Genomic DNA, 70,772 nt, shown 5'->3' on the forward strand with positions numbered 1-70,772 from the left:
GAGGATGTAATCGGCTAAGGGTCACCTGCTGAAGTCCGCTAGTAGTTATAGTTCATTTTTGCTATTTTTGAACTTTGTAATTTTCTTTCAATAAGTGGTCTTTGGTTGACCACCTTATTTCTTGTTGAACTTGGCTGATTGGCCGCTTTGTTATGGAATTTTCAATTGTCTTTCGAACTTCAATTCTCGTTGTATCTTGTAAGTGTGTGTCCGGAGACATAGCACTTGAAAGAGACTCCATTGAGTTTGTACTTGTGAAGTAGCTTGCCTGCAATGAAGATAAGACTCATCACCTGTGTGCGTATGTCGAGGACATAACGCTTGAAAAAGACTCCATTGAGTTTGTGCTTCGAGGAGCAGCTTGTTTGCAATGGAGGTGAGGCTTGTCCCCTGCGAGCGTATGTCGGGGACATAATGCTCGAAAATGACTCCATTGACTTTGTGCTTCGAGGAGCAGCTTGTCTGCAATGGAGGTAAGGCTTGTCGTCTGTGTGCGTATGTCGGGGACATAACGCTTGAAACAATACTCCATTGAGTTTGTGCTCCTAGGAGCAACTTGTCTGCAATGAAGGTGAGGCTTGTCACCTGCGAGCGTATGTCGGGGACATAATGCTCGAAAAAGACTTCATTGAGTTTGTGCTTCGAGAAGCAGCTTGTCTGCAATGGAGGTAAGGCTTGTTGCCTGTGTGCGTATGTCGGGGACATAACGCTTGAAAAAGACTCCATTGAGTTTGTGCTCCGAGGAGCAGCTTGTCTGCAATGGAGGTGAGGCTTTTCACCTGCGAGCATATGTCGGGGACATAATGCTCGAAAAAGACTCCATTGAGTTTGTGCTTCGAGGAGCAGCTTGTCTGCAATTGAGGTAAGGCTTGTCGCCTATGTGCGTATGTCGGGGACATAACACTTGAAAAAGACTTCATTGAGTTTGTACTCCGAGGAGCAGCTTGTCTGCAATGGAGATAAGGCTTGTTGCCTGCATGTATATGTTTGTGGGACATTATGCTCGAAAAAGTACTTCATTAGAAAGCTTGCCCTTGTATTGATGTTGGTGTGAATACATCGCTTTATTGAATAAAGGAAATTAACAACATAGGTAACATCAAAAGCCGTTTGTCTTCAATAGAAGTACAGGAGGCTCGTCGCCTGCTAGGAGTCGAGCTGGTAAGCGAAAAGCTTCATGGATAGTATCTCCGAAGGTGGTGGGCATTCCATTGTCTTGGAATTTCTTTCCCTTCTAGAGTGTCGAGGGTGTAACTTCCTCTGCCCCCAGATCGGCTGATCACATAGGGGCCTTCCCAGTTTGGCTTCATCTTCTTTGACCCTTGCCTCGGTAATGTGATGAAAGTTTTTCTGAGCATAAGATCTCTAGGCCGAAATTGTCTGATCTTGGCCTTCTTATTGTAGTAGGACGTCAACTGCTGCTGGTAGGCGGCAACTCGAACAATGGCCTTTTCTCGTTCTTCTTCGAGCATGTCAAGGTTGATTTTCATCTTCCTGCAGTTTTGGTCAAGACTGCCCACCTCAATGCTCATGGAAGGGACTGTGATGTGTGGGGGAATGATTGCTTCCGTCCCATAGACTAGGGAAAATGGTGTCTCTCCGGTCGACCTCCTTTTGGTTGTGCGATAAGCCCACAGGACTCCTGGCAGCTCGTCGACCCATTTTCCTTCTGCGTCTTCCAGTCTTTTCTTTAGGCAGTCCAGTACGATCTTGTTGGATGCCTCTGCTTGTCCATTGCCTTGCGGGTATCTGGGAGTTGACAGGTGTTGTTTGATGCCATACTTCGCAAGAAATGCAATGATCTGCTTGCCCACGAACTGCGTACCATTGTCGGTAACTATCGATTACGGGCAACCGAATCTGCAAATGATGTTCTTCCAGATGAACCGTTCAACGTCAGCTTCCTTGGTAGAAGATAAAGCCTCGGCCTCGATCCATTTGGTGAAGTAATCAGTGGCAACGATCATCATCTCCTTATTGGCAGGTGCTGTCGGCATAGGTCCCACCAAGTCAATGGCCCACTGCATGAACGGCCATGGACTGTTCTGCGGATGGTATTCCTCAGCTGGCAAGCTAGGGATCGGCTTGTACCGTTAGCATCGATCACATCTTCGAGCATACTCCGTGGAGTCTTTGCGCATGGTAGGTGAGAAATAGCCGATGCTGAGAGCCTTCCAAGCAAGTGACCGGCCTCCAGCATGATTTCCACATTCGTCGTCGTGTATTTTGCAGAGAACCTCGAGCGTTTGGGGGTATTTGATGCAAGTGAGATGAGGCCCGTAGTATGATCTACGGATAAGCGTGTCGCCTTTCATGTAGTATCTTGCAACCTTCTGCTTGATTTTCTTGGCCTCGGACTTGTCCTGAGGCAAGTTTTCATTCACTAGATAGTCAATGATAGGTTCTTGCCAGCTAGGATCCTCGTCGATTTGCATCAGGTTTGGTTGTTCTGCCTCTTCTATACTAGGCTGGTCAAGGTGCTCGATCGGGATGGAGCGTCTGAACTGGGTATCCAGCGCTGATCCTAAGCTTGCCAGTGCATCTGCGTGTGCGTTCTCTGCTCAGGGCACCTGCTGGAAGTGAAGGTGGGAAACGCCTTCAACAGCTCTTGGACTTTGTCAAGGTACAAGATCATCCTTGGGTGCTTCGCCATGTATTCTCCTGAGGCTTGACTTGTGATCAGCTGGGAATCTGAGTAGATGGCCAGCTTCTTGATTGATAGCTCCTTTGCCAAACGCAAGCCAGCAAGCAATGCCTCGTATTCTGCCTCATTATTTGAATCCGGGAAGCCAAGTGTGATAGCTTGCTCTAACAGGGTTCCATCCAGGGTGACGATGACGATGCCTGCTCCAACTCCTTTCTGGTTCGATGCTCCATCTACGTGTAACTGCCACATATCTCTGGGTTGGTCAAGCTTCGCGGAGGTCTTGTTTGCTCTCGAACTTTCCTTCTTTTTGCTGACCAGCTTTTCTTCTTCGACTGATGGTGTGAATTCTGGAACAAAGTCTGCTAAGGCCTGGGCTTTTATTGCAGTCTTTGGCTGGTAGAGGAGGTCGTATTGGCTTAGCTCTATTGCCCACTTCATGAGTCGCTAAGAAGCATCAAGGCTGTGGAGGATTGATCTCAAAGGAAAGTGAGTCATAATGATGACTCGGTGAGCTTGGTAATAAGGTCGCAGCTTTCTCGCGGAAACAACAAGGGCCAAAATGAGCTTCTCCAATTTTGGGTAGTGAGTCTCTGCATCGAGGAAAGCTTTTAATGTGTAGAATATCGGATGTTGGGCCCCAAGTTCTTCTCGGATGAGAGCTGAGCTGACGGCTGAGTTGGACACTGCCAGGTACACGAACAAGTCTTCACCAAGAACTGGCTTTGAGAGTAGGGAAGGTGAAGTAAGCTAGGTCTTTAGACTCTGGAAAGCTACTTCGCACTCCTCGTCCCACTTGTCTTTTTGCCCCTTCTTCAAAGCTTTGAAGAATGGTCTGCATTTGTCGGTAGACTTCGAGAGGAATCGGTTGAGGGCTACTGCTCTGCTCGTCAGACTTTGTATTTCCTTCACCTTTTTGACTAAGTACCCCAGGAATCGGCCGGATGATACACCGAACGTGCATTTACTTGGATTCAGCTTCATGCGGTATTGGCGGAGCAGGCTGAATACCTCTTAAAGGTTTTTGAGAAGGTCTCCACGCTTGGGGGCTTTAACAAGCATATCATCCACGTAAACTTCCATGGTTCTGCCGATTTGCTCCTTGAAAATCTTATTCACGAGCCTTTGGTAGGTTGCTCCAGCGTTCTTCAATCCAAAGGGCATGACCTTGTAGCAGTAGGTTCCTCTCTCGATGATGAAAGAGGTCTTCGCCTTGTCGTCGTCGTACATCATAATTTGATTATAGCCGGAGTAGGCATCCATGAAGCTGAGCAGTTGGTTGCCGGAAGTTAAATCCACAAGCTGGTCGATCCTCGGCAATGGGAAGTTGTCTTTAGGGCATACTTTGTTGAGGTCGGTGTAATTGACGCACACTCTCCATTTGCCCTTTTCTTGTTTTGCCACCAGAACAACATTGGCCAGCCATTCTGAGTAGGAGACCTCTTCAATAAATCCGGAGGCCAGAAGCTTGTCGATCTCGGCTTCAATGATCGCGACTCCCTCGGGAGTGAAGTTGCTTCTCTTCTGCACCACAGGCTTGCTGGCAGGGTTGACATGGAGGCAGTGGCAGATGATGTTTGGGTCGATGCCGGGCATGTCAGATGGTGACCACGCGAACATGTCTTTGTTGTTTTGGAGGAAGGTGGTCAGCTCCACCTTCTCGTCTGGGCTTAGGCGCGAGCCGATCGGCGCTTTCTTGTCTGGCTGGTTAGGATCGAGGGGTACTAACTCAACGTCTTCCTCAGGCTTCCAACCTTCTTCGAGGGAGCCTTCCGGGCGGATTCCCTCATCTCGATCTTTCTTGTTTGGATTCTGGCGCGAACCGATCTGCGCTTCTTTGTCTAGCTGGTTAGGATCGAGGGGTACTAACTCAACGTCTTCCTCAGGCTTCCAACCTTCTTCAAGGGAGCCTTCCGGGCGGATTCCCTCATCTCGATCCTTCTTGTTTGGATTCTGGCGCGAGCCGATCTGCACTTCTTTGTCTGGCTGGCCAAGATCAGGGGGTACTAACTGGACGTCATCATCAGGCTTCCAACCCTTTTCAGGGGAGTCTTCCGGGCGGATTCCCTCGCCTTGATCCTGGCTCATTAATTGCTATTGTGGGGTAGCTGCTCTCTTCCCGTTCAAGCTTGCTTGTTTGCTGGGAGCACTTCCTGCCTCGTTGGCAGCTTGCATTACTGGTGTGAACTGCAACTGCTTGCTCTTCTTGAGTCCTTGAGATGTGCATCTTCTTGCCATGGCCTACGCAATCTTCCTCTTGCGCTCCTTGGTGGTCAGCCCGGACGCCTGGGAGTCAGCTAGAATGGTGTTGATTCGAATGACCTTTTGGGGAGGTTCCTTGGCAGCCGCATCACGATCCTCGATCTATTGGATGACCTTATTTGCGACGAATTCTGTGCAATGACATTCTCTGACCAGCTCCTCAAGGTGCCTTTTCCACGCGTTGCAATTGTTGGTGTAATGACCGTGTTCCTCGTGAAATGCGTAGTATTTACTGGTGTCCCTTTTAGAGAGGTTTCCCTTTTAGAGAGGTTTCCCTTCATAAGTGGCCGTCTCCTCACCCACGGCTTGTCCTTCACTTGAGCCAGGTTCTGGTGAATTGGGATAGCGAACTCAGTGAAAGTCCCTATTTCTGAGCCTCCCTATTGGGGTCGCGATCTGCGCCTATCCTGGGCTTTTTGCTCGAACTGGTTGCTCTTTTGGCTTGTCTGTTTCGTCGGGTGATCAACTTGCTTGCTGGCTTTCTTTGCGGCGATACGATCATCGTCTCAAAGTGCATAGCGTTCTGCCGTCACGAACACTTCTGCCAAGGTTTGACTTGGTGTTATGGTCAGCTCCCGGTATAGCGCGTGCTCGGTTGGCAAGCCCTTCTTGAAAGCTGAGGATGCAACTTGGTCATTGCATCCTATGATGTTAGCCTTCTCAGCTTTAAACCGTCTCAGGTAGTCTCGTAGAGACTCATCTGGCTTCTTGCGCAGGTTGAACAGATGGTCCGCATATTTTCTGACCGTCTTGTAGGAGGTGTACTCATTTGTGAAGATGAGGGCTAACTCCTTGAAGTTTCCTATCGACGCGGACGGTCGAGTGTGGAACCAGTCTTGAGCTGCTTCTCGCAGGGTCATCGCGAACACTTTGCACATCAGGGCATCGCCTGCCTTGTACAGGATCATGGCGCTCTTGAAGTGCCTCAAATGGCTCTCAGTGTCAGAGTCCCCCTTGAATGGAGTGACGGATGGCGTTGTGAATCGCTTTGGTGGCGGAGCTCGTTCCACATTGTCGATAAAGGGCGAGCAGTCGACTCGATCAATTTCCTTACGCAGGGCCTCCTCCGTGCTTCCTTTAAGTTGGAGAACTTGGAGTCGGTCATTTACTAGCTTCTCGACATCCTCTGCTCGCAGGGCTGGAGTCTCGGGCCGGCTTCTTCGGTGCCTCGAGCGCGACTGGCTAACTTCTTCCTCGGTTCCCAAGGGTCGATCCCTTTGGGTGCTCTGCCAGTGGGGCAGATTAGGAGATTGAGCTTGTGAGGATTCCTCTACAACTTGTCACTGCGTGTTGGTTCTCGAGCAGGCTGGTGGGCGTCGATCATCATCTTCTGCCCACAAGGAGGGTCGCTCAGGTCTACGTCTTCGGTGTCTCGAGCGCGACTGGCTAACTTCTTCCTCGGTTCCCAAGGGTCGATCCCCTTGGGTGCCCTGTCCATGGGGCAGATTAGGAGATTGAGCTTGTGTGTATTCCTCTACAACTTGCCGCCTCGTGTTGGTCCTCAAACGGGCTGGTGGGCATCGATCGTTGCACTCGTCACGTGACTGCTCACGAACTCGAGCTCCTTGTGGGCCCAAGCAGGTGTGGACATTAGACTGTGGGCCTAGCCTCTCGAGCACATTGGTCTTTGGTCCTAGCTTCGAACGGCTCAGAGTACGGCTCGCGGCTGTCTGCGTCTCATCTGCTCGATCTCGCTCTCTCTCCTGCCGGTTTGCCCTTGTCTGACCAGCCTGGGACCTCTCGAACTGCTCGCCGACACGTTCGTGCACCCTCCTCTCCTCGTCACGGGATCCAAGGTTAGGGCCTTGATTCAAGTTGATCTGCCTGAGTAGCTGGCCAATCAGATTGTTTTGATTGTCGACCTTCTGTGTGAGTTGATCAACCCATGAGTTAAGGTCCACCTGACTGAGCATGTCAATTAGAGTGGTGTGCATCGGGCCCAATGACATATGGGCTAGGGTTCCATTAGATGCGTACGCAGGTGCATACGTCAAGTGTGGCTGCAGAGGAGGGAGAGAATAGATCTGCTCCAAGACTAGGACGACGTCAAAGTAGCCATGGGGCTGTCCAGCAGTTCCGGCAGCTGAGTGGTGTCGCTGCTGCTATGGTCCGACGGTAGGACGGTGAGGCATAGCAGCTTCAGCAATCAGCGCTGGCGACTGCAAGGCTGTGGAGGTCCCGAGGTCATGTGGTGGCTATTCTGCAATTCCAGCAGCTGAAGGCGGCTACAAAGCACTAGAAGACGACTGCAAGGTGTTGGCAGCCACGATTCCTTGCGGTTGCATTGAGGTCTCCACCACGAAACCATGAGATGGGCCTATCGTGGTGGCGTTACTCTTCGTACCTCTTGTATCAACCATGGTTGTTTGAAAAAATGTGTCAAAGATGGATTTGGAGCACGCTTTGAATATATCTCGCGCTCTCAATGAAAGCACCAATTTGTGGGAGCAAATTTTCCCACTAGAATATTCGCCCAAGATTCCTTCGCCTTCTCTGCCTCTCTTTCTCCCTGCAACAGATCGGAGTAAAAGGACCACACCCGGGGGGTGTTGGCCAAAGGCCCTCCGATGCCTAAGTCAAGTAGGGTGTTTCAAGGAAAACCGGGTGGCCGGAGCCGTGTGTGGTGGCCGGAGCCTTGTGTGAGAGAGAGAAAGAGAAGAGGTGGCTAGGGTTTTTGAGAAATAATTTCTGCAGAGTTTCAGTAGGAATTTAGACGTACCTTAACCTTTGTGTGTGGCCATCCCTTTATAATGGTCTCGGAGGCTAGGGTTTCAGAGGAATAATTCCGTAAATGGAAATGAATTATTCCTCCCCGATTTGGAATTGATTTGATTAATTAAGGATTTGATTTATTAGGGTAAATCAAATCCCTAATTGTGGTAGGTATCAAATCAATTCTTAATTTAATTAGGTAACTCCTCATTTAATTGGGAATTGGGGTAGGAATCAAATCAATTCTCGACCTAATTAGGTAATATTCTATTTAATTGGGTAATCTTCAATTAAATTGAATTCCCAATTAAGTCAAATAATCCCCAAATAAAAGAAATTATTTGACCTAAAGTTTTGATTTAATTAGGTTCTCACAACGAGCATGATCTTAAAAGATAAAGGAGAGGCTATTGAGCCAGTGATAGGCGTGAATGAAGGAGAGGTTATTGAACCCACTAATAGTATCATAACATCCATTATAGAATCTGATAGTGCTCTTGAGAATATTTTTTATAAGCATAAAGATAGCCTAGTGTCTGCCACATTTGTCAAGGAAAATACCAATGATCCATATTTTCTCCAAGCCTTGACAAGAGAAAAATTCAAATTCCTTCCAGAAGGTCCTAAAATCCATATTATGAAACTAGATTATGAGAAGAGTACCTCTCTCCAACTAGCCATCCAACTCTTTCTTTTCCATCTACAGTACTGTATATACAGCTCTTATGAATATGACTGAGTATAAAGAAGTTTATTTAGAGCATGACAAAAAGAAAATTCCAATTACTTCAATATTTAAAATTGTGGACAAATATTTTAGTAGAAGTTAAAAGTATTCCTCTTGAATGGTTCGAAGATAATATATATATATATATATATATATATATATATCTGGAAAGAGCAAGACATAATATTATTCTCTCTCCCAGCCAGCAGTTTATTCCAGAACTAAAACCAGTAAATATCACTCCGGCGAAGCAAGACATAGAAAGACATAGAGGAGCTCAAATGGCATTTCACCAAGTAGCCACTGACGAACACCTCCATCTTCTTTATCAAAACAGAGTCATGAAGATTTACTCTAAATTTCCAATGAAGAAGCCACAAGACTCAACTAATTTCAGGATCAGCAGAGGAAGAAAATAAATCTATGAAGTACTCTACAACTAGCTAACTGATTACATGGATGACCAAGCTGAGAACCAAGACTATTGGGATAATTTAACAGAGGAAAATTGCACAATATTGAGAACATGATGGAAGCCTAAAGAATATCTTAACAGCTCGAGTTCATGACTATCACTCATGCAAAAGAAGACAAAATCCAAAAGGCAAGAATATGAACGGCAATGACTTCCAAAAGCAAGAATGAGTTGACACACTCCATCCACCGAAGAAGCCCCATAATAATTTTCAAAGACTAAAGCAAGTATATAATGGTCAGTACAAAGAAGTTGGCAAGATCAAAATGATCCAACGGCTAAAACTAGGTCCTCACTTAAAGTCCACATGTAAGTCACCCTTATTATAGAACGGCTCTGTGTGTGAGAAACCTCTCATCTCCCTTGTAGTTTAAATTATCACTTGTATTAAAAAATAAAATTAAAAAATCTCATTGAAAGCCTGTGTGGAAATAAATGAACATCATGGTGTCACATGAAATGCACTGATAGTGTTGAAGCCTTTCAGTTTGAAAACGACATGCTATTTGAAGGGTTTGAACAAAGCCGTTTACTCATTCCACCACCTTTAGTCATCTTCAGTGATGGTCCCGGCCTTAGCACATGCAGAATTTGCTTTTTTCAGCACCCATTTAAATCACTATTGACGTTCTCAGCTAAAAACATTAACGTTTTCTACTATAATGTAATGCTCCGTTTTGGATAAAGAGATTTGAAGGAAAGGATTTGGATTTGACAGCATATCTAAATTTGGTACAAAATCAATAATCACTAGATTCAAACTCTCATGACACATTGATAGTGTGTATGAGAAAACCCTCCTCCCCGATAATGCATGTATCAAAATAATCACATTGGATTGAATGTATTTGAAATAACTACATGTAGTATATTTAAAATGACTATATGCAAGGAGTCATTTGAAATCCAGTTGTGTTTTTCCTTTCCTTATTTTCTAGATCTGGCCATACATAGATTGTAATAGTCTAAACAAACAATTTTACCACATAATCTCATCTAAATTCATAGATTTGGAATCCTTCCATTTAAATGAAGCCTAAATGAATTCCATTCAAGCAGAGAAGTTAAACGTTTTTTGAGGTACTTTTCCTTTACAACATTCCGAGTTTACTTTGTCTTCCATGAGACTATGTATCCTAGCAAATGTGTGAACTCAAAAGAAAAACCAGGGTGTTCAATCCAGTAAAGTACCACTCATATTATTTTGTGCTTGAGTGCAGTGGTTTTACAGTAACATTCTTTAAGAACGACAGACTTACAACGCCGGTCACATTATCCTGCAAGAAGTTGTAAATGATGTGAGACCTGATGGAGGTTCCGATGGGGATGCCGCGAGGGAGACCCTAGGAGAGAGGCTTACAAATTCTAGTGCTTGTAGCCTTAACTTCAGAGGGTAGTCTGCAACAGACCCAATCCTAGGGCCTGCTCCTGTTGACCACTTCAAAGACAGTTGGTCTCCTAGTTGACATGAACTTGCTTCCTTCTTGGAGTTGATCCTTTGCAATAATTCTTTCTTAGGGACACTTGTTCGGAGGTTGAAGAGATTTCTGGATATGGTTCTTTGGTAACTACTTATTCTTTTTGTTTCTGAAAATGTACATGATTCAGACTGTTGATTGCTTTCTTCCACCCTGGAAGCATGAAGCTCAGGGTTTTCAGCTTTTGTTTGTCCATATGTTCTTCCAGGTTGAATTGATTTGCTCAAACCATAGCTCTCATTGTCTTCCATGGGAGAAAGTACCTGCTTAAAATGGATAAAGCTCAAACGAAACAAGCCTAGCTAGAAACACAGATAAATGTCTATACATTATACAGGTTTTCGATTATTAATGGAAGCTAAAAGGTCTCAGTTTGAACCCTTCTTCCTTAAATTCTGAAGAGCTATGTCCCCTGGAATGTTTCAACTGCATGTTTTTATTGTAGGCAGAGTACCCTGGGAACAGATATAATAAAATTGAATAGGATAAGTTCTATACCTGAACTCCATCAAGGGCAACTCCACTTTCCTTAAGGAAGATGAGGAAGCTGCCAAGGTTCTCATTGGTTGGACGGTAATGTCCGCTGTATGCCGATACAGACTGGAAATCAAAAGGACATACAGAATTCAGATGGAAAAGGTGCAGGCTTTTCCTTGATCTAAAATAACACTCAAAAGAAAGGAATTCTACAAATATTTTCTTTGTGGTGTGTGTGTCTACCAAGTGGGTGCTGGAATCTTTGCAAATGTACATATTCCATATCTGTAAACTATGTCTTCAAGAAGCAGAGACTATTTGACTGAGCATGCAGGTTGATGCATGAATGATTAATATACCTTGAGCTTTCCATGTTCTGCTCTAAGTCTTCCAGCAGCCAAGGTGGCCCCTCCGGCAAGGAAGCTGGAATGATGAAATAATCCCTTCTTCTTCTTGAAGGAAGAAGAAGAAAAGGAAGAGAATCAGTCATCTGCAAATTGAGATAGGAGACTGCAACTTCAATGGTCTGGTGTCCATATCAAATCTTACCTCGCCAGCATAAAGTTTCTTCGATGTGCTCATCACGAAAATCCATTTGGAATCTTCCATTCCTTGATTTGTATCAAGAAGATATCCTGTTCCTCTGTGCACCAAGGTCCCTTCAAAAATGATATATTCGAAGTGTTCCCTCTCTTGCTTATTTGCATGAAAGGTCACCACAAGATGAATGTGAACAAGTTAGCATACATTATTTCATGCAGAATTCAGAGGGCTCTCTGAAGTCTGGTATAAAGTAATAAATTTCTCACTCTAATGTTCTCATAAAGGGAATAGGAGATGCAAATATCTTTTAAAAAAAACAGGGCAACAATTGAAACTGAAATACAAAGGTGATGGTGGCTGGAAATTATTATATCAGTAATGTGATATTTCATTAGATTCTAACACTAGGAATGCTGCTTAAGTTTTTCCAACAATGGTACTAATACTATTAGGTGGGATTTGAAGTCGAGACCTTGGGTATAGGAGTAAATGCTCGTAACCATTAGAGCTACGAGCCTCTGCAACAATTGGATTGGATTTTGATCTTGTATTGATCCTATTATATATATGCAGCACAGAAGTATGGTACCGGTCCAAGATACTTGATGCATTCTTGTTGCAGCTTTGATCTTGGACAATCCTTGAGATCAACTTCCTTGCCATCTCCAACGTCCAACCTACAAAAGGCAGAGGTTCTTCTTCCTAAATCATCTTATCAAGTATATTAGCAAGACTTTCTTTTAACTAAGTTGATTTTGAAATATCCATACTATTTTCATGGGATGTAAAGCTAACAAAGTCAGTAATTTGGTAACCCTTATGGGAGCCTTTGAGTAAAAATTCATGTTTTGATGTACTCTGGAATCCTTGTCTTCCACATATCCCTCCTCATTGGACAGATGTTCTTATGTCTTACTAAAAAGTAGATATGTAATTACAGAAGTAGGGAACTTTTATTTGCACCAAAACCAAAAACTCAAAACACCCGAAAAATAAGAAGATATCACTTCATGTGCAGAGAAAATAATTACAAGAACAATGATTTTGACACTGAAATAATTACAAGGTGTTCAAAGAAAATAGTCACCAAAAAGAAAGAATGAAGACGGTAAATTGTACCAGTAGAAAAAGGGCTGTCCTGCATCACCTCTACACCACTCATCATAGTAATAGTTCAGATTATGGCCATAACGATGTCTTGGATCAATCTGCAACAACCAGCATCATGATGAGGATGAATACAAGGCATAACAAGAAAAGTTAAAGTCTAGATCGATTACGAGCTTACCGCTTCGATCCAATGTTGGAAAGCTAACTTTTGTGCCTTAGCATCCTTTGATAATCCCTTCCCCAGCTACAAAAAAATAATCAAATTCATGAAACCTTTTTTTTTTCTTAATTTTATAAAAAGTTTATGTGGTATGAAACATAAGCAAACATTAGCAAACATGCCTTGGATGCAAATAAGCTGATCCTACTCCATCGTGAGGCTGCGGTTTCAGATTTATGATAATCGAAGAACGAAATCGTACTATGATTCAACCTTGCATAATCTATAGCTTGCCACCTCCAATCCAAACATTAATCCCATAGATACAGAATTAGAATAATATCAAAATGTTGAAGACTAGACGAAAATTAATTAACGGGGTACCAACCATAGCTCCTCAGCAACCACAGCCGAGTCTGCTAGCCTACGCCGGGTTCTATAACTCCTGTACACTTTCTGCAACTTCACTGCAGCGGTTGATTCATGGCCATGAGCTGTATGCTGAGGAACCATCACCGGCGATGCACCATCATAGCAATCCAGAGATAGCTCAGCCATTGTAGAGAAAAATGTAGTAACAGTTTTTAAGTGCAGTGAAAGAGATTGAAGGGATCAAAACAAAGCCAATATGTAAATTTTCTCTCTCAGCAATATAGTCTATGGTTTTTTTTCATCGTTTTTTTTTTTTTTTTTCCTTTTAATGGATAGATGTAGATTTGGTCACAGCATTAATTGGTGGTACTACTACATGACAACAGAAAATACAAGTTGTTCAAAGTGTTGCAAAGAGGTAGACAACAGTGGTCTCCACCCTTCCACCAAGAGTCATGTCAGGGCTCAACTTAGTCCTGGTGCTAGGACTGGACAGGGCTAATCTAACTAAAATGGAAAAACAGGCATATCCCTGTTGTTAGAAGAAATTCAGTAAATGACTTATAATATTGATCACTATATTAATACACGAAGCAATAAGCGTAGATAAAAACAAAAATACAAACATGTATAAATGTGTAAGTAGAAATTAAGTGCAGAACACTGACTTTTATTGACTTTTATTTTGAACTTTCACAGTCAAATTTTTATGCTTGACAATGTATTATGGTTGGAATCATCGTTAAATTGAATTAGCAGCGAAACCAAATTTTGAAATTACTTTTTCTTTTTACCTTTTTACCTAGACAAAAATTACATTAAAATGTTACTCTCTCATAGCACATATCTACATTGACTCTACTGGTTAATAGTGTGCGCCCATTGAGTCTGCCGAGACCCGTATCTCGCATATCATGTCAATTAGTCGAATGACTTGGGACGTGCTGTAGTTACTGACTCTAATGCACGTAATGTTTGGACCACTTCTCACGTAACGGCTAGCTAATTATCCTTCATTCACACATTGATCTTGTTGGATCTTTCCTTAGATAGGCCATCGGAGGTTTTGGACCTATGCATGGCCCAATTCCTAGTAACCAACAAATTTGGCCAATAAGAGTAGGGCTCGTGCCCGGCCCGGCTCAAATTTAATGGGCTTGGACTGGGTAGGGCTGGGCTTTAAAGAGGAGAGAAAAAATATAGAGCCGGGCCGGGCCGAGTTTTTTTAGAAAATTCAAAGTCCAAGCCCGACCCATGAGACGGGTTTGAGAAAGCCCATAGGGCAGGGCCGGGCCCAAACGGGCTCTACTTCATTAAAAAAAAATTATAAACTTAATCATAAAGGCATTTTAGTCCAAATTTGAGATTAAACTCACTTAATTCCAATATTTTCACTTCAAACCAAATTCATAAAACACCCAATAAAGTCACACAACTTATAAGATTTTTCACAAAAATAATAAAACCAAGTATTATTTTTTAGGTTATTACATAATTAGATCGTAATACGTTTTAAGAAATAATTATAAAAAATAATAAATATCAAAAAAATATTTTTTTAAAGGATGGTATGAATAAATATGCAAATATTTGGTGATATGTTCAAGAAAAGCATGATTCTATTTGGTGGTACGATTACGTTTCGTGATATGATTATATTTGGTGATGTGATATGTTGTTCATCTTATATATATAATTAGTGTGCTAATCATCCAATTATAATTGTTGGATTAAGAATTGACACAAATTAATGTGCTAATCATCCAATTATAAACTAGGAATGAGTAAAGAAAAGTAAATGAAATGAAACAAATTATATACGATTTAAGTGATATAATCCTAAACCTAAACTCTTATTTATACATAATTATATATGTATGCGGGCCTAATGGGCCGGGTTTTTGTGGACGGGCCGGGCCGGGATTTCTTGAGCTGAATCGGGCCAGGCCTATGGGCCGAGCTAGGCTTCAGACACCCAAGCTCAAGCCTAGCCCAGCCCAAGGCGGGCCGGGCCATCTCAAAGTCCATAACGGACCTAGCCAGGCTTTTTTTCGATGGGCCGGGTGGGCCCTCATCGGCCCATGAGCCCACGGGCCAAATGATGAGGCCTAAATAAGAGTAGTCTCTAAACAATGACTTGAAAATTTGCACACTTATAAATAAGAGATATTTAGTCAAATATTCATTCTTAACACTAATAATATAGATAAATTTTACACCATTTAATTTCTATAAATAAATCAAAAAAAATTCAAGAAATGACAGTTGCCCCTATTGAATTTAATTTTAATTATTAAATTACTTTGACGCCCTATTGAGTGTTTTGAATTTTTTTTTACGAGATTTTGGGATTGGGCTTGTTTTAAAAAATTGATGGCAGTTTTGTAATTTATTAGAAGTTAAAAGTCTCTTTGTTATATTGTAAATAGGCTTTGGGTGTGTTTTTAAAGTCCACTTCATATAGGGTTTTTTATAAATAATTTGGACCCCTATATTGAATATAATAGTGAATCTCCCTATAAATAATGAAGTGACTATCAAACATTAATTTTGTATAGTAGATATTTCTATATTTCTGTCACCATTGGCATATGCAGAAAACGAAGATAGCCAAGCATCAATGATTTCAGATGCCATCTTCAAAAGTGATTTCAGATGCCTTAGCATGCTCAGCCAAGGGGTCTTTAATTTTTTATTTTTGAGAAAAAAAAAATTAATGTATAATTTATAATGAGGCCACTTAAACCACATCTGAATTCCTCAAATGGGATTTTTAAAGTAAAATTTTAACGAGGTCACTTAAAACACATCAGGTTTGCAAGCATTTCTTGTGTTTCACAACGATCGTATGAAGTTTTTTACCTTCTTGATAAAATAAAAAATAAAAAATAAAAAAAGGGCACTACATGACTGCAAATGGAAGGACTAGAATTCTTCAATTACAAAAGGGAATTGATATGACAAAACCAAGAAAACAACTTCACAGCATCCAAAATTAAAAACCACATATATACATGAAACTATATTACAATTGTATTAAACAAACTCGTTGCTAGTAGTATTCTACCGGAGTGTCCTTACCTTTCCCGGCTTGCACAAGGTCCCGGCAAGCAACAGGCCGAGGAATGTTGGGTGGTGTATTACATCTTAATAATGCCCAATTTACCCCATCAAAAAATGGATGGTGCTTGATTGCTGTCGCACCCATTGTGGACCCCAATCTTCTTGTGGGGTCCTTGATCAAAAGATGCGTGATCAAATCTTTAGCGGGTCCGGACACAGTGGGCTCCTTAGGGAACTCAAGGGCTCGGGCCACAATGTTGGCTAGAGTTGAGTCATGGTTCGTTCCTTTAAAGGGTGTGACACCGTAAAACATTTCAAATATAAATATGCCTAGAGTCCACCAATCCACTGCATTGCCATGGCCTTCACCTAATACCATCTCCGGTGCCAAGTACTCGTGGGTCCCGACAAACGACATCGATCGGACGTCGACTGGCTCCGCCACGATCTCGAGGGACACACGGTGACCCGATTTCTTTTTGCGCTTGCCTTTTGGGTGCATGCATGATGCCGTCGGAACCATACAACTAGGCAGGATGCATGGTGATATTCCAAATTGTGGTTGCTTGGTGGAATAAGAGGATCGATCGTTGTTTGGTGGGTCTTGATCAGAAACAAGCTGAGCCGTTGATGTTGAAGTGCTGCTCCTCAATGAGAGATCAAAGTCGGTCAACATGATGTGACCGTCTGATCTTATGAGTACATTTTCTGGCTTCAGATCACGGTAGATTATTCCCATCATGTGTAGGTACTCTAGAGCAGCAACCACTTCAGATGCATAAAATCTTCAAGCACCAAAAAAAGACTAGATTGTAAATTTAGAAAAAACTTAATTTTTGTTAATCAAAGCAAGAAAATTACAAGGAAGATCCTCGACAGATCTTATAACTATATATATCAAAATAAATGAGAAGATTCAGATAAATCTCATTTCATATGATTCTCTATCAATTTGGTAATTCTTTATCAATTATACCACGTAATTGAGTAATTCAATATCAATCCTAATTCATGCTTAATTAGGCAATAAACAAAAAGAGTAATCTAATCAAAATTTATCATAATCGAGGCCTATTATAGAAACTTGCATTGAATCATGATGATCGTGATCGAGTGCATGGCACTTACCAAAAGCATTGTGGGGTTGCAACATTCATAGATTGTCCCAGTCTCCAGCTATGGAACCCACACAAAATAATCAATAGTCTCAAGCAAATATTGGAACCCCACTTCTTATGACTCGTTTTATATTGTACCATTTTGCAAATTTAATCAACAAAAGTTTTTTTTTCATGAAACAGAAAATTCAAACACACATATGTATATATGTCACGCATATGATCATGTAGTATAATTAAATTGCAAATTTTAAGTTCAAAAAGTACGCACCGGACGGCCGCTCGACCGAAGCGTTTGTCCGGTTGGCATTGGCGGAGGACATGGAGGTCACCACCGGGGCAAAACTCGGTCAACAAGCAAGACCATCTGTCCGACTCCAACCAGCCATAGAGCGTGGGCAAAAAAGGATGGTCCAAAATTTCCAATATTTCCCTCTCTATCCTTGCCCTATTTCCTTTATTCCTACTTGCCAAATCCTCCTTGTCCATCACCTTGGCAGCAAACATGCACCCATCACTACCCTCTAACTCTACGAGGTACACGCTCCCTATGTCGCCGCAGCCGAGGCGACGCACGAGGCCTAGGTCGTCAAGGCTGATCCCCGTGCCATTGAACTTCTTGCCTTGGATCGCGTCCCAACATGGATCGCGTGGCCGCGCGTGAGGCTTACTGGCGGACGAGATGTGGCTTGAAGTGGTTTTAACAGAAATGGCGGTGTCGGTGTCGGTGGCGGCGGTAGTGGAACACTCGAGATTAAGGTTGCCTATGTCGTTGACAAGTTCGTCGGCGCATTGTTGCATGATTGTGGGAATGGTGGTGGTAGTGGCGGTGGTGAGTTAAGGTGGAGACACACTTCAAATGAGAGTGGAAAATAATAGAAATGAGGCATTTTGAAGAGGGGTGGAAAGGGCCGGCGGAATGGGGATGGGCCATGTGTCTGCATATTGTATTATAAGGGCCCACAGTGGGCCCAATTTCTGGATTTCCTTTCTGGCGTTTTGCATTTGCACATTTGGAATTTTGGATTTTATGCCTTGTTATTTTTCTCTGGTTATAACTGTTGCGTACGCATATACACCAAATAAAAAATTACTAGTATTTTAGTATTCATGTAAAAATACCAAATCCTAAGAAGAAAAGAAATAGGGTAGTCTAAGAAAAATAAATACGGTCAGACCAAAAAAATAATTTAATTTTAAAATGGAAATTACTGATTTGCTATCGTGCTCATTAAAAAAATTGGGCAAAAAAAACTACTGTGATATATAGCATATAAATTTAAGATCCGGTTTTTATTTTGTTCCCTTTTTATTAAGCATGAGACTTTTTTTGGGATCCCGAACTTCTGAATTTAGAATTTTAGGGTTTGGGATTTGTTTAGGGATGGCACCTTTTTTGTTTGATTAGCTAGAAGATCATATGGTTGTAATCTTGTATTACAATTCCGTCTATTTATCAATTATGCTTAGATACCACTGGAATATACTCCCTCATAAAGAGAGTTAGGATAATAATAAAATAATACCAAGTTAATGTAGATTTTCTTTCATATAACCGCACCAATTGGTGATTACATACAACAATTACAAAATATTTAGAGAAAGATGATCAGCCGCAAGATCTTGGATAGCATGATGGATTAGCCCCGGAAGAAAAAAAAACAAGATGAAAAAAGATGAATATGCAATTAGTAATTAGGTAGTAGCTTCTCACTAATCATTTCATAAACCCTTTTGAGGCAAAAAGGAAAGGGAAAACAGTTTCTCAACTACCACTTTGTCAACAAGAGAGAAGATGCTTGAGAATTCCTTAAAATGTTAAAGACATGATTACTTACCTGAAATCGGTATTGATTCATGATTTTACTTGATTTACTAACACGCAAGAATCAAAAAGTACATGGGTTTAACATTAAAATTCATAATCTAACGTGTAGCGACCCGCCCCACATTTTTTCGTTTAAATTTCAAAATTTTAGCGTACTTGGATGAATTCGCCCCAGGATTTTGACTTTGGATATTGGGGCTCTTTTGTTTCAAGACTCGTTTTGGAATTTCTTTACACCGTGAAGGAGCTCAATTCCACGAGAGCGTAGGAGCAAACGGTAGGCAAATCGGAGTTGTAACGAAGTTACAAGTGTTTATTTATCAAGGACATTTTTGGAAAGTGAAATTAGAAACCCTAACAAACGAAACAAAAACGAAATTGGAAAACCAAAAAAGTTACCAGTGTTTGTTTCCCAACACCACTTTGTCATCAAATGTCGGTTCCAAGCAATGACATCAAAGTAAGTTGCTCTGATACCATGAGAGGTGTATTTGTCATCAAAGTAAGTTGTGGCAATTGCATCTCATATTGTTTTTGCCGTCGGAAAGCGAATAAAATTGCAAATCAATCTTGGCTCCATAGAGTTGATCACACATCCTTTCACAATCGAATTCTATGTTCGCCATTTGTTGAACGTCGGGTCTGTATGGGTTGTTGTGGTAGTTCTCCATTAATATATCCCAATTTGTCTTTGCCGGAGATATGCATCTCAACAATTTGGGACCATAGGGCATAGTTGATGCATACATATCATACTGTGATTTGTCTGCAAGGAGGCTTAGCTCCTTATGTAAAGAGCCAGTAGTTTCCCTCAATGAGGCCTGAATTTTTATGTCATTTCTTTCTAAAGGTCATAAGCTGGACCCTTTTCCTTCCCTTTTGCTAGTGTATATAGTATGTGTTCAGATTTTAGAGACGGGTAGTCTTGGAATGGTCTTTTAGGCCTGTAAATGTTTCCTTTGGGATGTAAGAATGAAGTCAGCTTCACTGCTAGGATTCACAATTTAGTTCTCAATTCAAATGCTGAAACCGATCTAGAACTTTTCTCTGAGATGAGGATAACAGCTGAGTAGGTCTCAATCTAAGTCAAGCTGGAAGAGCTTGCCCTTCATTGGCGTATCATTAAAAGCCTTGGTGATTGGGATTCTAAATTGTGCATAGTAAATGATCTAATTGAGATGGTTAATGTGTATTGGAGGGAATATAATAAATGATTGTAGCTACTGTTTACATCAACCAATACAAAACAAATACAAAGGAGGTGCTTGACTTTACATCAACCAGTATATAATCAAACAATTGCAAGCCTGCATTGGCAACCCCTGCACTTGAAGAAAGAGAAAGCAAGCAGGAAAACCCTAAAAGCGATTCCAGTTTTTCTCTCACCCTTTGAATTGCCACTCCCTGCGGCACATGGGGCAATGCGCCTGAGAAGTCTGTGAATTTACCCATTTTAAGATGCAATGAAGATGGAACGCATGGTTGCATGCACCCCAAATTAGTGGGCAATCATCCCCAGGGAGTTTACAAGCAGGACAACAACCATCAAATGCCATCCTGCAAATCCCACATGTTTCATCTTGTGCATCCCATGTCCATGAAGCAACAGCATGCCACTGCAAGATGTTGACTTTCATCGTCTTCTCCTGCAACTTAGACAAACTCCTCGTTCTAAACTCAATGGCGATCTTAAGAGCAACCGGTATGGTTATCACTGCAACGGTCTGATTCCAGTTCTGGTTCCCCTTCTTCTTCTTTGTCTCTGTATCTTCAAGCCCTGTGCTAAATGTGTTTTGGTTAATGATCCAAGGATGGTTTTCAAACAAATGCCAGTGATATCTGCATCTGTGTGAAATGGAAACTGCATGTTCTTATGTATGTGGCTATGCATAGGCGCACCCATAGTACTGTATATGTGTCTGTATGTACCTTAGAATGAATATACTAAAAGCAACAGAAAAAAGAAACCTTGAAGCAGGAAGAGAGGTGAGTGTGGTGGTGGGAGGCGAAGGAAAGAGAAAGAAAGGGTAGGTAGGTGGAGAAGTGGTGGTGGAATGTGGAAAGAAGAAATAGAGGTGAGGTTGGTGGGTGTGGTGATGGGAAGTGTAGCAGAATGAGAGGGGTGATGGGTGGGTGAAATGGTGGTGAGAGATGAAGGAGCGAGCAAGGGAGTGTGTTTCATTATACTAAGTGAAACCGGTCTAGTACTCTAGTCTCTAGTTAGCACTTTTGACTTCACAAGAGCATAAAATCAACAGTGACATAAACATGGACAAACAATATAGTGACAGCACAGGTGCAAATATAACGAAGAAACACGGACAAACTGCAGTTTATATGTCAATCAGTTAGCATTACAAAATAAGGTCAAACAACTTGTGCATACTTCACTTTTCTTTACTTCAGAGACAACTGGAACAAGGCGCGAGTGCATGGTGTAACTGAGATAGCCAGGAGCTGAATAGTGTTAGCTGGATGAATGAGTTTCTTTAAATGGGGGTACAAGGTCTGACTGGATAGCCAGGAGCTACATAATGTTAATTCAGCTGGATCAATTAGGGCCCGTCTGGTAACGTTTTCGGAGAATGTTTTCAAAGAATGTTTTCAGAAAATGAAAACAAGAAAACGAATTTGCATTTTCAAGATTCGAGAATGCGTCTGTTAGCTTAATTAGAAAACAGTTTCAGAAAATGAAAACAGTGAAAATGTGTCTGGTACTATAATTTGAAAATAACAAAAACAAAATTGGTTAATTATGTGATCAATATGTGAGTTTCATACCAAGAAAAAAAAAAGTGAGTTATTTTTATTAATGCCTCCAAAAAGATGGTAATTTTTTTGGAAAAGAAAAAAAGAACAATCTTTAAAAATAGAATAATGTATAAAAAGAATTATCTTTAAAAAAAATTAAAATGAACTGAGAAAAAACAAATACACCATCTTCTCTTTAACTCTATGCAAATCCCACCCCACCCCATTGCACACACGCATCACCATCGCACCCACGCATCACCATTGCAGAACCCACCTCTCTCCCTCTCACAATCATCTTCTTCATCACAGCACGGTTAGCACCCAAACAAGATTTTGATGAGCTTATCTAACAGAAGACCCACTAATTTCACCAGAAAGAAAAAATGAAGACCCATATGTATCTAACTAATGAGAAGATCCAGTAATTTCACCGAAAAAAGAAAATTTTGAAATTTATTAGAAGACCCAGTGTGGGAAATTGATGAGAGCTTGGGATAAATGGGGTGCTGGAGGTAAATAGAAGAGACATCGTAGTGAGAGACGCAAAATTGTTTTCCGCTTTTCCATTGAAAATGCTGAAAACGATATTTCAGTGTTTTCACTTTTTGTACATGGTTTAGAATTCATTCTCGGAATATTGTTTTCTGCATTTTCTCATGCTGGCCACCGAACGCCTTCTCAGCCATTTTCATTTTGAGAAAACAGAAAACGAGCCCGTAAAACATTACCGAACGGGCACTTAGTTTCTTCTTATACGATTGCAAGTAAATACTGAGAATAACAGAATCTATGACTTTAAGATCTCCTATATCCCTTGAACTTTGAAAGTAGATGCACACACTGCCCCTTCTCCATCATATATGTTATTACTTCAAGAGCTTCGGCAAGCTTTCCAGCATTTTGCAAATAACTTACTAGGGTGCTGTATACGGTGAAATTTGGATTACAGCCTCTGGATTCCATATCCTTAAGCATGAAGCATGCTTCCTCTAACTTTCCTGCCATACAAACCCCACAGATCATAGCATTGTATGTAAATACATTCAGAAGCTGCCCATTAGTGATCATCTCATCAAACACTCCTTGAGCCTTCTCAAGCTCCCCAGCCAATACCCCGTGATCATTACCGTGTAACAAACCACATCCGGAAAGCACTCATGCTTTATCATCTCATCAAAAAAATTCTTGCAGGCATCCAGATTTTCAGCCCTGCTCAGTCCATCTATCAATGTTGTGAAGTGAAGAACACTTGGATCAAAACCCATTTCCTTCATGTGGTTCAAAAGATTAAGAGCTGCAAGTGGTTTGTCTCCCTTACCAAGGACATGAAGAAGAATGTTTTAAGTATGAAAATCTGGACTGAATCCACTTCTACCCATTTCCTCAAGGAGTCTGAAATTGATCCAATTTCCCCAATCTATATTTCGCATGCATCATAACATTATAAGTTAGAATATCTACCCAGTGACCATCTATCCACATCTGTTGATAGACCCACTCAATCAACTTGTGCTGCTTCACCAAAAGAAGGGAGTGCAAAATTGCATTGTATGACTGTTTAAATGGCCTATAGTTAAACGTCTTTGATTTGACGAATCTTTCCACAACTTTTTTAGCTGGGCCTGCCTCACCACAAGTGCGTATCAAAATGTTGAATGTTTATGCTGTAGTTGGATAGTCTTTCTCAATCATCTCATCAACCAGCCTCCACATTGCTTTAAACTCCTCACAATCTGCAAATATCCTCATCATTAAATGATATGTGTTTGCTGTGTGTCTGTAATTTTCAAGCTGACCAGACCACATATAAAACTTATACCCCAACTTTGCACACCGGTTTTACTCACATAATTTGTTGGTTTCAAAATTTTGAAGAGAACTTCTCTCACAAGAAGACCTGAAACCTCTATATGCAACTCATCCAAAGCCGCTTTCGTATCAAACCCAGGGCCATCTTGTTGAAGAACTTCAAGAACCCTTGTGATATGAATCTTCGCATCTTGAACTCTGTCTCAGTGAGAAATACTCCCAGGGATGGTTCTCATACTCATAAACATTCTCTTTCTCATCTAACATTGAGTCTAAATCCGAACTTCTCCATATTCTCTTCAAGGGTTCCTCTATAAACTCATTCCCACTACCCACTTTATTCCCACCAGAGCATCCATCAGATAATTTTTGTGCTACGACAACATAACACGAAATTTTTTTAATAGCAAACAGGGATATACAGTTCATGGTTGGTACTTATTATCTGTGCAACTTTGCAGTACTTAATAAATCCAAGAAGGACACCAATTAAACGAGAAGTAAAAGCACACAGGACATTAAAAGCTCTGTATTCTCAAATTTAGGGATGCCCATTAAAATGGAGGGAGCAAATTACACAACAAGTAGTGAATCGAGCAGAAGCAGTTTATTGAGTTGGGTATCTCCAAAGTGTGAAAGAAGATGAGGGAGGACTTCGAGTTACCTGGAATTAAGCAATCTGATGAAGGCTTATCAGTCTCTTGCAGCTTGGCTCCAAAGTCCTGCCAGGTGTACTTACTGCATATAAAATTATCAAACGAATTTTAGAAACTAATATCCAACATTAATCATTTTGGACCAAAATGAATACAGAAAACCATAGTAATGCCAACTAGTTGTGACTATATCCATAACAATAAAATAAAATTTTAAAATTTTAAAATTTTAAAAACAAAACAAAAATTTTGGTGAATGAAACTTTAAGGCCTGGCGGTCTAACAAACTCTATGGCCTGCCAAGAAGCCTAACTGAATTTGAAAACGGCAACTTGAGTTCCAATTACATAGGGTTTGATTTGTGGATGGCATTGTAGCCAAATAGAAAAGGAAATTTCATTTGTAATCTTATCAGGACTTTGAATAACATAACAAATCATTCCACAGATGGTTGCATAATCATAACTAGGAGAAGGACTCTCAGATGAGTAAGGCAAACATCATATCTGACCATAAGACCACCAACAGCAATTAGCTGGGCACTCAAACAGGAACAGTTATCTGCCACAACTATTTCTTCATGGTCCTCTGTTCAAATGAGATTGAGAAAGAAAACAAAAATGGCAAATTATCAAAACATGCTACGACAGTCATCCAAAGGTACTCAGCATTTAATCAAACACTTTATGGGCAGTCATAAGAGTGTATCGTTGCTTCAAATTTCAATTTCCTTACAGCCATCACTACCATAGTGACAGAGGAAGATAGAATTTAAAATCAAAACAATGCACAATCAAACAGCAAACCTGCCCAGAACAAAACTGAAAATGAGCTACATATTAACCAAAAATAAATATAGAAAAAGGGAGCTACAGCTTAGAGCAGAGAGACATTCATATCAAGAAAAAACCAAAAAAAATTAACTGTAACAGATTAAGGGAAAAAACTCACTAGATGAAACCCACTCTCCACTTTATGAACGAGAAATCGAAACAAATGAGAGAAAAAAAAAAAAAAAACATTAAAACCAAATGTCCATTCTTATAAATGAAAAAAGAGATCTAAGAACAAAACCCAGGAAGAAAAAAAAATTTAGTTTTTTAAGAACTAATAATACCTGCTGTGCCGACAAATGGAGCCGAGGAAGCAATTTTATTTTCTTATGATTTTAGGAGGAAGAAGGGTATTGTGTCTGTCAAAGGCGGAGTTCTTTCTTCTTACTTCTTCTTCTTCTTTTTTTTTTTTTTCTTTTTTTTTTTTCTGGTCTGAAGAAAGAGTTCTTTCTACTATCCATAAAATAAAAAGAAGATTGTCTGCTATTAAAAATACTTGGTTAATTAACCTAAAGGGAGGAATTTCTCTTTACCAACTGAAAAAAAAAAAAAAAACTTTCTATTTGCATTTTTAATGTGTTCAGCATCTCCAACCGATGTGTCGAAAGTGCCACATAGACATTTAACGGCTAGAAATAACATCTTAAATCACTCCAACCGATGTGTCAAAGTTTATGTGGAATGAAGGCTAGAGGTTGAGATGTTATTTTTGACATCCCAAAAGAAAGATGTCAAATGAATTTTTTTTTTTTTTTTTTTTTTATTTTTAATTAAAAATAAATCAACACTCAAATGTAATAAAATATTAATTTAATTTGACATATCAAGTGGAGTGTAAAGCTGTGTAAGATGTCAAATTGCCACATCAGCCATCAAATTTAAATTTGATGTTTGGTATTTGACATCTCCCTTGGAGATGCTCTTATATCTCTGTATGTCCAGTTTTATCTGCTATATGTACACTACAACAAAATATATTTAAACTTTGTTACAGGGACTTGTAGCTCAAGTAGTACACCACAAAAATTAAAAATTAAAAAACGCTCGTATACTCAACATTGAACTTTGTTGCAAGCGGCTTGTAGCTCAAGTAGTGTAGATAAAGAGCAATTACCACTGTATCTAAGGTTCGAATTCTCGCTTCCTCAATATTCTTTGTATCAAAAAAGAAAAAATCTTTGTTGCTTAAACAGCAGCAATTGCAAGATTTTGTGCTTTGTGAAAGATGTAGCACCAATCTGAAATTGTCAGCAGACAGTCTTTTGGTTGTCACATAACAAGATCAAATTGTGCTTTAGAGCGATTCATATTTTCTTCCTTGGGGCTTCGGATTGGATGGGATTAAGGGATGAAAGAAAAATATACACTGATCTAAGTTCACTTACCAGAGCATCGCACTAAGAAGTTTATTCAACAGTTCATTTTTTTGCAAAGCTTTTATCCAAAGATGGAAAAACATGAGAAAAGCTTGTATCCAAGGGCATCTAATGAAACCAACAGTAAAATAGTGGCAATTTACAACAACAAATAAACTGACAAATGAAACATCATTCGATTTTGTAACTTTGAGATATATACATTTACAAATAACTGTCTCTAGAGTTCATAACTTCATACATTAAAAGGATGCTTCAAATGGGTAACTGTAAATTTAAAATCAAAGTACACAATCTTTACAACAGAATTTAGTGTTACATGAATAAGCTTATGAAATATATCAGCTTATCCAAACGGAACAAGCAAAGTGGTATCTGACACTTAGCCAATTCCCAAATAATCACCAATATAATTTATTAAAATCAAAATAATACTTGGCCGTACGTAGACAATCGAAACTAGCAGTCTGGAGCTGAATCATAATGGAACCAGACTCATACAATGTAGGTCTGCTTCAAATCCTTTCGACCACGCTTTCTTCTTGGGTTAGCACTAATCATGCAGGAGAAGGCGTTGACCAGTTCAGAATCCTCTTCAGTTGTCAAAATCTTGGCTTTACTAGGATCAGCAAGCAGGAGCTTTGCCACAAGGTATCCTGCAATTGACCAGGTCTGGAACAGGCGTGCCTGTTTTCCAATGAACCTACCCCTTTTGGTGTCATAGTATTCTGGCCACTTATCTCGCGATATCCGTTTTTCAGCAACCTCAACAGCTTTTGCTGCAATTTCGGGTCTATTCATCTTTATGGAAGCGACAGTGAGCTGTGAAATACAACTATTATGCGTTTGATAAACAATTGAAATGATATAGCAGAAATTCCGCACAGAGTTCCAAACAGCCTTACACACTATATACATTACACAAACTATTTACCAATACAGTTCTATCCACAAATGGGTATTTCAAAATCAAAAGTCGATATATTGCCTCTTGGGTCCATCTATCAGTTAGAAGTACCTAACAACACAACATTAACTAACCTGCCACAGCAGAGTCGGCCAGGAACCTGCATTATGGTAGGACCAGGGCCTGCATAAAAAATATGAAGTGTGAGATGGAAATACCAAAAAATAACAACCAAAATAAATAAATTATTACTAAGTTTGACTTATTACGTGTTCTTAGGATCACTTCCAGTGATAATCTGCCACTCCTGGCCTTCAAGAGCAGGATAACAAATCTTAAATGGCATGTCCGCCACCAAATCTCCCCATTTGGATTCAATTAGATCCAAAATAGCATGTGACTGATCTGTTGTCGCAATACTGCTTATTACAGACCACAAGTTTCCCAAAGAAAAAAATCGGAAATCCATATGAGCTGGTTGCAAATTTCCAATTAGATAGCCTCCTTTATTGGGCATCCATTCCACGAGCCACGAAGAAATTTGATCTGGGTAAATGTTGAACTTATTAACTGCATCATATGAGTACTCTTCAGTCTTGTATCGGTAGATTTCATTCAGTTTTTTCAAATCAACCCAATAATACTCTCTGATATGAAATGACAGAGCTACCAGACGGTTGTTGAGTGCTCGAATAAGATCGACTGATCCATCCTCTGGAGCAAGCATCTCTCGTGCACAAAGTAATGCTGAATAGAAAAGGGACTGCACAGACGAAAAATGCAAATCACAAGATACAAAAGATTAAACTTTTTCATTCCATCTTGATTGTGTTTTTGGATCCTGGCCCATCATTCCCCTTTACTACAATCTCATACTTTGTTTCCTGGACCCGATAGATTATCTCTTCCCATCATTAATTAGTCATTTTCAACTTGGATAAATATGCTTGTTTCTTAAAACATTACTCTAAATTACAAGTTAAAACAAACTGGCACAGAAAAATGGTTCCTGGAAGAGGTCAACAAGACTGATTGACTACTTCTGTCCCCTTCATATTGATATTTCCTTGCCACATAAAATGACTGTTCAAGAATATGATACCTGGATTTCCAGTGGGTGACCATGAATTCCCATACGTCGATCTATCATACAAGAACCATCTGTTACCAATAATGTAGGGAACATATCAAAACCATCAGCTAGACATAACCTTAGAATCATCTTAATCCCTGTCTGCACATCAACTCTCTCCTGAACTGAGAGATCACCCGAGCATTTTCCATATGCACGTAACAAGATTATCCACCATAACCCTGAAAATTATGTAACAATATGAATAAGACTTCACCAATGTAAGAAGTGGTAAAGAAAAAGCTATCTTTTTAACTTTAAAACACTTGATGATCTGGTATATAAATTTACCAGAATCTACCGGGGCAACACGGCCAATTGCTGCCTCTCCAAAGTCTGGATCCAGCACCTCTTCTGTTGCAGATTCATCACCATCCAAAGGAACAGTACGCACTTTAAAACTAGCAGGCATCAAACCCTGACCAGGACTATGACAATCCATTGTTTTCTCCCAGCTCTGAAATATAAGGAATACGCTTACTAAATAGGATAACAAGTACAGAAAACAAATTTACAAATGATTCACGATGGTAACAAACAAGAATACAAACATAAATGATTAAAAAAATATATATATATGATATGATGTATAATTTGAATAAGTTCAGTAGCGGATCACGAAATCTTTGTGATCTTCTTCTCTATCTAATGAATGGGTGTCTGCTTTGAAATCGAAACATCCTCTTACAAGAATGTAGTTACATGGACAGAGATCCAAATATGTTAACTCCTGGTTGCAAATAACTGGACACACACACAGAGAAGCCTCAAGTAAGAGATCCTTAAGACGTAAGGAAAACATGGTGGGCCCCATCCCGCAATGTAGTGCAAAAATCCAGATTGTCTATTTTTAACGATCATCCTAGCAGAAATTAGCTAAATCAGAACCATATAGATATCTAATTGGGATAAAATAAATACAGTGTTTTCTGATTAACACTGAAATAATTGTGATGATAATCACATGGCTAAATGTTTTCCAATTTGGATTATTTTTGCGAGCATTATTCTTCAAGTGGACCAAAAAATAGACAATTCCGCTCATTAGACACCATTGCAGGGTGAGCTCGAACATTGTGTCCCATATTTGAATCCCTCTCCGTATATATGCACACATCAATACAAGCATAGACACACATATACACGAATTTGATTGAGAATCTAAACCAAATTTGATATATACAATTGCATACCACAAAAGTTCAACTAGACAAAGTTTCTAGTCCACAAAATTTAGTAATATGAGAATGCACCATTTAGTAATATTGACTGTGGAATAACAGAAGGTCTTTATTACCAGATTACAAACATTACCTGCAACTGAAGAGTATGAAGTATAAAGTTCCGAACAATATCATACTCCCCCTTCAAGAGGAAAGCTATGCCAGAAGGTATGAAATCACGAATAAAGACTTGATCATAATTTAACACATTGGAACTGGTAGGATCCTTTGCAGCAATGGTTCCAACAGGACTTCCGCAATAATAAACCATAGATTCACGTAGTAGATCCCATGCTTCATCCTCGAGCGAATCAACACTAATCTTGTGAAAGGCATCTCTAACTGTTCCATTTGTTCCATTAGGTGGCAAGCCCTCCTTTTCCTGTTTCAACTGCTGAACATCTTGAAATTCCAAAGCATTCGGCGCATTCACCATATTGTTGATTGTGTTCAATTTCTTTGCACTATCCAGAAACCATGTCCCATTCTCATCTTCTGTAGTTGCCCCACTTATACTTCCAGCTTGTTGGCACTTGCAACTCTGAATCCAAGAATCACCTACCGTCATATTTCCAAACAAATCACTCCCTATCCCCCGAAATCGATAATTTCCTATACGACTTCGTTGCATACCTGAACAACTGAGCAATTGCATGTATCTTGAGACCCTTCTCTTCCGACATTTTAATTGGTATTTAGAAGAAAATATAGGATCACATTTGCTAAAACATGAATCAGTACTACAAAGGCGTGGTACAGCCCCGCAAAAAACTTGAAGAACTGCTTCAGAAGTGCCCATCAGCTTAATGATTGACGAATTCACTGGCCTGTATCAAGCTGATAATCCTTTCAATTTTGAAATAGTCAAAGTGAATCCAAGACCACCACTTCAACTTACGGAGAAGAATATACACCTTAAATCTGAACAGGAGAAAACTTATTCAAATTTACTTCAACAATAGTGTATCAATATTAGCATTAGTATAAAAAATAAAAATAAAAATAAAAAGGGATTATGCATTGTCAAAATAGCAATCACTGCAAAAGTTAAAAGCCTCTCCTTTTTCTTTATATTCCTTATGAACCAAATTTCTCTAGTTCTTCAATCTCTCTGAATTAAGCATGCAAAATAAAATAAGAAATCTACAATTCACATCAACATAGAAGTTAAACATATCAAAAATATATCAAAGGAGAAACAAAAGTTCAACCAACCAAACTCATGACCATTCAAGAATGCACAAGATTTTCAATCAAAGCTATTAGATACAGAGTAAAACCCCAATAGGAATCAACAAATATATAAAATAACTTATGCAAGCCGGTACAAAAAGAAAGCAGCTGATTAAAAGTAAACAAAATACAATAACAATTAAAGTTTTCAGGCAACAGAAGGCAGTAAACGAAAACCCAGCCAAAGATTTTCAAAATCACAACAAAATTTAAAGCAAACCAAATGAATTGCTTACCAAATTGTAGCTATTTCCCTGGTTATCCACAGAAAATCAAAGACTAAGCGATTGGGTATGTGGTATTTTCCCAGGTTCTAAATGAGAAAAGAAAATGAATGGTAGTTCTTCAATCTACGAAAGAAAAATGGGTTTTCTTTGTTCAAAACAGCAAACGTATCATACTAGGAAATCACATGTACGTTCTCCTACGCTTTTGCTTTCTTTTCTTTTGTTGTCCTCATGTGCTATCTTTTTCTTTCTTTTCTTATATTTTTTAGCTTTTGGGGTTATTATTATTGAGGACTCCGTTTTTTAACCTCTTCTTTTTCCTTGTACGAATTGTTTCAGCCTTCTATTTATTTTCCTTTTGCTTTTCTTAACTTTCTTTTCTTTGTTCAACTTTTCTTCCTACTGTTTTTTCTTGTGGACAACAATAGAACATCGCAAATGTTATCTACTGAAAATAATTAATAACAATATGGGGTTGAAGACACTGGGTTAGTCAAATTGGATAGAACACATTTGTTAAAATCCTGCTATTTATAATTTAGATTAAATTAAAGTAAAATATTATTTGTATAAATAATAATAATAATGGATATAGAAAGATTTTTTTTTTAAAGCGTAAACATTTTCAGTATGATTTTTTATTGAGATCTCCGTTTATTTACTTCTTCTTTATTTCCAGATCCAATTAGGAGTGGGCGTGGTGTAGTTTCTCCTCAAAATCGAAATCATAACTACAAATTTTTTCAAATATGGTCCGGTTTGGATATGGCCAAAATAACTAGAGAAACTGCAAGTGCGATTCCATTACAACACCGATGCAGTTTTGCCTGTTTTTGATTCTCAACTGGTTAAAAAAAAAAATTTCCCAAGTTGTTTCAACATCTGAGTATGTGAGATTCAAAGCACATAAAAACAGAAAAGGACACAAAGTGAGAGATATATATATATATATATAATTCGGCTTCTGTTATAAAACTAGAGTAATCAGTTGATGAGAAGTACCACTGTAATATTGGGAGTGGGATTATATTTCTCTTTGTAGTGTTTACACTGACAGAATTTCTCCTCAGATAGACTCCACTCTTTCTCTTCTCTCTGACTCCCACTCTTTCTCTTTCTCTCTCCCGTTCTTTCTTTCCTCACTCTTTCTTCTCTTCTGTCTTCTCATTTCTTTCACTTTGCAGGTTGCCTATTTATAGGCAGATTGGTGCAACTCTAGTAAGAAAAAGTTGCCGACAAACTCTACCCAAAGTCTCCAAATGAATAGTTAGTGGGCTCCACACAAAAACTTTACAACACTCCCCCTTGGAGACCACATGTCCCTAGATTGGTTGCCTCATTAAAACCTTGCTTGGAAAAACCCAGTGGGAAAAAACCTAAGCGAAGGAAAAAGAGTACAACTTTATTTGGGACATAAGGGTAATGCGCTCATGTTGCCTCGTTAAAACCTTGCTAGGGAAAAACCCAGTGGGAAAAAAAAAAACCTTAGTCGAAGGAAAAAGAGTACAACGCGCATATGTCCTGTGTTAGAGGACTCTTGAATGCTCCCCCTGATTTTGCATGCTCCAACTTGATTTCTTGCAGAGTTGTCGTAATCCGATGCCATGCACTAATTTTTGGAATGTACATTTCGACAATGATTTAGTGAAGAGATCTGCCAGGTTATCGCTTGAGCGGATTTGTCTGACTTTGATTTCTTGACTCTTCTGGAGTTCGTGTATATAGAAAAACTTTGGTGATATGTGCTTAGTCCTGTCACCCTTGATATACCCTCCTGTGATTTGAGCAATGCAAGCTGCATTGTCCTCATTCAGGATTGTTGGAGTGTCTGTTGTTGAGGGTAAGGCACACGTGCTTCGGATGTGATGGATCACCGACCTTAACCAAACGCATTCACGACTGGCTTCATGGAGGGCAAGTATTTCTGAGTGATTGGAAGATGTGGCCACTAGTGTTTGTTTCGTTGAGCGCCATGAGATTGCAGTTCCTCCGCATGTAAATACATACCCAGTCTGTGATCGTCCTTGATGTGGATCAGAGAGATATCCTGCATCTGCATAACCAACAATACTCTGGGAGCTGGTCGATTTACTGGAATAGAATAAGCCCATGTCTGTTGTCCCACGAAGGTATCGTAGAATATGTTTGATGCCGGTCCAATGTCGCTTTGTTGGAGCAGAACTGTACCTTGCTAACAGATTTACTGAAAATGATATGTCTGGTCTGGTACATTGTGCCAGGTACAATAAAGCACCTATTGCACTAAGATATGGTACTTCTGGACCAAAGACCATTTCATCATCCCCTTTTGGACGATATGGGTATTTCTTAGTGTCAAGTGACCGAACGACCATTGGAGTGCTAAGTGGATGGGCTTTATCCATGCCAAACCGTTTCAATACCTTTTCAGTATAATTTGATTGATGCACCAAAATTCCATTAGCGCTATGCTCAATCTGCAAGCCAAGACAATATTTTGTCTTTCCAAGGTCTTTCATCTCAAATTCACGTTTGAGATAATCAGCAGTCTTTTGAAGCTCTTCAGAAGTTCCAATTAGGTTCATGTCGTCGACATATACTGCCACTATCGCAAATCCAGACTCTGATTTCTTAATAAACACACATGGGCAAATAGGATCATTTGTGTATCCTTCCTTCAGTAAATACTTACTGAGACGATTGTACCACATTCGTCCAGATTGTTTTAGCCCATATAATGATCTTCTCAATTTAACTGAGAACATGCCCCGTGGTTTATTTCTGGCTGCTTCAGGTAGCTTGAATCCTTCTGGAACTTTCATGTATATATCTGTATCCAATTCTCCATACAGATATGCAGTAATGACATCCATGAGTCTCATTTCAAGTTTTTCCGAAACCGCCAAACTTATTAAGTAACGGAATGTAATTGTGTCCATTACTGGAGAGTACGTCTCCACATAATCAATTCCAGGCCTTTGTGAAAAACCTTGCGCAACGAGTCGCGCTTTATACCTTGAGATCTCATTTTTCTCATTGCGCTTTCTTGTAAATACCCACTTGTAACCTACAGGGTTCACATTGGGTGGAGTTGGAATAATATGTCCAAAAACACTCCTTTTTTCCAAAGAATTTAATTCTGCCTGGATTGCATCTTTCCACTTGGGCCAATCTTGCCTCTGTGTACATTCATTAATAGAGCATGGCTTAATATCATCATCTTTTATGATCTCAGCAGCCACTGAGAATGCAAATATATCATCGATGATCATCTCATTTCTACTCCACAATTCATCAGTGGACGCATAATTTATGGAGATTTCTTGACTTTCAGGTACAGTTGCCACTCCAGGGGCACTTGTCTCACCAACGACGTTTTCCTTTTCAGGAAGTACCTGTCCCTCTTTAGGGGCATTTGAATTATGAATTGTGGGCTCTCTATTTATTTCATTTGGATTCATTTTGTCCATCAACTTCCTCTTTCGAGGAACTGAATCCTTTGAGCCTAGTGGTCTGCCACGCTTCAGGCGTGCAACAGATGAACCATTTGCTGGCACATTGCCTTGTCCATTATGGACATCAATCCGTGCGGGTGCATTTGCAGCTGGGATATGAGATTTCGTCACCTTTGCTGCATCATTAAATGCATCTGGCATCTGATTTGCAATACTTTGGAGGTGAACGATCCTTCTCACTTCGTTTTCGCATTGAGCAGTATGAGGATCGAGATGAGACAATGTGGATACATTCCATGATAATTCATGTCGTTTTTCAGGAATGAGTTTGCCTTGTTCTTTATACACAGATTTTTCTCCACCTAATGATGGGAAGATTGTCTTATCAAAATGGCAATCTGCAAACCGTGCGGTAAAAATATCACCCGTCAGGGGTTCCAGATATCTGATGATAGATGGTGACTCAAAACCAACATAAATTCTCAATCTGCGTTGAGGGCCCATCTTAGTACGTTGCGGTGGTGCAATGGGCACATATACCGCACACCCAAAAATTCTCAAATGTGAAATATTTGGTTGATTCCCCAATACGAGTTGTATTGGAGAATATTGATTGTTGGCGACGGGCCTCAATCGCACAAGTGATGCTGCATGTAAAAAGGCATATCCCCAAGCAGAAACTGGCAACTTTGTTTTCATTAGCAAAGTGCGTGCTATCAACTGAAGGCGCTTAATTAAAGCTTCTGCCAAGCCATTTTGAGTATGCACATGGGGAACAGGGTGTTCAATGTCAATGCCTAGTGACATGCAGTAGTCATCAAAAGTTTGAGATGTAAATTCACCAGCATTATCGAGTCTGATTGACTTAATGGGATAATCTGGGAATTGGGCTCGTAATTTAATTATCTGAGCCAAAAGTCTAGCAAATGCCATATTCCGAGTAGACAAAAGACAAACATGTGACCATCGAGTAGATGCGTCCACCAAGACCATAAAGTACCGAAATGGTCCACATGGGGGATGAATAGGTCCACAAATGTCCCCTTGAATTCTCTGCAAAAATGATGGAGACTCAACATCAACCTTCGGTTGTGATGTTCTGATCACCAACTTCCCTTGTGAACAAGCTTGGCAAAAGATGTCACTTGATAACATAATGTGTTTAGTCAACAAGGGATGTCCTTTAGAGTTGGTGATGATTCTACGCATCATGGTGGATCCAGGATGACCCAACCTGTCATGCCAAAGCTTAAAAGCATTTGAGTCAATGGACTCCTGGTCCATGACACTATGTGCCTCAATTGTCCGTATGGTTGTATAATACAACCCTGATGAGAGCGCACAAAGCCTCTCCAGTATATGCTTTTGGGTATCACTGGAGGTAATGCAAAGATATTCCATGTTTTTCTCTTTCTTTTTTTCAACATGGTAGCCATTCAAACGTATATCTTTGAAACTCAACAGATTCCTTCTGGAGTTAGATGAATACAAAGCATCTGGAATGGACAGTATTGTTCCATTTAGTAACATAATTTGGGCTATCCCTGAGCCTTCAATCAGATCTGCAGGACCTGATATGGTTGTTACCTTTGCTTTTGTAAGCATTAATTTTGAGAAATACTTCCGATCTTGAAGAATCGTATGAGTAGTCGCGCTGTCTGCGAGACAAATATCTTTGCCATAACCTTTGTTTTGAGGGCATCCATAATTTACATCCATGCCTTCAAATAAGCGCACACACACTGTAATCAATAAAGAAGAAAACATTACCACTTTTATTGGATGAAAAATTAAACAACACTTCATCTAATACAAATAGTACATTAAGGAATTTAATCTAATTCGGACTCAGAAGCTTCATTCCCTTTTTCAGTAACAAAGTCAGAAACATCCAGATGCGTCTTGTTTAACTGACGCGATATTTCTGATGAGCCATTTGTGGTTGGTGGAGCATGATCAATATAATTTATCTCCACTTTCCTGTTCTTAAGTGAAGCTTGATAGAGATCCGCCAAATGCTTGGGCGTACGACATGCGCGCACCCAGTGTCCCTTTGCACCACATCTGTGACAAGTGCTTTCAACATTTCTAGGCACATGGCTCATCTGTGCCTTTCCCTTATTACGGGATGTATTTTTGCCATTCGTGGATGGACCGCTTCTTGGACCAAAACCCTCTGAACGAGCACCACGATCTTTTCTGCTTCCTTGCCAGCGGCCACGCTTGCCCCCTCGCCCACGTTTGTGGATACTACCACGAGATGAAGTGGCATTCACTTCCTGAGATGCAGCATTTATTTCAGGAAGTGGTGCTGAGCCTGTTGGGCGAGATTGGTGATTCTTTAATAAGAGCTCATTATTCTACTCAGCTAACAATAGGCAGGATACAAGTTCCGAGTACTTCTTGAAACCGCTATGTCTGTATTGCTGCTGAAGGAGGACATTTGAAGCATGAAAAGTGCTCAGAGTTTTTTTGAGCATATCCTCCTCAGATATATCTTCCCCACATAGCCTCATTAATGAGGTAATTCTGTGCATAGCAGAGTTATACTCGGACACTGACTTGAAATCTTGAAATCTCAAGTGAGTCCATTCGTATCTAGCTCTTGGGAGGGTCACCATCCTCTGGTGATCGTATCTTTCACCTAGAGCTTTCCATAGAACCAACGGTTCATCAACCACCACATATTCGCTCTTCAGCGCTTCATGGATGTGGCGGCGAAGAAAGATCATGGCATTCGCATTCTCTTCAGGCGAAGCATCATTCTCATCTACAATTGTTTGTCCGAGGCTATTGGCTCGTAGATGAATTTTGGCATCCAGGACCCATGATAAATAGTTGTCCCCGGAAAGGTCCAAGGCAGCAAACTCTAGTTTTGCCAAATTTGCCATCTGAAACTTTAGGCTCGAGATCTGGGACATTAAGCCACTTATTAATAGGAATTTCAGGCCCTCATTATTCAGGTATATTAATTGATGATAAAAATAAAGTGCTATGAATTTGCTGGTATGGACGATAAACCCGCACCATACCTTAAATAAAATTAAATGTGCGGTAAAGTAAATTCATAAAGTAAATTGTTTGCTGTATGGACGTTAATTCCGCACCATACTTTAAATAAAAGGAAATATAAAGTATGAGGGTTAATTCCACATCATACTTTTAATAAAAGTAAATGTGCAGTAAAGTAAATTCATAAAGTATGAGGGTTAATTCCACATCATACTTTTAATAAAAGTAAATGTACAGTAAAGTAAATTCATAAAGTATGAGGGTTAATTCCACATCATACTTTTAATAAAAGTAAATGTACAGTAAAGTAAATTCATAAAGTATGAGGGTTAATTCCACATCATACTTTTAATAAAAGTAAATGTACAGTAAAGTAAATTCATAAAGTATGGGGTTAATTCCACATCATACTTTAAGTAAGAGTAAATGTGCTTGTATGGGCATTAATTCTGCTCCATACTTTTAAATAAAAGTAAAGGCATGGACGATAAACCCGCGCCACCCTTTTAAATAAATATTGCCGTATGGGTAATAAACCTACTCCATACTAAAATAAATGTGGGGATAAAAACCTTCACCTGAGAGCTTCTCGTGCTGATAACGTGTTATAAAACTAGAGTAATCAGTTGATGAGAAGTACCACTGTAATATTGGGAGTGGGATTATATTTCTCTTTGTAGTGTTTACACTGACAGAATTTCTCCTCAGATAGACTCCACTCTTTCTCTTCTCTCTGACTCTCACTCTTTCTCTTTCTCTCTCCCGTTCTTTCTTTCCTCACTCTTTCTTCTCTTCTGTCTTCTCATTTCTTTCACTTTGCAGGTTGCCTATTTATAGGCAGATTGGTGCAACTCTAGTAAGAAAAAGTTGCCGACAAACTCTACCCAAAGTCTCCAAATGAATAGTTAGTGGGCTCCACACAAAAACTTTACAACAGCTTCTTTGATCTTGGCTGCTGAAAATAATGAAGATGGTAGTAGTTGGGCTTTAGTTAGGTAAGGTGTGTTAGTGTCGGATCCAGCATCTTGTCAAAGTGTGGGCATAAATATTATATAATAATATAATCATATTTATTTATGTAGCAATATTATATATTTATATAATTATTTATTTTATGAAGACAAAATGCGTGTGTGAGGGAGGACAAGCTAAGTTATTTCTTGAACTGGGTGTTGATATTTTGTCAATTTGGGGCCTTGATATTTTGAATATGGGAAATTTGGGTTAAAATCTTGAAGGTTTTATTTATTAGTTTGCCAAATGTCTTATTTATTGTAGCCCACATGGTTGAAGAAGAAATTAAGTGTAGGCAACTGCCCATACTAGGCTCTATGTAGGTCGGCCAGTGGGTGTGTAGGTTCAACCCTGAAAAAATATATGGACTTTGAAGTTGGGCTGCTTAGTTGGGTTTAGAAGAGTTGAGTTGTATGGGATATTAAATGTCTTAGTCAATCCAGTTCAATGCAGACCGGTACGCAATTGGAATTGGAATTGGAACCGGGTTTGAACCGGTTCGCTTTTTTTTTTTAAATTTATTTTTATTGACTTTTTAGTCAACTGGATTTTTGGCCTTTTTTTCCAATCTGGTTCAATTTAGTTTTTTGATTTTCCTGTCTCGATGCCTACCTATCCGACGCCATATTGAAACTATATTGAGATTATATGGTTAATCAACTCAATATGATTTTTTTAATTTCTTTTTCCCTAAAATGAAACAATGACTAATCAAGACACAATGGCAACTTCATTATTTTAAGGCTAAAATAATTATTTTCCCCTGAAATGTGAAAAACTCTCACAACAAAAGAGAGTATAAAAATTCTCACAAAAGATAGGTGGAAACTACGCAGAAAACTCAGAGAGATTTCTGCGACTTATTCCAAAAATATAAAAACTACACACGTCGGATTGCAACTTCGTTGTCACAAAGCCAACTTGTCCACAAACACCAAAAGATAACATAATCACACAAATCGACTATCCTCATAGGAAAATAGAGCAAATACATCGAAAAATGATAGATTCGCTATGATTGTGATAGAATTACGCCGTAAACGAGCCAACAAAACGAGGGAGAGACGATGTGGAAGGGGGAGGCAAAGAGGACGGGATGGGGAGAAGGTGGAGAGGAAAGAGGGAAAAAAAGGAAGACGCGCCAAAAAGTATGTCGGTCACCACTGTGAGAACCCATTTTTGACAACCATTAAAAAGGTGACACATGGAAAAAAAATATTTCTTAGCTCAACTAATTATGCTAATTAAATCTCATTTAATTAGGCAATTATCCATGATTTAAGATAGAAATATCTCTCTAAATCAAGGATCTGATTTAAGCAAATCTTGTTGATTTATCCTATCACCTATTTTTGGATAAGAATAATCCTAATTAAATAAGGATTATTCTTCAAACCCTAGCCAAGCAAGGAGGCTGTAAATAGATGGCATCTCATCACACTTGAGGTAATTCTAAAACCCTAAAAACACATATATATATATATATATATCTCTCTCTCATGCCATTCTCTCTCCTCTCTCACTCACGGCTCCGGCCACCCAAACACACATGGCTCTACACCACCAGACTCTCCCTGTGAGAGAAAACTCTGACCTTTCCATTATTTGTTGCATCTTGCTAATAAACCAATTAACTGACTTAGGCATCAACATTCTTCTTCTCTAACTCCTCAAGTTGAGCAAAAGAGGGGGCAACAGCAGACTAAAGGAAACATATATATTTTCTTGGAAATGTATTTAGTTACAACATATAACACAAAAAACAATCATAATGGCGGATTAATTTTGCTCATTCTAATTGAGTTCAGCCTTTTCATTTAACCCAAGTATTTTATGATCTAATCTCTTTGAGCACAAAATAGAAAAGAAAGAAAGATTAAACTTTTGCCCTTGGAGAAGCCAAGAATGAGCACCTTCATGAAAATGTCTTCTTTTCTTCCTCTTCTTACAAGCTCCTCAACCTAAGACTCCAAGAGTGAAGTCCTCTACCTCACCACACCAAAATGGACTAGAGATAAAGAGAAATCAACCTAGAAGACTTAGATGCTAAACTTCCTCTAGGTTAGACCCATTTTTGGCTAAGAAGATGAAAGGGAAGATGTCTGATCTACACAACAAAAACTCAATAGTGGAATGCCAAAAACCCTAACTAGGTTTTGAGTCAAGTTTAGCTTTTATAGGAAGAGAGAGAGAGAGAGAGAGAGAGAAAGAGAGAGAGAGAGAGAGAATCTCTCTCTATGGCTGGCCAAGCCTATAGAGTGGGCTTCAATTCGGTCCTTGGATTTGTGTTGTCATACTACACTTATCCTTGGGCCCATTTGGCTTTTGGGTATTTTGTCACTCTTTAAATCATATTTAAAACACAATCCAATTCTTTATGTCAAATATAATTTTATAATTAACTTTTAATTGTGAATTATAACTTAACCATTAAGTCATACTTATAGTCTTACTATTTGACTTGGTCAATTGATTTGGTCAAACATGTCGACTTTGATTTGACTCCTAATTTCTTTCCTCTTTATTTGTTCCTCTAATCAAATTTCTCGGTGTGCAATCCGTAGGTTCCTTTTAGCAAGGTAGTGGGTTGACTCAACTTCTTTGATTTGACTTGTGAATTAAATCTTACTATTTAATTCTTCCTATTAGTGAAGGCTAATTATGATTGAACCTTTCAGGACTTCCACAAACCATGATTGATGCCTAGCAGTATGTCATGGTTATCCGAGCTAAATATGATGTAGGGAAGAACTTGTTCAAATTGGAATGACTGAGGCAATTGAATCATTCTCTTATACAATACTCCTTATTCACATTATTAAATAATTGAATCTAATGTTGAATATCCTAATGTAAACTATTCCTTTATATCATCTTGGTAAGATTTGATGGCTTCTTCTTTCAAATCTTATTCATACTTTGTGCAGAGATTTGATCAATCGTATCCTTGGAGCATTCTTTCTCTTTAGGCCATGTTTTCTTCAATACAACTATAAAGTACACTAAAAAACAAACAACATAGCCACAAGACATCTATGATGTCTCATGTCTAAGGATTAGTTTGCATCATTGCAATCTATGAGTTCTAGTTTGACATGTGAGTGAAGACTTCCATTCTATAACTCATGTATTTGATTGCATTCAATGTACTTGTTCTCCTACAAGCACCTACACACATATCTTAGTGTCACTACACTCAATGACTTGAGACCTTGTCATTCTCTACATATAGAGAAGGTGTGTATTGGTCTTAGCGGAAGATCAATGCCCAATTGATATTCCTATGACCAGGAACATATTTAGGATTAGGGATCATGATAAGTCTCGATGTATGCAATCTCATTACTTAGTTCTAAATTTGAAAGTGATATTTTAAATAAGAGATTTTTTATAAGAGTAGATTGCAAGGCTGCCAAAGACATTTTGTTCAAGGATGTTAAAAATCTAGCATCAAAATAAATTTTTGCAAGATGGCAAGGAATTCTTTCTGCTTTTGATATTGATATTAAATTTATTAAAGGTGAAACTAACTCACTCCCAGACTTTTTCACTCGAGAATTTTTGCAATTTGCGAACCAAAAATTCGGGACAGATGACTCCCAGTAAGAGCTCATCTGCTCTTACCAAGTCATCCCCTAATGATCCAAAGCCACTGATGTCTTCTTCTCCATATAATAACGGTACGGAGAAGCAGATTGCTGAAAATCCATTCCGTGAATATATGAATATGTCTGTAGCAATCATTGAAATGAATAGTCTAGATAAACACCCAAAATTTCTGGGAATAATTGCGCATTGCACCTGAGTAAAACATATTAAATGTCTCTCTAGGAATAATCGCACATTGCACTTCGAACATGTAGTTGAAATAGGTAATTAACATCCTAGGACTAGGGCTGTCAATGGGTCAGATCTTAATTTGAATCCGATCCAATTAATGGGAGACGAATCTAGTGGTAGGATCTGATGACTTGATTATGTGCCAAATCCGTTAACCCATTAAGTTAACGGGACATATCTGAATTTAGCCTAATCCAATCCGATTATATATATATATTATCACATTATACATTTATATAAATATAATATATATCACATTATACCCCCAAAAAAAAAGTTAGAGATTGTCTATCACGCGTGTTTGTTTTGTTTTGAAATATGCTAAAGTACGTTGAAAGAAACATTAATGTTAGTATATTGAAAGAAGCTAAACTGGTTTTGGTTAAAGAAACATTAATATTAGTATTGAAAGAAGCTAAAGTGACCCAAATTGTGGTGCCTTTATCTACCCATGTCCTGCTGGTTTTATCTCCCACGCTTATCGTCAGGTTATCTATTTATCTTCACTCTTCTTTTATCTCCCACACGTTTATTCATGGGTAAGATGATTATCTTCACTCTTCATTTTATCTCCCACACGTTTGTTCCTCTTCATTTAACTCTTCTCTTACCCCTTTTGCAGGCAATTTTTTAGACTTGTAAGATGGCTGAAGATCAGGAAAAAAAATGATGATACTTGAATTGTTATATAAGTGAAAGATTCTCCTTCAAATTCTCCAAAGAAACAGAAATCAACATCTAAGGTATTGCAAGATTTTGTTAAATTTAAAGGGTCAGATGGTAGTAAACTTGCAAGGTGTAACAATTGTCGTAAGCAATTTATGGGAGATAATATTAAAGGAACTAACCACTTAAAGAAGCATCTGCTTTGATGTCCGAAGATAAAAAAGTAAAGAAATCAGTCAACAAATGTTAGCTATAGCAAAACATCTAAGGTATGGCAAGACTTTGTTAAATTTAAAGGATCTATGGTAATAAACTTGCAAGGTGTAACAATTGTCATAAGCAATTTGTAGGAGATAATATTAAAGGAACTAACCACTTAAAGAAGCATCTGCTTAGATGGTAATAAACTTCCGAAGATAAAAAGTAAAGACATCAGTCAACAAATGTTAGCTATAACAAAAAATACTTCAGGCTCCTCTGCTATGGTTAAAAATCATAAGTTTGATCAAGAGAAAAGTAGAATGGATTTTGCTAGGATGGTTATTATGCACAATTATCTATCCAATATGGCTGAGCATGAATACTTTGAGATATTTTTGAATGGTCTTCAACCAATGTTTAAACTTGTGTCAAGAAATACAGTGAGGTCTGATGTTTTTCAGGTTCACAAAACAGAGAACGAGAGGTTGTATAAGCATTTTGTAGAATATTCATGTAGGATTACTCTTTGGACTGCTGATCATCAAGATATTGGATATATTTGCTTGACATCTCATTTTATTCATGATAATTGGGAATTAGAACAAAAATATAATTGCTTACAAATGTATTGAATAGCCTCACGATGTAGAAATGTCGTTTAGATATATTCTTCATTTGATTTTGGATTGGAAACTAGAAAAGAAATTATTTTCCATGGTTGTTGATAATGCTAGTGTCAATGATGCGATGGTTAGAAAATTGAAAAGTTGGCTATGTGACAAGTCTTCAATATCATTGCAAGGTGAGTTATTTCATGTGCGTTGTAGGGCTCATATTCTTAACGTAATTGTACAAGATGGGTTAAAAGTGATTAGAGATTTTATTTGCAAGGTTAGAGAAACTGTGAAGTACTTGAAAAGGTCTCCCTATGTAACACAAAAATTTAATCAAGCAAAGACTCAACTTAAATTGAATGATAAGAAAAACGTGAAGATGAATTGTCCTACTAGATGGAATTCTACTTTTTTAATGATTGAAAGTGCATTTAAGATGAAAGATGTGTTTTGACATTGGCACAAACTATCGTAATTATATGTTTCATCTAAGTGATGAGAAGTGGAAAGTAGCAAAAGTGATATGTGATTGCTTGAGAATTTTCTATGTTGCAACTAATAATTTTTCTGGTTCTTATTTTCCTACCTCAAATGTATTTTTTTCATGATATTTGTAAGATTCAGATGCATTTATCTGCTTAGGAGAGTAGTGAGTATGATTTTCTGCGTTTGATGGCTACCTCAATGAAGTTGAAGTTTAATAAATATAAGGAACAATGTAGCTTGATATTAGCAGTTGCAATTATTTTTTATCTAAGATTTAAAATGAATTTGGTTCATTTTTATTATACTAATGTCCATGCGTCAGATGCTTGTAATTATGTTGAAAAATTAGTAATACTTTATTTGATCTTTACAATAAGTATGCTGAGGATTCATCTCAAATGGACTCAAGTCAAGAAATTGGTGATACTAATAATGAGCAAGGTATGGCTTTCAAAGATGATGACTTGAGTGGGTTTTATGTTGGGGCTTAATCTTCCAATATCAGTGCACATAAAAAGTCAGAATTATATGACTATTTGGATGCGTCATTATTTCCAAGAAGTGAGCATTTTCATGTTCTCAATTGGTGGAAAGTAAAAAGTGCTAAGCTTCTTATTTTACCAAAAATAGCTCGTGACGTCCTAGCCATTCCAGAAACTACTGTTGCATTTGAGGCATCATTTAGTGTAGGAGGAAGAGTAATAGATGAATTACGTGCTTGTATACTTCCAGAAACTATTGAGGCTATGGTGACTATAAAATTTTGGTTGTAACATCCCACATCAACCAACGGAGAGGGGGTAATGTGCCTTATATGTACATGTCCGCCTCCATCTAGCACGAGGCCTTTTGGGAGCTCATTGGCTTCGAAGTCATGGGAACTTCGAAGTTAAGCGAGTTGGGGGCTAGAGCAATCCCAGGATGAGTGACCCACTGGGAAGTTGCTCGTGAGCTCCCAGAAACAAAACCGTGAGAGCAAAGAGGGGGGTCCAAAGCGGACAATATTGTGCTGCGGCGGAGCAGATCCCGGGATGTGACATTGGCTTCCTTCTAAAACACACATATAAGAATGTTGATTATTTATGTGTTCAAAATAATTGGTCATATTTTCAAAGGTAAACGATATTATCAACCAGAAAAAGATTATTGGTTCTTTAATTAGTAAGGTCAACAGTGGTTGCCAAATACTTAATGCCATGTGTATATGATTGCCTCTAAACCCCACCATGTGATTCTAACCACAAAAACCTTGCTTATATAGTAAGACATAGCAACATCTGGTCCACATACACCATGTATTATGTAATTTCATCCATTTTTAACAGGAAAATTGCTTTCTAAATGCAATAGAAACAAATATGTTCTTTTCTTTATACTTACAGTAAAGAAAGATAAAGACTCATTTACATCAAGTAGTCTTTTTAATGAAAAAAAAAAATGGATACAACTGAAAGAAGATAAAAAAATTCTGAATTTGAAAGGCAAGCTTAAAACAGTTTTGCTTTTACAAAAAAATGCAAAGGGGAAGATGAAAGTATTTTAGTGGAGTTGGAAGATTTTGGTTTATGTTGAAGTTAAATTGAGTATTTTGGTTCTTGTTGAAGTACAATTGAATATTTTAGATGCATGTGTCATATTATTTTGTGGAGGATTTTTTTATATATACGTATATATTCTATGTTAGTTTTTTTAATTTGAAAATTTATGAGATAAAGGAATTCGGATCGGATTATCGAATCTGGTATCCGATAATCCATCGGATTGGATATGGATCTAATTATTTAGGATCCATCATATTATTGAATCGGATTAGATTGCAATGTTTTTCATTTCGAATTGGATCGGATATAAGTGGGTCCGCTCCATCTCCGATCCATTGACAACCCTACCTAGGACACCCATGTTCTCATTATAATTTCAGCCACAATTGTAGTTTCCCATCGCTCTCCTTATATGTTGCACATTATTATGGTATTGTTATGCTGGCCTTTGCGATGATGTAATGTATCGTTGTTCACTTATGTTTTGTATTCATTAATATTGATTTTTTGGTATAAGATTTTTGTTATAAACTTAAAATTATCTAGTACTTATGTGTTTAAAATAGGTAACTATTAAGCTCACTATTGGAAGTAGCAATTAAATGAAGACCATCAGGAAATTGCAACCCATTTGAACATGCCAACTGTTTTTTATGTGTTAAATGCATTCTAGTAGATTCTTCACCTTGATATGCGATGCAACCGTTAAACTTGTACCTTCGTGTTGAACTTGTTCTATTAAATTTATTGAATTTAAGTTTTATGAGTGTAAAATGCCAGTATTTGTATTAATTATATTCATTACTTGTTTATACTTAGATACCATTGCATTAACATTAAAAATACACTAAGCGTACCAATATTAATTTGATCAAACAAACAAATTTTTTTTTTTTGCAAATTGTCAATTACATAATAAATTTTTAATGCATGAAATACCTGGATGTTGCTCTATTACTGGGGCTCCTTCAGTATGACAATCATGTACATTGTTTATTATTGGTCGCTTTCCTTGAGCTATTACAGGCTGGCGAGCTAAATAATTTCGTCTTTGTATTCTCTTAAACGGTTGTGTGCACGCTCCATTAATAACTACAATATTTATTACTATAGTTGAACATTCAATGCTTACAAAGTAATTATGCTAGTACTACTGGGTAATTAACAATAATTTAATTATTATGCTTATATATAAGATTTTAATTAGTATATAATAATTGCCCGTTTATAAGATTTTAATTAGTATAAATACCCGTTGTGAGTTTTAATAACTATTTTTTGATTAATTCGAACTCGTTACTTATACGTAAAGTTTATACTTCTTGGTGAAAAATCTATGCAAGGCATTTATGCACCTTTTTATTTTTCAAAAAGCTTCCATGTAACTTGTGGCATAAGATGCTTATAAAAATGACATGGAATTTCTTATATATAAGTATGTTTGATTTATATTATCTTTAAATAGATTTAAAATTTACGCGGTGACATTTTACATCTCCTTAAATAACAGCAATGCATTAATATTTGATTTATGTTACAACAAATGTATCTTTCATGCGCAAAGCACTTTTAAGCATTAATGTTATTCAATGATATTTTTGAAAATTATTTTCAAAATAGCTGTATCTATTTGTTTTGGACTCCTTTTTTTTATTTTTTTATTTTTTTTATTTTATCATTTGCTTAAAAATTGAAGTTAATGAACTAACTCATAGTTCAAAATGAACATCAAATAAGGGTTCATCCATTATTAATACAAACAAATGATTAATTAGTTACAAATAATCAAATGGTTTGTATAATAATAATCTAATACAAAGAAGGAGCAAGCAAGATGATTTTCTCTATTCAATGTTTTCGTTGTTCTTTTTTGAGCTGCTTGTTGCTTTATTAGGTAAAAAAATATAATTAGCAAACAAATAAAGTAATGTAAAGTTAGGTGAATATAGGCGTATACCCGAACCTAGTAATTGATAGATCGTTGGAAGAGAATCTTGCAACATGAGATTAGGAGCAACATCAAAATGGCGGTAATTTAAATTCAACAAAAACAAAAGAAAAGAAAACATAAATAACATATAAGCAATTGGACACATTTTTGTTTGGGTAGTGAAGAGTAAGCTAAGCACTAAAGAAGAAGCAAAGTTTGTCAGACAGTATAGATCGAAATATTAAAAGACTCATTTTACAAATTGATATGAAACCATTTCCTTAGTGAAGTTTTTAACTCGAAGGCCTTCTTATAATTGTTTCAGTTAGTTTGCATTGTCTTCTTATATTTGTCATTCTTTTTATATTAAAAAACATAAGTTCATTTTTTCAGTCACTTTGCATGAAAACTAACACCATTCTAAGTTAAATCAAATGGAAAAAAAAAAAATCCAAAAATAGCCTGTAAGTCAAGCAGAAAGTATAAACAGCCATGAAGGCATATAACAAATTTTTCAATTTCAACCAAATAAGAGTGGACATGATATCCATACTAAATTAACACAAACACTGCATAATTTTGAAGACAAAACTCATAGTTTTCAACAAATCGGTGCTAACTAAGAAGAAAAGAACATTACAAATATGAAAATGAATAAATACCCATGGGTAAAACCCAAATGCATACCTGAAAATTATAATTCAATCACCACAGCTTTGTTGATAGGCAAAAATTGTGGTATAGGTGTTTACTATGAAAATGAAAATTCAAATACAATAACAAATGAAAGAAACGCAACTCAAAACGGATAAAAACAAAGATAACTAAGATTTCGGTTGTGCAAGAGAAAAATGCTCTAAATCTATTTGAAACGAAACTGCATCCCACTTTAAAGAACAACAAACATTATATGAGACATACCAATGCAACATGCAATTGTCATGTTGTCAATGAACTGAAATGTGATATAGATGCAGATCCAGTATTCCCAAAATGCAAGTGCTTCAAATTGTAGTCTCAAACATTACATATATATTATATTGATTCTCATCCCAAAATCCTACTAGAGCAGCAAACAAACATTACAACAACAAAGAAATCAGTACCAAAAGAAAGAGGATAAGGAATAGAAAGACAATCATCAATCATACCTTTCAAGCGAAGAATGGTTAGAAAATTTGGGTGAACGACGACTTCTCGTATTTGGATTTAGTACTTAATTTCAGCAAATAGTGCATAAGCTCTGCTAAGGTTTCAATTAAACAAGAAAAAAGTACAGTAAATCTGTTTGAAACTAAAAAGAACAGAAAACAAATTATCCGTACATATAATATAAGAATTAGAAAAGAAAACACATCAACAAAAATATGGCAAAATATTTAACCCCATAAGCTCAAACTAAATTTAATTTACCAAAATATACGTCTTCTTGAAGAATAGAATGAAGCACTTGATTCAAAACACCACTTAAGAACAATTAGTCATATGCTACTGCGTTATTTACACATCATGGATAAACATATCATTAAGTTTTTTATTATAAAAATAATAATAATAATTGACAGAGCAAAAAGCACATAGTAAAACAAATTTCAAAACAAATATTCAATTGAATAGCATCCAATTCACTTAAAAGAACAACAAAAATAGATTAAAAGAAATGAGATCAAACATTATATAAGACATACCAATGCAACAAGCAATTGTCAAGTTGTCAATGAATCGAAATATGATGTAGATGCATGTCTACTATTCCCAAATTGCAAGTATTTCAATTTGTATTCTCAAATATTACATATCTTATACTGATTATCATCCCTAAATCCTACTGGAGCACCAAACAAACACTGTAACAACTAAAACATAAGTTCCAAAATAATAGAAAGAGGATGAGCCAATATAGAGGCAATCATCACTTATACCTTTGAACCGAAGAATGGTTGGAAAATTTAGGCGAACGACGGCTTCTTGTATTTGGATTTCGTACCCAATTGCAGCGAATAGTGTTTAAACTCTCCTCAAACAATCAAAATTTCATGGAAGCTTGAGATTAAATTTTTTTTAAAAAACATATACAGGCAGAAATATAAAACAAACTAATGCTTTACCTTTAGTTACAGGGTAACAGGTGCAGTGCGGGATGATAAATGAAGGTTTTTGGCTCTAACCAGTCCTTACACTAGGTGTTTACTCGCAAATTGGATTTTTGAAGCATAAAAGGGTGCCCGTAAAGTGGACGAAGAAAGTATAAGTAACATGGTTCTGAATCGTGGAAATCGCCAGCTTCGTGGGTTCTAAACTTGTGGAAGTTTTCTCCACATTCTTCAGCTCTTCTTTTTCTGGGCAACCGTTCTTCGAAGGTTGTAAACCGTTCTTCACCTATGTTAGCACAACACGACACTTTTTTTGTGTTTTTTTTTTAAAGCCAGTGGTGTTTTACCATTTTACCTAGTTTTAATTAAATTTGTGTGTTTAAAAATTTTATTGAACCAATATTTTCGGGATATTTGAATGTTTCACCATTTTCTGTCTTTTACTTTATATATAGATGATGATACATTTTCTCAACTACCATTAATAAAGAAGCATGTGCAAGTCACAAAACAAAATATCTTAAAACTATGTATTTTCACTTCTAATGAAATTCAGAAACAAATCTTTTATGACTATCCAAATATGTGAAATCGTAATTTCCATAATTTCCTAAATTTTACGTACATGACATCCATCCGCACGCTAAAATTTGCAGAAATTTTAAATGATGCAGTTAGAAATTCCATCATTTACAAATGTGAACATTTGGGGTCGGATAAGAAGCCGGTTGGTTGGATTGACAAATTGCCCACGCAAAGAAGGCAAACAGCCAATTAGCCACAGAAGGTAGCATTTCCACGGTTTCAGCAGACCTACACATCTCCCCACGCTGCTGCCCTCCATGAATTGTACATGATCATCAAACGTCACACGGTTAGTTACATGAGAATTTCTGACAAATTCGGCCAGCCCGGTCGGCTTTTTTATTTTCATCTTAAGCCCCTCGCTCATTATTATTATTTTTCGTTTTTAAACCCCCTGGCTAGAGAATTTTAATTTCAACCCACAAACCAAAACAACAAAAGAAGAAAAGCCCAAACAGAGAAAAAAGGGAAGCTGAAGAGAGAAAGAGTGCTGGTTATGTCGGTCCATTTGAGAAGCTGAAGAGCCTAACAGGTAGAAGAAGAAGCAGAGCCACCCAGTAGCTGTAGTTGGGTGCTTGATTGTTGAGTGGTCAGCCATGCCTTCGCTTCAGCTGCTGCAATTAACTGAGCATGGCCGGAGTTTCATGGCGTCGAGGAGGTAATCAATCAATCAACCAATCTATCAATCTCTGTTTACAGTTTTTAATAGTGACTCTTATTGTATAGCTAATTGCATCATTTTTAACCCTAAACGGTTCCTGAGAATCTCAATTTACTCTTTGATACACGTGTAGTGATTTGGGCAGTGTTCATTTTTCTCTATTTCTGTTGATGGGGTTTGATTCTTTGATTGGTTCGTATCTGGGTGTTGCTAGATCCGATCTACTACACGATTTATGTCTTAATTTTATGTGCAGCCTTCAAATTCTTGCTTGTATTCTTTTCCAAATTACTAATTTTTGAATTTTCTTCTCCGAATTCTCTTCCTTGTGTGTTGATTTTTCTGCTTATGTTCTCATATAACTATTATGGTGGGTACTGGCATATGGTGCGGTTTGAGGGTGAAAGTATTTTATTTCTTACTATATATACTTTTATCTTCAACTTACTTATATTCAATGCCTTCTGTGTCTTCGCTAAGTTGGCAATGAAATTATTCTAGTATTATTGTCCTTTTGATAAGAGGCATTATGCTAATAATGTATTACTGCACAGGAAAACTTTACTACTTGCCACTGGTATCGTGGTTGCTGGTGGGACTGTTGCATATGTTCAATCACGGTTAAACCATAAAAAGCATGATGCTCTTGGTCATTATAATGGGCTGAATGATAATGAAGAAACAACGGAGAAGGTCGTGATGAATGATCATAAGTTAAAGAAACCTCCACGAAAGAAAGGGGGATTGAAGTCGCTTCAAGTTCTTGCTGCAATTCTCTTATCTGAGATGGGCCAAATGGGTGTGAGGGATCTTTTAGCTTTAGTCTCTATAGTGGTAAGCTTCTGGTCTGTACATATCTTAGATACAAAGCTTGATCTTCTTTGTTTACTTGGGAATTACTTTTTTTTTTTGGCTGTGAATTAATCTCTATTACGCTAAATTATGAGTATGCAAAAGAACATCAACAAGATTGAAATATCCCTTGTGGGAAATAATATGTGGACAGAAGTAAACCACTCTTTGATTTTCTTTTACTATTTCAACTCAAACTTCATAAGTCAACCATTTCAATGTTTACTGTACTTATTTCTATAAATGTGGGTGTTAAAATTAGAAAGTGTTACCTAGTTGACAGTTTTTGTTTGTATTGTGGCTCCAATGTACTTTTAACTTACTTTCTGCACTTAAACCTTGACAAGAAACATTTTTAGTTATCAAATTGGTGCTATCATAGGTTTGCACTTGAGCCTTTGATTTTATGAAGGCCTATGACTATGCGGATTGGGCCTTCTTGGAATTGGATTTGGAACGAAAGGATTTTGGGGCTGTTTGAGGAAATGGATAAGGGGGCGTTTGAACTCAGTTAATTTTTCAAATGTAGTTAATGGGAGATCAAGGGGTAAATTTGGAGCATCAAGAGGGTTAAGGCAAGAAGTTTTGCTTTCTCCTTTCTTACTTAATCTTGTGGTGGATGGTTTGACTAGGCTCAGGGAAAAAGGAAAGGAGATGCATAAGTTAAGGGGTTTAGGGATGATTTGTTTATATGGACTTCGGTGTCACAGGTGAATGAAAAAGAGGGTTTAGGTGTTTGGAACTTGGTAAGGAGAAATGAAGTTTACTTGGAAAGTGGATATAGAGGTTCCAGCAAGAGGAGAGTGAGGCTCTTTGGGTTCCAGTCATTAGAAGTAACTATGGGTTTCCCAATAAGGGGTGGAATTTCATAATTGTGATTAGTGGTTCAAACCAAGGACGAAAATATTGGCTTGATAGGACGGTATATCATCCAATATGTCAAATTTTTAGAATGCCAATACCAATACTAGGGGTAAGCCTATTTCTTCCCCCTCCCAGAAAATTTTCATGATTTTTGAAGGTAATACTAAAGAAGATGCATATTCAAACCAAAAACAATCTGGAAGCATTGTTTTAACTCTCTAATTAAGTCAAATATGAACCAAATTAAATCTTAATTGAATAACCATCTACTAACCCAACCATTTAATCAAACTACGTATCCAATTAATCTAATGATTATTCTAATCCAAATAAAACCAACAACATCAATGTACACTGATGCCGAAATGATATCGATATATCCCCCGAAATATCCTTAAATTGGAAGGCAGGTACTTCCTACATGGCCGACATTTTCATCATTGGTTCGAACTTGATGTCCTCAAAAAGATATCTCTCAAGGTCTTCCTTTGTTTATTTCTTATTGTCAGGTTGGGGTGAGAAACAGAAAGAGGGTGAGGTTTTGGGAAGAGTGTTGAGTGGGAGGTAGTAACTTTTGTACATTTTTCCTCAATTATATAGATTATCTCAATTCACATGATATTCCTTGCAAGTTTGTGTCCAGAGTCTTTTTCTTCTCCTTTCAGTTGGAACTTTAGTTTTTGTAGAAACTTGAATGATCATGGGGTGGGAAGCTAACAGACTTATTGGCCCTCTTGGAGAACATGTTCTTGGTTCTATCTAGGCCAAAGAGAAGACTATGGAAGTTGGAGTCTTTGGGAGTCCTTTTGTAAATCTTATTCAAAAAATTAATGGACAATTTTTTCTCTCTTTATGACCCCTTTCATGCAACTTGAGAGGCCAAACTGCCACCTAAGGTTTGAGCATTAGCTTTGGATGGGGAGGGTGAATACTTTTGAGAGAACACTTGATTATGGAATCATCTTTCCAAACATTGTTTCCAATTCTGTATGGATCTTCTGTGAACTGTAATGCCACTATTTCTTCCCTTGTTTCTCTCACTACTGGGTTTTGTTCTTGGAATCTAATCTTTAGGTGAAATCTTAATGATAAGGGGGTTGATGAATTTTCTGACATATTTTTTGTATTAGTAACCTCTCTTTGCATCCCACCTGTGCTGACATGAGAATTTGGGTGTTCAGGGATCTGGGGTGTTTTCTTGTGAGTCCTTTTTTTGATATCCTTGTTGGGTAACCCAAAATTCCCTACATTTGGCTCTTGTAAGTCCATTTTGAGTTGGGGTTAGCAAAGTTCAGTTACTAGCTTGGTTTGTGTTCCACGTAAAATTCAATACCCTTGGCATGCTTCAAAAGAGATAGCTCTACTGTTCAAATTTGTAATAGTAATCTTGGTTGTTGGTTTGGATTGGGCGACTCTCAGAAGCTGCTATTTTCTGCTCGAGGAACTTTTGTTGGCATGTGAGTCGAGATGAACAATTTTACCCTGTGGTGTTGAACTGTTTTTGCATCTTTCTGGGTGGTTTAGTGCGACAGTAATATAACAATTGACGAGAATAGGGAGGAAGAGCTGTTTTCACTGTGGCAGAGTGGATTCCTTGTGTCCCTTCTAAACATTTTAAGGGTGTGGTTGGAATTAAAAGAATTTAAGAAATCTAGGGACTCTTTAGAATCATACAAATTCTTCTAGGAGTCTCACCTTCAAGTCAAAAAATTATGAGGTCTTAGAATCTTCTCTTGGACAGAGTTCATTTTTAGGCTTCCCTTTGGGCGTCAGTATCTTTAGAATTTTGGGATAGTTCTTTTCAGGCTATATTGTATGATAGGTATGTTTCTCAGCTCTGTTTTGCAGTCTTTGTTAAATTGCCTATGTCCTAGCTACACCAGGGATGTATTGTGTATTGCTTTTGTAATTCTTATAAAAGGAAGAAAAAGATTATGAGAAGGTCACCATACAAATCAAATGAAAATTATGTCTCTGCATATAGCATATGGGAAATCGAAATATGATTGATTCTTGTAAGTATATTATATTCTAATGTATGATCTATGGCCAACAGCTGGCCTTGTGTTAGTCATGAAAGTGCTCATGCATGGCCTCTACTTCATTAACATGATATTGCTACATGTATCGTTTTGACTGACGGTTTTACCTAGGTGCACTCCCTTACAAGCATGCATGCGTATACATGCACACACCCGTTGCATACCCATTGCCCTCGCACAACCTAATAACATGCACTTGTACTTTTACACGAAGCAAATGTGTATATACTAGCTTGGATTGGAGGAGGATGATCATTAGAAATTGCAAAGAAAGGTTTCATGCATTTGTTAATCTTGGACAAGATATGAATAAAAGAGAACTTTAATGGAAAGCAAGCTAAATTTTGATTTTCTGCTTCTACGGAATACCTATAGTTTGGAGCATGGATTGGGTCAATCTTCTCAATTTGAAGCATATATGCTTATCTCAACACTTATTTTGCTTGCAGGTGTTGCGAACTGCTTTGAGCAACAGGCTAGCAAAAGTTCAAGGATTTTTATTCCGTGCAGCTTTCCTTCGACGCGTGCCATTATTTCTTCGACTGATCTCGGAAAATATTTTATTATGTTTTCTTGTATCAACCATGCATTCTACTTCAAAGTATATCACGGGGACCTTAAGCCTGCGGTTCAGAAAAATATTGACAAAACTTATTCATTCCCATTATTTTGAGGTAGTTATTTTTACTATCCACCGATGTTACCTTTTTTTAATTATTATTTGCTTATTACTTAATAATGCATTGTGTTCTAGTCTTCCTCTCACCTTCAGTTTCTTTCTTTATATTTTCTTTCAAATGGCTTCACATCTTTATACTCAACGAATATGGAAACCGTGTCAGTTTTCATGTTTGATTTGTTAATATTTGTGAGCAACATTGGTTTTATTATATTATACTGGTACCAATACATCAAGAAAAGGAAGAACTGTAAAGAAGTCATCAAGAATGAGATACCTAATTGACTTGATTTCTGTTGTGATTTTATTTCCTTGAAGTTTGTTTACTGCAGTATTTTCCATTTACTCAAGCCTATGCCCGTGTTATTTAAGTTGAATCAATAGTGACTAAGAAATTTTTCTGTTTGCTTTGATTATCTTAGTGTAAGAATGTTTGCAAGGGTGCTACCTATCTTTTCATCTTGAGGGGGAAAAGTCCAGCGGTTGTTTTGTTTCTCTAAGTATTGATTATTGTTGATATATAAAAAGTTCTTTCAGTCACCTTTAATTTTGACTTCTTCACATAAATTTCAAATTCCCATGAAAATGTCAAGTAGTTTTAGTACATGCCTTGATCGTAATGGGTAAATCCCTCTGTGTTTATCACTAAATCGTTTCCATTTAAATTCATGGCCTTTGAGAATCTCTATTTGCTAGTCTTATCTGATTGATGAATGTACTTGGAATGAGAGGAAAAGTCAATAGATTGCATGATAAATAATGAAGGGGGTTTATTGGAATAATGAATTGAATAAAGGCAAAGCGACCAAAGATGTTACCAGACTAACTGCTTACCAGACCTCTATCTCCCCTTCAAGTTCCTCAATATTTTAGCATTCTCAAAAGCTGGCACCTCCTGATCTGTCCTCCAGGACCTTTAAAAAGTGGCAATCCTAATTGTCAATTTGGTTTTGTAATTATTGCAACATATAAGTGGTGATCTGCCTAGTTTTTGGAAATCTTGATGACATCCTTCAGAGTAATTTTGAACTAGATTTTGAGTTGGGAGACCAGCTACCATTCATATTATGTTGTTTTGCGTCTTTTGACTCCTTTGAAACTTTTTTCTTCTTAGAATGTCAATTTTTAGTATAGTCTCTAAAGAATATAATTTCTAGTCTACAAATAATTTGTACGTTGATTTGGTGGAGAGTTCAGTGTCCAGATGCCCTTTTCTTTTAATGATCTTATATTTAATTTTCATGCGAGTTCGATTGCTATTACTCTTGAATATTGATTTGGAAGAAAATGGATTGTGTTTCATAAAGAATGTGCAAATTTGCTTTAATATCTTTGCCTCTCACTGTAAGCTGACCAAGAAAATATGGGTCTTTATTGGTATGCATTATATTGTTGGGCCTTATCTTTGCATTGTGATGATTTTTTTGGTGTTTTAATTCTTGTTTGATTCTCAGAATATCGCATACTACAAAATGTCTCATGTCGATGGTCGGATAACTAATCCTGAACAAAGAATTGCAAGTGATGTGCCAAAGTTCTGTTCAGAGTTGAGTGAAATTGTACAGGATGATTTGACAGCTGTCACTGATGGTTTGCTTTATACTTGGCGGCTGTGTTCTTACGCCAGTCCTAAATATGTTTTCTGGATATTGGTAATTATTTATTGCACTAATTTGCGAACTTAGAGTAAATAGATTAGATGTCTTGTCAATCTGATCACCTTCTCATAACTTTCAGTTAAGATGGTAAATATTGTCATTTGTAGTTTGCCACCTGAACCTCTTATCTTTCAGGCATATGTAATAGGAGCAGGGGCCACGATAAGAAATTTTTCTCCTGCTTTTGGGAAACTAATGTCCAAAGAACAACAATTGGAAGGGGAGTACCGACAACTTCATTCACGATTAAGGACACATGCAGAAAGTGTGGCATTTTATGGTGGAGAAAGTAGGGAAGAATTTCATATTAAGAAGAAGTTTGAAACTCTGATTGGGCATATGCGTGTTGTCCTTCATGACCATTGGTGGTTTGGCATGATTCAAGATTTTTTATTGAAGTATCTTGGTGCTACAGTGGCTGTTATACTGATTATTGAGCCCTTCTTCTCAGGCCATCTGAGGCCTGACACTTCAACTTTAGGCCGCGCAGAGATGTTAAGCAATTTAAGATATCATACTAGTGTCATAATTTCACTATTTCAGTCTTTGGGAACTCTTTCTATAAGTTCAAGGCGGCTTAATCGTCTCAGGTAACTGATTTTGGGTGAATTGGAAATAGGAAATAGGAAATTTTCTCTGGTAACTCTTGCAATTTCGAAATGGAACTTTTTGTATGAATAGAATAAGGTTTCATTCGAAGGTGTCTTTGTGTATGTATGGTCATAAAGCATGCCCTGTGCCCGACTCTTTCTAATTTGACCCATCCTTTTTTTCTTCACAGTGGTTATGCTGATCGCATTCATGAATTACTGGCCATATCAAGAGAGCTAAGTGTGGTCAATGGTAAATCTTCTGGGAGCAGAAATTGCTTTAGTGAAGCTGATTACATTGAATTTGCTGGTGTCAAGGTGTGTGTAATTTACTAAAATTTCTACCTGTTGGTTGTACCATTTTTGTCCATTATATGGTTTTATAGTGAAGGTGTTTTTCAGGTTGTTACCCCAACGGGTAATGTTTTGGTGGATAATTTGTCACTTAGGGTCGAATCAGGATCTAATCTTTTGATTACAGGTAACCACTGTGTGTCCTATGGTACTATTTCGTTCTATTTGCACTTGTTTCCTGTGTGTCATTGCTGTCCTTACATTCTTATCTATTGTGTTTCTTGCCAGTTTCTGCCTCAATTGTATTATTAAGTGCAAAACAAAATTTGGTTTTACATGATAATATTTTGGTAGATCTATAAATGAATAAAAATTACCAGCATTTTGCAAAGCGTTCTTTAAGCACACGTCGTGACGTTGTAATGAGTCAGCAAATTGTCTCAAGCCACTGCTTGTATAGCAGATGTCACATTTGGCATACATGACAGAGGCAAGGTGCACTGTTAGTTGCTGAGGTTCTATTTTTAATTTTTTGTTTTGAAAAATTTTAGACCCAAACGACACCATTTTGTTGTTCCCCTTTACTCCCTTTTTTATTTATTTAAGTGTGATTTGCTAAAAACCAAAAATTACTGTACAACACTGCGTAGCCTGCCATTTTAAAAATCAACATTTAGCTTCATTTATCTCTTAATGATCCTTCTGGTGGTGGCTTGTTTAGTAGGTGGTTTTGAAGCATGGTTTCTGGACTAATTGTAGTCTTCCAGAGTATGTAATTAATGGTACAATTCACTTTGTTTTTTAAATTACAAAAATAAGTTTAGGGTGCTATATGCATGACTTTTGTTTACATTTTCTTCTTCTTTCTTCATAGTTTACATGCCTTTGGAATCAAAGTATCTGCTCATTTTGACATATTGAACTTATAAAATGGGTGAGTGAGTGAGTGAGTGAGTGAGTATGTGTGTGTTTATGGTAGTTCCAGGAACAGATCTAATGGAGATGGGGTGGGGCCTGTATCTATGAGGGTTAGAGCATGTGGCTGCGAACCATGGTGTTGGGGCTTCAAAGCCTTCATGAACAATATCATGTCTCTCATTAGTGCTTGTACACATACTTCTAGAGCTACTTGATTAGGTACACACCGGATGCATTTCCCTGAGGGTGTCCTAAAGTTCCTCTCCAGGAGCGGAACTTCTTTTCTCAGAGAGCAAATCCATCAAACTTGGTCAGCCATTATAGAACAAGCAATCCTAACGTGGGTAGATCTGGTTAGGGGAATGCAGAAATAGTACCTCAAGATTCATACTGCATGTGTTTGTCTGTTTGTCTGTCAAGGTATATGCTGACTTTGACAAGTTGTACTTATAATATGTGTTGTGTGTAAGTCAAAGTATCTATTGATTTTGATATGTTGAACTTTTACTATGACTATGTGTGTGTATGTTGATAAGTACATTGAACTTATAATATGCTGAAATCTTACTGTAGGACCAAATGGTAGCGGGAAGAGCTCACTTTTCCGAGTTCTAGGAGGTCTCTGGCCCTTGGTATCTGGCCATATTGTGAAACCTGGTGTTGGTACTGATCTCAATAAAGAAATTTTTTATGTACCACAAAGACCATACACAGCTGTTGGAACACTTCGGGACCAGTTGATTTATCCTCTTACCGTAGATCAAGAGGTTGAACCACTTACACACAGTGGAATGGTGGAGTTATTGAGAAATGTGATTTCTCCATTTGATCCTTTTCCTCCTTGTCATTTTTGTTATGTGTAGATCCTAAATATTGTGATGATTCCATTAGAAGTTTGTATGCTGACCTAATTATTGGCGGGAATTTTTGTGTTCTGTTTTGAAGGTTGACCTCGAGTATTTGTTAGACCGGTATCCACCTGAGAAAGAAATAAATTGGGGTGATGAATTATCTCTTGGGGAGCAACAAAGATTGGGGATGGCTAGACTTTTCTATCATAAGCCTAAATTTGCAATTCTTGATGAGTGCACAAGTGCTGTCACAACTGATATGGAGGAACGTTTTTGTGCTAAAGTTCGAGCGATGGGAACGTCATGCATTACTATCTCACATCGTCCGGCTCTAGTTGCATTTCATGATGTGGTGTTGTCCTTGGATGGTGAAGGTGGTTGGAGTGTTCAGTTCAAAAGGTTGGGTTGCAAGTTTTGTTATCTTACACCATTTTTTTCTATTAGTTTTGATATAGTAGATATTTCTTTCTTAGAATTTTCCCTTATAATTCCAGGGAGGATTCTCCTCTCCTTAATGAAGGTGGGGCAAATATGATGTTGTCTGAGACAACCCGACAGAGTGATGCATTGACAGTTCAACGTGCATTTGCCACGACTAGAAGGGTCTGAGTAAATTTGTTATTTAATTTTTTATGCTGATTCTGGATATATGACTGTTTTGGTTTAACAAATCTGTTTGTTAATTCATTTGAAGGATTCTACAATCTCAAATTCGAAGGCACAATCTTACATTGGTGAGGTGATAGCAGTGTCTCCTTCCGAGGATCATAATGTTACACATCCATTTGTTCCACAGCTCCGAAGGGATCCTCGAGCTTTGCCATTGAGGGTAGCAGCCATGTTCAAAGTACTGGTGAGTATTTTGTTCTGTTACTTCAAATCATGTTACAGATGGATGTTATGTGATGTTCTGCTGTCTGCCATCATAGTGATAAATGGTAGGTTTCTATTTTTGGCATTTTTAGGTATATTTTAATTCCTCTAGATCACATTTACTTCCATATATCATCAATTTATAAGGATTTCTGTATGACAATAGTTTCATCAATGCCTCCAATAACCCATCAAAAATAAATAACCTGAAATTACTAAGAATACCTGTTGCTGAGATTTTTATTATTATGTGTCTTTAAGGTCACATAACAATATGAAATAACATTCATGGTAAAAGACTAAAGGTTGCGCTACCTTTCACCTTGATTCACTGCTAATGAAATTGTGGTCTGTTCCCTGTAACTTTAAATCTTTTGTCCTCTTGTTTTGTAGTATATTTGATGATTGTTTGGTTGTATTGCTTTTTATTGAGGCATCCTGATTGTGGTAGTATATTATTTATGGCAGGCTGTGTTCAAACTTCTAACCATCCTTTAAGATCCTGAAGTTATGTTTCTTTATTTCAGATTCCCACAGTTCTTGATAAACAAGGAGCACAACTGCTTGCAGTTGCTTTTCTCGTGGTATCGAGAACATGGATTTCAGATCGTATTGCTTCCTTAAATGGTATTTTCTCTTCCCTTAATAAGCATATGAGTGTTTGAGAGATTATGCGATTTTGTGGTTCATTTATTTACTTGTTTATTTTCGAAAAGAAGACAAATTTAATTGCTGAAAAACTGTACAGTTCGAAGGAAAGTATGACTTACTACAAAGAAAACAAAGTAGTAACACAAATGCGTTAATGCTAAAACGAAACCCGAACAAAACACAACACCTAACACACATCGACTTTCCAGCCTAACAAAATGGCAGTAACAGATAAACTCCAACCTTCTGGGGAAACAGAAGCCTATATTGAGGGCCAAAACCGAAATTTATCTTGTAATTCCTTGTTACACTCTCAATTTATGTGGTTAATTAATTTATGCAGGAACCACTGTGAAATTTGTTTTGGAGCAGGATAAGGCAGCCTTTATTCGTTTAATTGGCGTTAGTGTTCTGCAGAGTGCTGCATCATCCTTCATTGCACCTTCTTTAAGGTAATTTCGGTATTCAATAGATTCTAAAATTTTCTTAACCACTATAGATTTGTATGAATTTTTTATTTTTTGCAAACTCTCTGAACACCTTTATAGTTTTTGAACTTACTGGAATATGTTTTCTTCTTTTTGTATAACTTTACTGAAGTGTACATGTTGAAGCTGCAGAATATCTTTTTCCTTCTTTTTTTTTTTATTTTTTTATATATTTTTTTTTTTTGCGAGTATCTTTTTCTGTTGCCAAAACTTCTAGAGAGGGAAGGAACACATTGTCTTCTGCATGTCCTTCCAGTATTCGATCCATCTATTCTTTTAGGCCCCCTTCAAGGATCCCTTCAAAATATCAGCGAAATTGGAAACTCTTGTTCGCCTAGTTGAGGCTGTATATTCTGATGAACATGACTAACCAATTTCCAATTTGACTGATTTTTTGTAGAGATGATCCTTAAAGGGTATCTAATCATGAGACTTCATGTGTGCCACAACCTGATGGTGCTCTTATCATATGTATATGTATATGTATATGTGTGTTTAAATCTTGGTTCATGAAGGAACTTAGTGTGAATCCTCTTATCATAATGTGAATTCTGTTTTTGTTGCGTAGGCACTTGACAGCCAGGCTAGCACTTGGGTGGAGGATTCGTTTAACTCAACATTTACTCAAAAATTACTTAAGAAATAATGCATTTTATAAGGTAGCCATACTGAAATGTTTGATCAATTTTCTTTTCTTGGTGTTTTTTCTATATTCATCTAATTCTGGAAGTGTTTTTTTTTCGGTTGAGGATTTTTCAAAATGTTGTTTAAAGTTGTACATATCCATAAATCTTTTCACGTGCTGATTATTTTGATCTGTTGGCAGCGTTTGTATGTTTTTTAAGCTGTTTAATAAATAAAAATATGAGAATGGTACCAGATTCATGGTCAATGCTATATACTGTAGGTGTTCAACATGTCAAGCAAGAAGATAGATGCTGATCAGAGAATAACTCAGGACCTAGAAAAGTTAACTACTGACTTGTCGGGACTGGTTACAGGAATGATAAAGCCTTCTGTGGACATTCTTTGGTTAGCTCTGAGCTCTTTACCTAGTTTAAGTTCAAAATTGTACTGGGCTTTGTTTCTCGGGATCCTCTTATTTGAGTTTCTGAAAGTTGGATTGGCTTCTTTTATTGTTGGTGGGTTTTTCTTTTGTTGGCAGAGCGTCAAATGCTAGGTGTTTCATTTTTCTTTTTTCATCTTACTCTTGGGGTGCTGTTGCTATTTACAAGGTTCACCTGGAGAATGAAGCTTTTGACTGGTCGGAGAGGTGTTGTTATATTGTATGCTTACATGTTGCTGGGTCTTGGCTTTTTGAGGTCTGTTACCCCTGAATTTGGTGATTTGGCAAGTCGTGAGCAACAACTTGAAGGAACCTTCAGGTAACTTCATTTTAGTTGATTCCTATATTGCTGATGCTGAGCCATTGTTGTAAACATCACTCTCCAAATATGACAATTTTCTTAAACTAGGTTTATGCACGAGAGACTGCGTGCTCATGCTGAATCTGTTGCTTTCTTTGGGGGAGGTTCTAGAGAAAAAGCTGTAAGCCTCCTGAAATCCTCGTGTCTTTGTTTGAACTCTAGGCTTTTATCTTAAAGAATCGTCATTGACTTGCTGCATACATGCTTACGGAATTTCTGTAAATATAAATTTATATTTGAGACTGTTAAAGCATTGTTTCCCCTTGGTTGGATTTATTGATTAGTTTTTATATGACGCAGCCCATGAATTTGATGCAAATATTCCAAATAGTTAAGTTTCATTTTTGTACTCATCTAATCAAACAAATGAGTATGAGACTAAACTTTGGCTGGAATTGGTGGGCTAAGTAATTAATGTAGTATATAAAGGTGATGAGATCGAACTGTGGGAGGCAACCATCTCCTTGAGCAGATCTAATTCAGTATTTTGTCCAAATCATATATAAAGTGAAACGATGCAGGTCATTCTGGCTCCCTGATGTGTTCTCTTGTGTCCCTTCATTATTTTATTCACTTTTCCTTTATCACTAAGTTAAAAAATAAATAAATAAAGGAATGAATCACACAATTCAAATGACATTATAGATGAGTTGTTTCATCTCAAACTTAACAAATTATGAAACTTATACAAGTTCACAAATAAATTTCAACATTGTTATGAATTGTTTGTACTTTGAGTACCCACTTATGCGTTATATGTGTAAATTAATTGATTTTCCTTTCTATTACTAAACAGATGGTTGAATCAAAATTCAAAGAACTTCTCGATCATTCCTTGTCTCTTTTAAAGAAGAAATGGTTGTTTGGAATTCTGGATGATTTTACCACGAAACAACTCCCACATAATGTGACTTGGGGTTTGAGCCTGTTATATGCCATCGAACACAAGGGAGACCGAGCATTAATATCCACTCAAGGTGGATTTACTTGTGATTATTGTAAAGATGCACTTACAATAATATATGTATCTCACATATGTTATAACATTTTCAGGTGAGCTGGCACATGCATTGCGTTTCTTAGCATCTGTTGTATCTCAAAGCTTTTTAGCTTTCGGTGACATTCTTGAACTGCATAGAAAGTTCCTTGAACTCTCTGGTGGCATCAACAGAATTTTTGAGCTTGAAGAGCTTCTAGATGCTGCACAGTCTGGTACATTTTCTATGTTCCTGAACAACCATATTAAAGTTACATCATTTTCAGATTGATTGTATCTTCCTCGCTCAATGACTATCACTTTTATGAATTTAAATTACTGACTTGTATAGCAATTTTTTCCTTGTCTATAGAGTTTTTCTTAAATGCTTTGTTATTTAATTAGATGTTGACCATCTATTTCAGGATAACAGTTAAGATATGTTCCTTGTGTCTCTTTGTAGATGGGAAGTTAATAATGATTTTGAGTGAGATGTAGTTAGATTCTAATGGATTGTTATAAATACAAGAAGGTGGTAAGCTTCTTTAGGCTCCCAACATTGTGGGGTCTGGGAAGGGTCAGATTTGGGCTTCCTTAGCCACTTGCTGAGAGGCTGTGTCCATTTATAGCAACTGAAGACTCTTTTGCCAATTATTTATCTATGGTATTATTGATCCTAACAACAATCATGTCTATAGAATTTGTTCAAGTGTAGTTTGTCCAATAGTTTCAGATGCATGGATAAAATTTGTGTGCCTTAGCTGGTGCTACCGCTACTCCCCTATTACTTGTGCCTCGGTATCTCTAATTCTAATTTTGAATTTTTCACATTCCTATGAGTTACCACTTAGATGAAAGCATCTCCTGCTCTCCATCAAAGGTGAAATTCATTCAAGAGAGTTTTGCTTATTTCAAATTAATGCCTAACATGTTGATGGCTTCTATGATGTGAAGCATAATGTAAATTGATGGGCTTGCATTTCCATATTATTTTAAGCAGTTACTGGATAAGGAAAACTTTGTGGGGCATTAGTTGCTCACAACTTTCCGTCAGTAGACAAATATACTGATCAAACAAGTTTTGGTCCTTACAATTAATGCCTTGGGCAATGGTGGTTTCCGTGGCCTGAAACATTGACAAATAACCTGAATAATATTTATGAAAAAGATACAAAGATCTTACAAAGGCATATATGAAACAGACATATGTAGATATATAGTTATTCTCTAAACAGGACATCCCATCTTTCATAAAGACAGGACCCGTTGAGAAAACCTCACTTCCACTCAGTTTTCTTTAAGTTTTCTTCGTTCTTAATTTTTCATGTGTTAAAGTTTTTGCATTTTGTAACATGTCAGGCCTATCTTCTTACTTGTGTTTCTAAGTGAATATTCTTTTATCGTTGTACAGATAATTCAATTAGAATAAACCTAAATTTACCCTTTTTTATATTGAGTTATCTGACATTTATTCATTCATGCAAGCATAGTTGTTGGTTATTCAGCGGCTTCCGAAGCTGACACTCAGTCACCATCTAAGTGGAGGGATTATAATTCTGAAGATGTCATTACCTTCTCAGAAGTTAATATCATCACCCCATCACAGAAGATATTGGCTAGGGAGTTAACATGTGATATAGTACCTGGGAAAAGCTTGCTTGTTACTGGTTAGTGTGTAATTTTTTTTTTCTTGTTCTCATAGTCATTATATCTTTATCTTGCTACAAAAATCTATATCTGAGACGTATGCAATGCTTGAAGGTCCAAATGGGAGTGGAAAAAGTTCTGTCTTTAGAGTTCTTAGAGGTCTTTGGCCCATCACAAGTGGAAGAATCACTAAACCATCACAACATGTTAAAGAAGGTGTTGGATCTGGTTGTGGAGTATTTTATGTTCCTCAGCGGCCTTATACATGTTTGGGAACACTCAGGGATCAAATTATATATCCTCTATCTTTTGAGGAGGCTGAGTTAAGGGCATTGAAGTTGTATCGAGAAGGTGAATTTCTTTCATAATATCAGCTTCTGTATTGCTTATTATTTTCTGTTCTCTCTTATTTAGACGTGGTTTATTAAGTATGGGATTGAAGTGTTCATTTCATTGGTTATATATATTTTGCACTCATTAACAGAATACGGAATTCTGGCAAGTTTTTTTTTTCTTCTTTTAAAGGGAATGGATAATTTAATGAATTAAAATTATCACTAGCACTCAAATTTCTCTGTTATAAATAAAATGGAGTAGGTGCAAGGTTGAAAAGAATGAGCTATTTTCAAATTAGTAAAAGTTATGCTTTTCTGCAATGTTTAATAAAAACTTCATATGCTGAGTTCTAGAGATACAATTTCATATTTTTGATTAAAAAAGATTATAATTGTATAATGAATTTTTAGAAAGATAAAAGTGGTAATAAGCATATGAACTATCCTTCGTAGTTATTAGAAAACCCATATTTCAGGAAACTAGGAATCAAATGAGGTTTTGAAATGTTAAATTTAAGTGAAATCAATTTTAGAAAGGATATGATTAAGAAACTATCTGTAATTAATAGAGACAAGAGAGGTAAGACTCCAGGTGGAAGGAAGAGAATGACAAGAGCAAGAGTAGAGCTATGTAGTGAAAGAAAATGGTCGATCCCTTCAAAAAATGAATAATTAGGGTTTTGGGGTTCTACACATTGGCAAATGAAAGTAGGAAGTCCAAATATAGAATTGACTTCAGTACAGAATTAGAGCACAAATTTATAGGCTGGAAAACGAGTATAAATCTAAAGGACCTTGAAAATTAACTAATGAGTGGACTAACTGGGTTCCTTCATTCCCCTATGAAGCTCTTTTATTTCCTGTCATAACACCAGTTCTTCTGAATTCTTGATTTGTGTTTAATCTAGCTTTCATGTAAATTACAGATGCCAAAACCTATTTCTTCTTTCTGTCCGCTGGTAGTTAATCACCAAATATTCAATGAACTATTTAGATCCTTAGACAGATCCCAGCTGTGAAATAATTGATCTTTGCCTCCTAGAGGCCACCACGCAGAGTGCACCACGCATAGCCAGAAAAGCCTTATCTTGCCTTCATTTAATAGGACGTGCAACTGTAATCAGCAGGTTTAGTGATCCAAATCCTATGGAATATTGTAGCAGCAACAAAGCACTTTTGACATCCAGACAGTATTCAAATGCTAATCTGTACAGTAGTATCCAACTATAAAGATGTTGATTTAATCTCATGAAATATAATTAGAAAGGGAAACGAAGTTTGGGGAAATGAGTCTAGATACCTTGTTAGCATGTATGATAGACACCTTATCCTTTGAAATTGTGCTCTAACAACCTAGAAAAAAATAATAATTCTCTTTTCCACAATCGGGTTTTGAAAATTGTAACTGTTCCAATTCAGGTGAAAAATCTTCTGAGCACACCAATATTCTAGACATGCGGTTGAGAACTATTCTGGAGAATGTCCGATTGAGTTATCTTTTGGAAAGGGAAGAAGGTGGTTGGGATGCTAATCTGAATTGGGAGGACACTCTCTCCCTTGGAGAACAGCAGAGATTAGGCATGGTAAGCAAATATATTAGTTTCAAATCTTGCTTGAGCATGAATTTTCTTATTCTCTTTCAAGGATTTGCTTGCTGTCTGACTTGATACTTTGTGTTTTACAAGGCACGCCTATTTTTTCACAAGCCTAAATTTGCCATCCTTGATGAATGCACCAAGTACGTGACAGCTCCGCATTCTTTTTTGTCTTTTCGTTTTACACTCTAGAGAAATGTCTGTTATCTAATATTTGTTCTACATATATGTCTTCTTCTCTTTTTTTTTTATTCCTTTTCCCTTTTCCTTGTTTATTTTTTTGAATACATGGCAGTGCTACGAGCGTTGATGTTGAAGAACAACTTTATCGGCTCGCAAAAGACATGGGTATCACAGTTGTTACCTCCTCACAAGTAAGTACTACTATAACTATATGGAGGGGTATATCATTCTGCATTTTGGTGTACATGAGATAACTTTATAGGACTTTTATCTGGTTCAGATCAGGTCGCCTTGTGTGATTTTTTTTATTTAGTTTTATCGTTGGAATGCAAGGACCAATGGATTTAATGCCTCTCTGTTGGATATTCTTGTGATTTAGCTCCCGCATGTTAGTTATTTCCCTCAAAATTTTATACCATAGTTACTTCTGAGTTTCATAATTTTTTTTCTCTCGCATGTTCTCAGCGTCCTGCTCTAATTCCATTCCATGCTCTGGAATTACGGCTCATTGATGGCGAGGGTAACTGGGAGCTTCGTTCAATAAAACAATGAGTTTGCCATGGTGGAATTACAGCTTATTTATTGTGAGGGTAACTGGAGCTTCGTTCAATAAAGCAATGGGTTGACGGTGTTGGCATCTGCAGCTAACCATTTGTACAGTGTAAGGTGCTTTTATTTTGGTGACTTACCATTTGTAGTATATCTTATAAGTTGCAATAGAGGCAAGCTGGAGCGGTTTTCCTATCCAGAGAAATTTATTTATCTTGGAGCGACCTGTGTTACTTTGCTCCTACGTGACAGGTAGCCTGAAGGAGAAGCAGATCTCTTCATTTTTTTTGTGCAAATTACTGTCGAATTGTGGATAATAAGATTGGAGCATACAACACGGTAATAATCTCTGTAGGGCAAAGAAATCTAGTATGTACAGTTTTCCCCAATTTTTCCCAAACTTTTGGGTTGTAAGACTTCATAATTTAATCATATTGATGAGCCTCCATATAGAAAAAGAAATGTGTAGGTTATTGAGCATCTCTTTGTAAACTGTATCCTGCCCCCGCGCCCCCTTCATAACCAATATAGCAGTGCCTGCAGCTTCAATTCTTTGGATGCTTATTGCTTCATCGACTGTCATTTGCTTCATATGTTGGGGTTTGTTTGGCATTTTTACAGCTTTATTATTATTATTTTTCCCCTAGTTTTTTTTGTCTCAACCAGCCACCTAGCTACCTACTATACATATTTGTAGGGTTATGTTCGGGTTAGTACTGTCCCTTACACCAAATTGCCTGTTTCTAGCGGTTGTTTCAATGTGGACATCTTAGTACCGTTAGCTTGGGTTTTCCTCAAGCTCTCTCTCAAATTTCAAATGTTGAAGAGTAAGTGATCCAAGGACCTCTCTCTCATATGTAGAGATAGGAGAGCTTTTGCCAGTTGAAGAACATCTTCCCTCTTTAAAAGGAAAAAAAAATATATATGGGATGGAATAGTAGCTAGGGTCAAAATTTGACTTTTGATGTGCATACCGATCTGTCACCGAACACTTACGGCAGGTAAGACAGATGAGTCGGTGAAGATGAGACTCTCAGAGCAACTCGACTGGTTGCCCCAAACTCACCCGGTTGACAAGATGACTCCTTGAACATCAAGCTCTTGGAGAAACACGACCGGCCGGGTCACCCAAGGCAATACTTGAACATTAAGCAAGGATTCTCATTCCTCTAAACCTAAATGCATGTCAACCTAAAAACTAAGTTTCTAGGATGCATGACGCGTTCATAACTCGAGAGTTCCAAGAGGTCTTTAATAATCTTCAGGTCCAACCGACGACAAACTGTAAACCTATTTTGACTTGATCACATGGAAATGATGTTTTTGTAAGAAATATACCAATTGTATTAATATTACACTACAATTAAGAGTGGACGAAGGGATAGGCTACTACAAAATTTTATACCAAGGGCTGAACACATAGATGAAAAAAACAAAAACAAAAACAAAAAAAAGGTGTAAAGCTGGTTTGAAATATCACTTGTGGTGGGGTAGCCCAGTTTGGTCAAGGCAGTGTGCTTTGCCACCTTACGCCAAAATTCAAATCTCCCTCTTTGTAGATTAAAGTAGTTTAGAAAATCGCTTTGTAAAAATATAAAAATAAAACCAGTATAAAACCCAAAGTAGGGTTTGATGATAATTTCTCTAGTTTATATAATAGTTGCTAAATTGCTTAATGAATAAGGTTATAGTTGTTATGATTTAATGTAAACAATTCATAAGCGCTTAATTGTTAGAGCAATGTCCTTACATAAATTTCCCCATATTTATGTGCTTGTGTTTTGGTGGACGTGTCAAACCTGGATGCAACTAACTATATTATTCTAGGGTTCTAGCTACAAAACTCTAAAATCTGGTTGACATATTCTTTTTGGCCCTCTCTCAGAATAAGCATCTGAAGAATAAGACTTGGTACTTAAAATTGATGTACATTCAAAGTGAAGTCTAGTCGAACTGTACAAATAGACTTAAGGTTTTTCTTTTTCTTTTTTTGACATGGAACAACCAAGAGTAACCCTTAAGGTCGAAATGTGATAATTTCACAAGCCTCAGGACCCATATGCGATTTATAAAAAAATAAAAAAATCCTTTATGAAATTTAACA

At 37.6% G+C, this 70,772-nt stretch overlaps 5 protein-coding genes and 1 pseudogene across 12 annotated transcripts; 1 reads left to right on the forward strand and 5 right to left on the reverse strand.

The window, feature by feature from the left end:
• Nucleotides 9,861–13,263, reverse strand: LOC18787921 (IQ domain-containing protein IQM3). Of its 2 annotated transcripts, none has more exons than XM_020556571.1 (9): nt 12,977–13,263; nt 12,771–12,885; nt 12,607–12,672; nt 12,438–12,526; nt 11,908–11,995; nt 11,325–11,471; nt 11,135–11,224; nt 10,797–10,898; nt 9,861–10,561 (listed from the first exon to the last, which is right to left on the reverse strand). In XM_020556571.1, exons 1-9 carry the CDS (start codon nt 13,144–13,146, stop codon nt 10,088–10,090), a joined length of 1,341 nt encoding a protein of 446 aa, XP_020412160.1. In that variant the 5' UTR covers nt 13,147–13,263; the 3' UTR covers nt 9,861–10,087. The 2 variants fall into 2 exon arrangements, with proteins under 2 accessions (XP_020412160.1, XP_020412159.1); XM_020556570.1 differs by having other exon boundaries at nt 11,135–11,227; nt 12,977–13,262.
• On the reverse strand, nt 15,597–17,942 carry LOC18787939 (serine/threonine-protein kinase D6PK). The gene is made up of 2 exons (XM_007221314.2): nt 17,413–17,942; nt 15,597–16,808 (listed from the first exon to the last, which is right to left on the reverse strand). Exons 1-2 carry the CDS (start codon nt 17,940–17,942, stop codon nt 16,013–16,015), a joined length of 1,326 nt encoding a protein of 441 aa, XP_007221376.1. The 3' UTR covers nt 15,597–16,012.
• On the reverse strand, nt 20,135–25,697 carry LOC18787906 (anaphase-promoting complex subunit 11). 4 transcript variants are annotated; one of them, XM_020558358.1, is made up of 4 exons: nt 25,306–25,697; nt 24,700–24,776; nt 24,197–24,270; nt 20,135–20,746 (listed from the first exon to the last, which is right to left on the reverse strand). In XM_020558358.1, exon 4 carries the CDS (start codon nt 20,604–20,606, stop codon nt 20,352–20,354), a length of 255 nt encoding a protein of 84 aa, XP_020413947.1. In that variant the 5' UTR covers nt 20,607–20,746; nt 24,197–24,270; nt 24,700–24,776; nt 25,306–25,697; the 3' UTR covers nt 20,135–20,351. The 4 variants fall into 4 exon arrangements, with proteins under 4 accessions (XP_020413947.1, XP_020413949.1, XP_007221406.1 ...); XM_020558360.1 differs by lacking the exon at nt 24,700–24,776 and adding an exon at nt 25,140–25,159; XM_007221344.2 differs by lacking the exon at nt 24,700–24,776.
• Nucleotides 21,819–24,188, reverse strand: LOC18787941 (annotated as a pseudogene).
• Nucleotides 26,550–31,366, reverse strand: LOC18787931 (alkaline/neutral invertase E, chloroplastic). 2 transcript variants are annotated; one of them, XM_007221355.2, is made up of 7 exons: nt 31,129–31,366; nt 29,751–30,580; nt 28,728–28,893; nt 28,407–28,618; nt 27,574–28,067; nt 27,439–27,487; nt 26,550–27,219 (listed from the first exon to the last, which is right to left on the reverse strand). In XM_007221355.2, exons 2-7 carry the CDS (start codon nt 30,456–30,458, stop codon nt 26,893–26,895), a joined length of 1,956 nt encoding a protein of 651 aa, XP_007221417.1. In that variant the 5' UTR covers nt 30,459–30,580; nt 31,129–31,366; the 3' UTR covers nt 26,550–26,892. The 2 variants fall into 2 exon arrangements, with proteins under 2 accessions (XP_007221417.1, XP_020412598.1); XM_020557009.1 differs by lacking the exon at nt 31,129–31,366 and having other exon boundaries at nt 29,751–30,200; nt 30,293–30,378.
• On the forward strand, nt 50,675–69,259 carry LOC18787928 (ABC transporter D family member 1). 3 transcript variants are annotated; one of them, XR_002270118.1, is made up of 26 exons: nt 50,675–51,193; nt 51,751–52,030; nt 55,404–55,628; nt 57,088–57,285; nt 57,427–57,881; nt 58,073–58,199; nt 58,284–58,362; nt 59,667–59,905; nt 60,039–60,343; nt 60,439–60,547; nt 60,639–60,797; nt 61,345–61,444; nt 61,812–61,920; nt 62,525–62,615; nt 62,864–62,988; nt 63,192–63,341; nt 63,432–63,504; nt 64,180–64,360; nt 64,437–64,595; nt 65,850–66,026; nt 66,121–66,357; nt 67,761–67,924; nt 68,027–68,079; nt 68,232–68,310; nt 68,585–68,785; nt 68,921–69,259. XR_002270118.1 is itself a non-coding variant. In XM_020556695.1 (26 exons), exons 2-26 carry the CDS (start codon nt 51,132–51,134, stop codon nt 68,669–68,671), a joined length of 4,023 nt encoding a protein of 1,340 aa, XP_020412284.1. In that variant the 5' UTR covers nt 50,675–50,824; nt 50,938–51,131; the 3' UTR covers nt 68,672–69,259. The 3 variants fall into 3 exon arrangements, 1 of the variants encoding a protein (XP_020412284.1); XR_002270117.1 differs by having other exon boundaries at nt 68,585–68,780; XM_020556695.1 differs by having other exon boundaries at nt 50,675–50,824; nt 50,938–51,193; nt 68,585–69,259.

Source organism: Prunus persica, chromosome G2, assembly GCF_000346465.2.
Source record: "Prunus persica cultivar Lovell chromosome G2, Prunus_persica_NCBIv2, whole genome shotgun sequence".
Taxonomy (NCBI): domain Eukaryota; kingdom Viridiplantae; phylum Streptophyta; class Magnoliopsida; order Rosales; family Rosaceae; genus Prunus; species Prunus persica.

Bases quoted from the DNA above. Each gene is read 5' to 3' on its own strand.
- LOC18787921 (XM_020556570.1), bottom strand. From the start codon at position 13,146: ATGGCTGAGCTATCTCTGGATTGCTATGATGGTGCATCGCCGGTGATG. The intron at 12,886-12,976 runs GTTGGTACCCCG...TTTGGATTGGAG, and splicing joins GTGGTTGCTGAGGAGCTATG to GTGGCAAGCTATAGATTATG. The intron at 12,527-12,606 runs GTAAGCTCGTAA...TGGTTGTTGCAG, and splicing joins TCCAACATTGGATCGAAGCG to ATTGATCCAAGACATCGTTA.
- LOC18787906 (XM_007221344.2), bottom strand. From the start codon at position 20,606: ATGAAAGTCAACATCTTGCAGTGGCATGCTGTTGCTTCATGGACATGG.
- LOC18787931 (XM_007221355.2), bottom strand. From the start codon at position 30,458: ATGGGCACTTCTGAAGCAGTTCTTCAAGTTTTTTGCGGGGCTGTACCA. The intron at 28,894-29,750 runs GTAATGTTTGTA...CTTATATTTCAG, and splicing joins TTCATACTCTTCAGTTGCAG to AGCTGGGAGAAAACAATGGA. The intron at 28,619-28,727 runs GTAAATTTATAT...CATAATTTTCAG, and splicing joins TGTTGCCCCGGTAGATTCTG to GGTTATGGTGGATAATCTTG.
- LOC18787939 (XM_007221314.2), bottom strand. From the start codon at position 17,942: ATGCAACAATGCGCCGACGAACTTGTCAACGACATAGGCAACCTTAAT. The intron at 16,809-17,412 runs GTGCGTACTTTT...TGGTGCTTGAAG, and splicing joins TTCGGTCGAGCGGCCGTCCG to ATTTTATGCATCTGAAGTGG.
- LOC18787928 (XM_020556695.1), top strand. From the start codon at position 51,132: ATGCCTTCGCTTCAGCTGCTGCAATTAACTGAGCATGGCCGGAGTTTC. The intron at 52,031-55,403 runs GTAAGCTTCTGG...TTTTGCTTGCAG, and splicing joins TAGCTTTAGTCTCTATAGTG to GTGTTGCGAACTGCTTTGAG. The intron at 59,906-60,038 runs GTGATTTCTCCA...TCTGTTTTGAAG, and splicing joins TGGTGGAGTTATTGAGAAAT to GTTGACCTCGAGTATTTGTT.